General features: G+C 36.2%; 1 protein-coding gene across 2 annotated transcripts; it reads right to left on the reverse strand.

The window, feature by feature from the left end:
• Window positions 1-2,104: 2,104 nt before the first annotated feature.
• Galnt3 (polypeptide N-acetylgalactosaminyltransferase 3) lies at window positions 2,105-39,487 on the reverse strand. Of its 2 annotated transcripts, none has more exons than XM_074071005.1 (11): window positions 39,113-39,487; window positions 25,982-26,605; window positions 21,937-22,109; window positions 17,470-17,619; window positions 15,363-15,597; window positions 14,806-14,923; window positions 13,055-13,255; window positions 10,651-10,782; window positions 10,233-10,334; window positions 4,769-4,921; window positions 2,105-3,864 (listed from the first exon to the last, which is right to left on the reverse strand). In XM_074071005.1, exons 2-11 carry the CDS (start codon window positions 26,494-26,496, stop codon window positions 3,742-3,744), a joined length of 1,902 nt encoding a protein of 633 aa, XP_073927106.1. In that variant the 5' UTR covers window positions 26,497-26,605; window positions 39,113-39,487; the 3' UTR covers window positions 2,105-3,741. The 2 variants fall into 2 exon arrangements, with proteins under 2 accessions (XP_073927106.1, XP_020040125.1); XM_020184536.2 differs by having other exon boundaries at window positions 38,663-39,487.
• Between the last annotated feature and the right edge of the window lie 32,602 nt (window positions 39,488-72,089).

Consider the following 72,089-nt stretch of genomic DNA (forward strand, 5'->3'; position numbering starts at 1 on the left):
CAGTGACAAAAGTTATCTTCCCAAATAAATTAATAGATCAACATATAAAAGAGGGTCAGATACAACATTTCCAGGAAGAAACTGAGAATGCAAAAGAGACATAATTAAGAAATATTTGGATCAAGAAACGGGAATATGTAAAAATCCATGAAACATGAGATTTAACAAGAAGCAAATGGATAGCTCAAAAATAAGGGTAAATATGTTACCCAGGGATGACAGCTGAGTGGAGGGTACTGGGTACATGTACTTGCATGGTGAAGTCATCATAGTCATCTCAAAGAGTCCTAGGCATTATCCAGGTGCCGGTGGCTCATGCCTGTAATCCTAGCTATTCAGGAGGCAGAAATCAGGAGAATCAGTTGGAAGCCAGCCCAGGAAAATAGTTCACGAGACCCTGTCTGGAAAAAACCCATCACATAAAAGGGCTGGTGGGGTGGCTCAACGTGTAGGCCCTGAGTTCAAGGCCCAGCACACACATACACACAAAAAGAACCCTAGGTGTTGATCCAATGGGTAGACTTTTATCCCAAATGAGGTTCCAGGATCAGCAGCCTTGACATCACTTGAGAGTGTGTCAGAAGTACAGAATCACAGGTTCTATCTCAGGCTTTGTGATGCAGAATCTGTCTTTTAATAAGACTTCCAAGTGTATAAAGTTTAAGAAGCATTCCTTTAATTATTACCATTAAAAGTCGAGTCTCTATTTTCTCCTCTTTTGCTAATGGACCCACAAGAATCTGATGGTGCTGATGCCATCATTATGTTGTGATACCTCACTGGGGAGCACATTAACAGACTACAACCTTTATGAAGGTAGAGACTGTTCATATATTATTAACCCCTGATGTCTAATATGATCGATAAACACAAAAGAGAGTTCCTAAATATTGTTAATGACTGTAGAGCAAGAGTGACCATATGTGTTAGTTAGTAGTTAAGAGTGCAAAAAAAGATCCATATCAAATATTGTTAAGTGAAAATTTGCACACACATATGCACACACCTATATATGTATTCAGTGTATTTTCACAAATACACTGTTGGGTGGCCAATTGGCCTCTTGGCTGAGTATGAACAATTTCGTAGGGTTCTACAACACCTTTCCTGCACAAGCCACACTAAAGATAAATATCTCAAGATAATTATTTTTGTTGTCTTTAAAGTGAGTTGTGAGGCATTTCAAGTGTAGAATCTTCTTAGATTTTTGTTCCCCCTATATTTTACAGTTCTTATGAACTGTAATGACTTAGCATGTCTTTAATAATTTGACTTTGTTTCTAGTCTCTCCTAAGAATTCAACCTGTTTTTGCAGAGATAGTGGTTCCCTACCTTTTTTTCCTCTTACGTTTTGATGGTTTATTGAATTTAAAATTCATTATCATTGGATACAGTAATTTTGGCAATTTAGTTTGGCAACTTTAGTGTGTAGCTTACTTTCTCCTGTGGCTAAGTGTGTGGTCACATCTCAGTTTTCAGTGAGCCTGTTGACTGGGTTGATCTTAGCAGGTTTGGCAGTGCAGATTACCGATGTAAAGTTCTGAGGCCTTGGTCCTCTGGAAAAAAGGCAACATGCCAGGTCTTCTGTAGCAACTAGACCATTTGCCATGGCGACTTCAAACTGAGCAAAAGTTCCACAATTTCACACTTGAGTGCATGCAAATCATTCGGGTGGATGGCAGCCAAGGTCCATAAATAGCTCCCTGTTAGCACTGCTGTAAAACATAGACTTTTAAAAGGCATCACCCATCCCAGAGACACAAACCTTAATGAAATTATTGGTACGACACTTGAGCAACAGCTTGAGACAGCCATATCAAGAAAGGACTTCCACTGTGGATGCATTTTTCTCAACCATAATACAACCTATCTAATCTGAGCAGATTTCACTCAGATCATAAATGACAACATGTGGCTGATAAGTGGAGGGTCTCTGAGGCTGATTTTATTTTATTAAATATACTTAAGTTCATTTATGAAATATCTTTCAAAACGGCCTGGTTTTGTATTATTTTAGAAATATAATAAGACTTAAGAGCAGCATTTGCTCATGGATGTTCACATCTAGTGTAAAAAACTGAGAAACAGAAATTACACATGTAAGTGACTGCTACTGTATTTTTAATAATACATGTTATTATTAGCTACAATAGAGGAATATATGAATAAAATAGCAAGTATGACTAATGAGCTGTCATTCACATCATAAAATATAACATCATACGGGCACGCTCTATTTCAAAATTGTTTATCATACCTTCTACCAAAAGAGACACAGCTCAAAGGCAGTCTTATTGCGTTCACCATAACGTGATACAAAGTTAGACATAAAATAGATAGTAGGTGATTTGAATAAAAGTTGGCAAAGTTATCACTTAGAGAATGCAGGATTTAATGCAAGTTTAAAGTTATAAACAATAAGAAAATGGGAACCAATAATTAAGAACTTTTCTTTTGTACAGTTGAGACTATCAGGTTTAAAATATGAAGCCAATCATATTTTGCTTCTGAAATAAGAAACAAGATATATATATATACATATAAAATGACCAAAAAGAAAAAAAAAGTGTTAAATCTCCTAAGGATGAACTTTTAAAAAATCACTCTATCAGACGCTCAAGGAAAGTTATCAGAATGTGGACAACAACCTGATGGTTCCACAAACAATAGGTGATTACAAATTAAATATATAAAATGAATGTTTTCCCGACCTACTATCAATTATAGATTTTACCCAAAAGAGGAAGAAAACTTAAACAAGTGGTTACAATAGTGTTTAGCATTTTTTTATTGTGTTTTTCACACAGATAAAATAAGGCTTTGTTGATGAAAAAAATCCATTACAAAGATAATCTATACTGAATCAATAACAAATAAAATTTAGCATTGAGTCAAGTATTCTGTATTTGAAATTCAATATCACAAACACTCAAGATTAGTGAATTTTGGTAAGAAAAAAACACTAGTAGGAGGAAAAGGACCCCTTATTAACAGATTTATAAAGTTTTTTTTTTTTAAAAAAATTGCTCTGGGAAAACACACAGTATAGTCACTTAAAAGTTAGTTAGGGAAGACTTTTAGTGCATCTAGTAGATTGGGCTTTAGACTAAAAAATGGTTTTTTTTAAATTTGTTAAGAAATTTAAGTGTTAAAAATACTCCTCCTTATTCAACTTCATGTTTTAAGGAAACATTTGACAGACAAGTAAACAAAAGACAAAAAAGTTTACCCGCATTTAAAAATAATAAATTCTAGATCTATAAAAATTTCCTGGTTTGTATACAAAGGCCAATATTTGACCTTCATTGATACATTTCTATGTGGTTAAAAAAATACAGTATCAAATCTTTTTCCTTCTCTCCCCCCAAAAAAGCTAGAGGAAATAGTTTAAATTGTGAGTGTGTGACTGTCGCTATGCATATTCTCAAGTGTATAAAACACACAAATATCACTTCACTAGGAAAATTATTTTCATCATACTGTAAACTTCTCTTACATCTGGACATTTTAAAATAGTCTTTGGTATTACTAGTTATTGTGCTTTGAAACAGAAACTTATGGGATTTCTGTAGCAGTGCTACATAGTGCTACATAGATATCTTATGATATAAATAAGAAAAATGCACTTGGAATAAGTTACAATTAGCTGCTTTTGCATAATTTTCAAAAACTACAGTGTATGCTAGTCACAGTTTTATGAGAAAGAATATCTCTTTTCAACTCCTTAATTTTAAGGAACACTTAATCATTTTGGCTAAAAATCCATTTTTGGAGTAGATCTGATGGGTTGCATGACACTAAATTTGGATGCTCTCCATTCGCTGAAAGGCACAGTTTTAAGAATGGATTATATAGAAGTTGATCCTAGAATAAAAGAAAACACATCAGACATTAAGTTTCAAGAGTCATAATTAACTGAAGAGTCATGATTAACTGAGTAACATGAAAATAACCTTATGGTATCATCAAAACTAAAGAGAGACTTGCAAAACAAATGGAAACCATTCTTAACATTAAATCTTCCAAAGATCAATTATGTCTGATGAAACATTGTTGGTTTCTGCCATAAGTACTACCATTTATTCAGTTCACATAAAGCATTAGATGAATGAAGAGAGGATATAGAACAAGATCTGATCGAGTTTGCAAGCAAGAAGCATTCCATCTATATATTCACAAGTGACAAACTCTTAAAAATAATCACAAATTACAAAGGTAAGTCTTGTGCTATTTCTTCCAATATTGCACAAAACAATTTTTTAGGTAAAAATTGCTATGATTTTGCTAGATCTTAAAACATTTGTTTAAAAATAAGCAATCTGTCATTGTTCTCTCAACTCCAGATTCATTAAAATGTGTTAAAAGAAAGGAAGAAAGAATCACTTTAGTGAAAAAATAAATTTTTCTTCTCTCTGTAAAGAAAAGGTATGGCTCTTACAAAAAGTACTGTAAGAACCCTAATAAGCAAAAAAAATGAGCAACTATTAATAATTCACAGAATTATTAATTATTAACATTATTAATAATAATTCATAGGAGATTTTCTTGAGCTGTGTAAACAGGCTTCAAAACAGGGGTTCTTTCGTTCCTGGGGTACATACTTCATAGGTTCAGTCTCTCACCACATGGTGGATGGATTAACAAACTTAATAAAGGCAAAGAAATACTGGTGGGTATTAATGTACTGTATTCATACATTCTCCCATTAAGACAATTAGAGCTAATCAAAACAATCAAATAAACAGGTGAATGAACTGCAATGAGCTACCTTCTGGATCTCCCATATCTGTTCTTCGGCAACAACTGTCTTGCGACCTTTGTAGGCGCATGACTTCAGCTGAACAAGACTGTGAGTAGCATGAAGACACAATTCCTTCTGGATGTTGTGCCGGATTTCACGTTGGGCAGAGTATTCAAAGTACTACAGAAGGAAGAGTGCTGTTAATGACAAACTCATCCTATGTGTTCAGTGGCAAAAGAAAACAAAGTGAAAAGCAATCAGCTAATTGCTGAATAATAAAGTCATGTTTACTTCAACAAAATAATATGAATAAAAATGGTTATTAGAAACATGAGCTGAGCTTTTATCACAGAAGATACCTATAGTCTCCCTTCAGTCCATCACCAACAGTGACTACTTAATTAACAAGGTACTCTCTTTCATTCAATACCAGAGACCAGAAGTTATCAAGTAGAACCGAAGTTAACACAGGTGCACCAGATCTGGAAAGTTCTAGGAAGCATGTTACTAGCTTCTTCCTCTCTTCCAGCAAATATTCCTCCTTTTTATTCATCCCAATCAAAGATATTTCCATTAAACTAGAAAGTATAGGACATTCTCCATGCCTGTTTCTTCACCTGTGAAATGGGTAACTTAGTAAACCCTACCCTACAGACTTAGGAATTTAAATGGGTTAATGTAGGGCACTTTGCAGAAAGGCTAGCACATGGCAAGCATATGATACCTTATCGCTATTGTTACTATTATGAATGCATCTCTCTCTCCTCCCACCCCTCCACACTTAATAATCAGGTTCTTAGTTCTAACTGGATTTTACTCAGATGTTTACCATCCATCTATTCTTACTTCTCTGTCCTCACTTCTCTGACTCAGATCCCCTCAGTGTTTATGTGGTGACACATCCAGCTATCTCTGGTTTCTGATCCCATTAATCCAGCAGTCCAATCTGCTGGCAGTTAGTCTCTGTTGCAGCGCTGATTTGATCCCATACTATACTTGCTTAAGTGAATCACCACTGTTGCTAAGACAAAGTCTATACTACCTAATTGGTACATGAAATGCTCAGTTTTCAATCTTCCATGAGCCATTGCCCAGTTGTATACTATGCTCATTGCACACAAATCTTCCCTGCAGACTGTGGTACCTACAACCTAAGATTTTGCTCTACTGTTCGTGTTGGCTCCTAGAATACCCTCTAACTCTTTTCATCCTTCAAGAACCAATTCAGCTTCTCTCTTTGGATTTTTCTGAATCTATCCTACAGCACAACTTACAACTTTTCAAGGCTTCCATAGTACATCACATAACAGTATATTATCAGAATTAGTACATCTAATAGCATGTTATTAGAACTGCATATGTAGCTAGTTGGTTCACCCACAGACCAAAGCCAGGCAGTGTATCTACTAATAGCATCCATTATAAATCAAATATTTAATAATGCTGACATTCTAAAGATAAAATAAGTTGACATAATTGATTTTTGACATTGAAATAGTTTCTATCATCACTAACATTTTTGGGGTTACTATTTGCTAAGCAGACCCCACTGTTTGTACGAAAGTTGGTGCTCTACAAACATTAGCAGAATTAACAGAGCCACATGTCTTGAATTCCCCTAGTCTTGGTCTCATGTTTAATTTATCTCCTCCCACAGGTAAGACATAAATCATTTTTCTGACTGGTAGTTCTTCAGATGGAAATAGTGGAAGGACATAGGTGTAGAAGATGAAAGAAAACAGCATGCTAACTATACTTAACTAAGAAAAATAAACCTTAAGATCTTGAAGGTGTTGAGAAAGACTGTCCAGCGTTTTAGCTCACTATTCTTAGAAAGATATAAACTGGAACTCAGAAGAAATAGAAAAAAGTTGAAAATACTTTAGTAACAAAAAGGAAATTATGCAATTAGCTAGCTGAGAACATTGGGGTGACCATAATTTAGAACCAGAATACTCTGGAAGAAACAGTGGAAGAAGTGAAGCATCAAGTATTATAAACCTATCACAACTTAAACTGCATTATAGCAGAATATTGGCCAATTGAGTCACAGAACCAAAATACTTATTTTGCAAACACAAATTCTATTATAATTGAGTTACAATTATGAAGACATCAGTATATTATCAAAACAGAAGGGAACATTGAGAAAATATTCAAATTTTCAAACTTTTTACCACCCAATGAAGTAAAATCTGCAAAGTAACTAAAGTATAATGTTTGACTGAAAATAAAATTTAAAGGCTATAAACTAAAATATAAGCAATGGCTGTGTTAAGGTGACAGAAACCAGAGTCATCTTAAAATATAAACCAGACATTATTCTGCTGCTCAAAACCCTCAGATGGCTTCAGTCAAACTCAGAATTCAATCCAAGTGTCCAAATGGAGCCTGCAGAGCCCTACATGACCAGAGCCCTTATCACTGTCTCTGACCTCATTTCCTACCCCTTCTTACCTGGCCCATTCTGTCCTGGCTACACCAGCTTTCTGCTTTCTCCATGAACCTGCTCTGGTATTCTGCATTTGCCCAGCCCAACTCTGGGATGCTCTTCTCCTGAAACTTGGTTCCCTTTTCAACTTATTCTGGCCTCCATCTACAGTCACTTTTCAAGAAAAGTTGGCCCTAATCTCTGAAGATAATCCCCACCCATTACCTGCATTATCCCTTACTCAAAATTACATGAGCATGTTTTTCTTTTCTTGTGGAAAAAAATGTTCCAATGGAGCACGAGTTTTATGGGTCAGGGGCTTTGTCTTCTTTATTACTGTGACAGTGCAAGTCACAGTACAAGTTCTATAAATATGTTAATATGAGAATTTCTTCCCATTTCCAACTTTCTAAAAGATAGCTATATTTTATTGATAATTCAAAAAATAACTTTGCCTAATACTATAGAAATACCTTTATGCCATGAAATAGGAAAATAAGACAAAACTATATACACAATACATCTCCACCTTTAAGATAAAATAAATACAATGCTAGGAAAAGATTGAGGAAAAATTATGTTTTTATGCTTTCATATGATTTTTATTATCTGAGATGTTTTAAATTTATTATTTGTAATATTAATATATATAAATGGTAATATTAATTATAAATAAAACTACAAGTATTAATTTTTATATCATTATTTATAATATTTATACAAATGAAGAAATATTTCTCTGTTAAAATTCTTAATTTTTCTGGGAGTGGTAGCTGAAATCCCAGCTACTTGGAAGTTGGAGATTAGAAGAGTCTCAGTTCGAGGCCAGCCCGGGCCAAAGAAAAAGTTAGTGAGAGACTATGTTAACAAAAAAGCTGGGTGTGGTGGCATGTGTCTGTCCTCCCAGCTACACGGGAGGCCATAAGTAGGAGGACAGCAGGTTAGGCCTGCCTGAGCAAAAACACAACACAAGATCCAATCTGAAAAACAACCAAAGGAAAAAGGGCTAGAGGTGTGGCTCATTGACAGAGTTCCTGCTTACCAAGTATGAAGCCATGAGTTCAAATACTAGTATCACAAACAAAAATTAACTAAGTTTTAGAAGCATAGTCCAGTGTTATTTCCAAAAGAATGTAATTATTGATGTAAATTTTCCTTATAAAGAGGGAAAATAAATTTTTAAAAAGCTATACACACATATATAAATATAGGTATATGTCTATGTGTGTCTATATATGTCTCTCTCTATATATCCCATTTCAGAATTGCACTTTGACCATTCATCCAGTGAGAGATCCAGTTCAACAGTTCTGGCTTCTGGCAACTGCGTCATCTGCCCCAGTAGACTGACAGCTTTATGTGACTCTAGAACAGAACTGGATTAGCTGAGCTTAGTCAATAGGAAGATGTATGGAAAAGGATGTACCAGGAGGCAAATTGACCTTTTCTTCCTACAACTGATAACTTCAATATCCAATCCTGTAAAAGTAGAATATTATGAGGCCAGGTGCAGTGACACACCTGTAATCCCAGCTACTTGGGAGGTGGATATAGGAGCACTGCAATTCAAGGCCAGCTAGGGAAAAAAACAAAAATCAAAACAGTGAGACTCTATCTCAAAGAACAAGCTAGGCATGTTGGTATATGTCTGAATCCTAGCTCTACATCTGCAGGAAACCCTAGTAAGAGAATTGTGGTCCAAGAGGACCTGGGGACAAAAAGCACTACTAGACTCCTATATGAAAAAACAACTAAAGCAAAAAAGGGCTGGGGTGGGGGGTGGCTCAAGTGGTAGAGTACCTCCCTGCATTCAAGCCCCAGTATAGCCAAAAAAAAAAAAAAAAAGATATTGTAAGCTTTTAATATTTTGAGAATCCTATATACACATGTTGGACTCTACACCGAAGTACCTACAGTTTCCCAAATGCCACATTCTAGGCTTCACTCCTTAGTACACCTTTCTTTATGTTCATCTCATTTTGCTCCCTTTCCCACCAGCCACCTCTCTATCTTCTACTTACTTTCTAAAAAACCAGTCTTCAAATGTGATCTTTTCCAGGAAAATGTATGAGTATTCAGTCTAAATCAGATATCCTTTCTAAACCCCAAGAACACCCCAAATGCTTTATCTCAGACCTTACCACACTGACTATGACTGCTGGTATTGAATGCAGACTGCCTGAAGGAGTTAGGCAACCTACATGGCTTGAGGCCATCAGAGCACCTGGGATATAGGGGTCACTTGGCAAATTTGCTGAATGACACAAACAGAAGAAATCCAGTCAAATCCTCCTGGAAGTTAACTTGCAAAAGGTATGGAAAGGAAGGTAAAAACTCCAGAAATTCAATGTTTATTCTGTTCTCTACCCATCACAGGCCAGAGAGTAACATTTGACTTTTGAGTCTTAATTGGTAAAATAGAATGGGCACAAGTAGGATGTCACCAACCAAGAATCAAAAACCTACCTTTTGGGGAGAACAGAGACAACACTTAAATAATAATATTTTTGCCCAAAAAAAGAACTTAAATGAGGCTGGTGGAGTGAGTCAAGTGGTAGAGTGCCTGCCTAGCAAGCATGAGGTCCTGAATTCAAACTCCAGTACCGCCAAACAAACAAACAAACAAAAAGAACATAAATGTCCCTGTGTTGGTATTAACATTGGATGTAATTTGACACCAAATGCAGTTAAATATAGCCTTTACTTATAATCTTGCAAAAATCAACAAGCCAACAGTCATGCAAACATCAAAGAAATACAAAAAAGATCCTTTCTAAAAATTTTCCAATGGCATTATCTTTTTTTGTTTTGGTTTTGTTTTCTCATTTTCCTTTCAACTGAATGGGTACATGACTTCAAATTATTTTCAGAGCCAGAGTGAAAACAAAAACAAAATGCCCTACAACTTCAACAGCAATTGCCGTGCTTAGTCTTAAAAACATTTCACACATCAGTTTACCTGGGTCTAAAGCTGAGTTATGACTTCTGAAAAACATGCTAACTTCTTTTGTGTTAAGTGCCAGTGAGAAGAGAGGATTTCTAGCATAGGGTCGCTCTCACCTGGTTCCCCCCAAGTCCATGACACGTGTATAGAATCAGTGGCTTGCCTCCTTGATTATTTTCTCCAACATCCAGACATAAAGGCTGGCTGACACTCTTAATCTATAAGAAAAATTTCAAATTATAAAAAAATTTAAGCTATGTATTTTATGTTTTTCAGTTAATTCCCGGGAAGTAAGATGAAGAATAATAATGTAAAATCTAAGTCGGGGGATATGGCTTGAGTGGTAGAGCACTATCCGAGCAAAAGGTAGGTCCCAGTACTGTCCCTACCAAATAATAATAATAATAATAATAATAATAATGTAAAAACTCAAAAGCAATAAACCAAGAAGTATTTCAGCAATTTTCTCTGAACCACATAAATGTTGGTGGAGAAGAGTAGATCAAGTAAAAAATGGAACAGGAAAATACTCACATATCCAGATATAACAGGATTAAGGTCTGGCACATATGCTTCTGGATAAATAGTGTTCAGATACCATGTAAAATTTTTACACTGAAGGCGGTTTCTTATTTCAAGTCTTTTTGAAATATCGCCAAATGATTTCTAGAGAAAGATGAGGAAATAAGGGGATGCTTATTCAGTACATCTTTGACAAAGTGTTCAAAGGCTACTGCTTATATTTATATTTAGGAATTAAAAAATAAAATTCTGGGACAAAATGCGGGATGCAATTTAACAACATTCACCATCCATTCAGACAAGTACGCCTGCCTGCCTATTTGTTCTTGGGTTCAGAGTCAAGTAACACTGTGGTGCTGGCCAGACACTGTGTTATTTTCCACTTGTGCCACAAAACTTCTCCTATAGGACACAGATCTCTATGGAAACACTGTGGGCATGGATTGGTAGTGGGAGCTTTCTGATTTGATCCCAACACTTAACATTAAAAACAGTGTGTAAAGTGAGGTATCAGGGAGCATCTGCAGATAAACAGTGCTAGCTCACAGTGGAATTTATCTCTTTCTAATTAAATCTGCAAAAACCAACTAAACCCAGCACAGCTGGGAATGATGTTTATTTTTTGATTTTTGGTTTTTTTTTTTATCCTTAACAATATCTCAAACAGGACTTTTAGTAGAAAAAGGCAATTTTGAGTTAATTGCATGTTGCTTTCCTTTGTTTTAAAGGATAAGGTAAACAATTTAAAATACACTATTAAACTGAAAAGGTATTTAGTTTACAGGCAAAACTTTAGAGAAAAATTATATTTGATACCTAAATGTATGAAAAAAGTAAATACTCAAGCTTATAAGTTCAACCAAGGAAAATATTTTCTTATGCCAACTTTAATATCTTGAACTCAGGTATTTTAGCAAGAAGTAGGACTTCTGGCCAGCTTATGCATTTTGCCAGGTAGAACTATGTACCCCATGGTAAGGACAGGTGTTGTCTGGCTCACCTGCCCTGCTCTGCACCACTTGCCTGCAAAGTCAAGTTTTCTTTCTTTTTAAAAAAAAAAATTTAATGTATGATATTTGTAAATTCATCTTGCAAATTTTTTTATTATTGCTGTACTGGAGGTAGCTTGTGACATTTACAAAATTTTTTACAACATATCATAATTGAATTCACCCCCTCCATCATTCTCCTTTACCCACCCCTCCTTCCTGGTATAGTTTCAACAGTTCTCATTTTTCCATTTACATGTATGTATACAGAGTATTTCCACTATACTCATCCTCTGACCCCCTTTCCTTATATCCTCCCCCATTGGTACCCACCCCTCAGACAGGACCCATTTTAGCCAAGTATTCTTGTGGACTACAAAATCCATTCAATTTGTATTTGTGGCCTTGGGCAAAAAAAGATAGTAATCTAATCCAGAGTAAAGTTCTGATTTTGCATCCTACTGATGAGTTACAGATAAATGAGACCAAAGAAAATATGGAAATAGGTAACCAGATCTTTATTTACCATGAGTCAAAATGCTGATGCCCTTGACTCCAAAATACATCAGCCCCAAATTAGTATTATCTGTTCCCTGCAAAGAGATGAGTACCATTCACTGAAGTATGTCCTTAAAACTACTTTGTTACTGAGTTAATTTACCACATGCAATATAAAGACACTTGAAACTCAGTTCTTGATGTGCATGATTCTGCAGACTAGATTCTACCTATGACACATTAATAACAACAGTATCACGTTTGTTAGCATTTATCACTTCCTTATTTCACAGCTATTCCTGGAGAGAGTCAAGGCATGTATTTTCTCTCTCAACATGAGAGGAGAAAGAAAAACCAAGTATCATAGAGTCCACATCCAGCCACGGGGCAGCCACTCTATCAAGTGTCATCCCATTTCATGTATTTAAAGGGGCTTTGCCAAGGCAGCACCTCCAGTGAATAATGAAATTAGAACTTGGGCAGAAAAAAGCCAGCCTCTAGAACCTAAATTTAGGTGTTAATCATATTTCCACTTAATCTTATTTTCTTTCGGTAAAATACTGAAACAAGTCAATCACAAAAACAAAATATCTTTCATATTAAAAGGGAGAATACCTGAATTCTTAAAAAGCTGTTTGTTTAATTTTTTTCTTTAAAGAGAGAAAACCGGCATCCATAACTTACACATTTTAAGAGTTAAAATTAAAAGCCTAACTTCAGGGATAACTTTTTAGGGCTGGTGGAGTGGCTCAAGCAGTAAGAGTGCCTGCCTAACAAGCATGAGCCTCTAAGTTCGAACCTCAGTGCCACCAGAAAAAAAAAAAAAAAGAGTAACTTTTAAAATGTTTTGAATCTGAGTTGTCTCAAGCAAAAGGACATGTGAACTGGTAGAGCTTTTTATCATAATTTAATGTTTAGCTCTAACTTACTTGTTTAACAATTTTTGCTGCATCTGTGTTTCTCCTATAAAAGATTTCCTTGTACTGGTCCATCCAGACTTCTGCAAGGCGAACTTGGTTGCGCGCAATCACCTGAGTGCCTTTTGGAAAGCTATGAGGGCTTTTGCTGCGAAAAACATGTCCAACAACAGAGCAAGGCATAATCTCCAACTGCCCACCACATTGCCATACCTGATAATCAATGACATGTGTTTAAATTTACAGTAGTTGGGGGAAATCAAAGTGTTGCTTTTAAGTTCACCTTTCAGATACTAATAAAAACAAAACATAGAGAAGAGATTTATTATGCTTTCATAAATACGTCTTTCTTCCCTGCCAATTAACTTCAGTTCTGTAGAAGTGGATGATTTTTATTAAATGATATAAACACTATAGAAAACAAAAGCAAGATCTTCAGAAAGTAAGTTAACAAAATAATGATTTTGGATCCTTCATAAAAATGAATTGCACAGTTTTTTGGTTTTTTTTTTGCAAGCAATTATACAAGTCCTCTTATCTGCACAGAAGACCAAAGGCACTTGTGCATTTGACTTCCATCTTATTCAACTCACATAGTCATTTCACATAAACCACAAGGTTTCTCTTCTAAGGCTGAACTAGCTATGTGCATGTAAGTGGACCGGATTTCATCTCTTGTTTGTTCAACTTGTTTTTCAAGAAAACAACTTGGATTGCCATTATTACCAAAGCACAACCTATTGAATTTTTAAAGTAGTTGGTCATTATACAAAATCCACACCTACTTAGGAAGTGTTCTAAATACTCAGTTGATTTAATTCTAAGTAAAATGGTAAATCATGAAATTAACACATTTTCACCAAAATGTGTTAATAATTGGTTCTGCCATAAATAAACACTAAGCAAAATCTCTGAAAAGATGTCATGTTCGGTAGCACATGCAAGTATTAGGTCGAGTGATCACATCCTCCTTTTCTTCTTTAAGCAAATGAGAAAACTCAGTGATATGTTCAGTTCAACATGTTATGCTTCAGATTCACCACATGCTCCAGCCTAGAAACACTGAAATGAATAAAACAAGACCCCTGTGCATAAGCAGTCCAAACTTGGCTAAGATAATTCCTGCCAGCATGTGACGGAGTCAGAGCCAAAACTTAAATCTCCTAACTCCCAGGTTCATTTATTTTTCCACCACATTCCAGTCTCAGGGACAAAAAAAATGAATAAAGTTAGAGCAAAAAATAAACTCATGAAATCAAGTAAATAATATAAATCTAGAGACTATCCAAAGCCCTTGTTTTGTTTTTATACTAATGTTTAATGTGTTTACAAAACAAAACAAAAAAAAAACCCTTTTTAATGTGTATGGGAAAGCTTACTTAATCCAAAGAGTTAAGTCCAATGTCCTTTAAAATTATACATAAATGTTTTTCCACAGTCTCTCTTGATAATCAACTCATTTCCTGAAGCACTAGGTTTAATTATATTTATCTTGGCTGGAATTCAGTAGCTACAAGTGCATTAATTGGTGTTATTGCCCAGACACAGGAGTTTAACTAATTCCTCTTGTTACACTGGCAACCATGAATAAATATATCAAATTACAATTTAAAAGGAATATTCTTATTTACAACTTTCTAGCAACTAAGTTTTTGAAAGCCCAAAAACACTGCATACATCTGTAATCATCTGTACCAGGCAATTAGGACACAATACATTTCATTGTTTACCATGTGTATAATATTTAATCTCCATAAACTTACTCTGAATGACATTTCTATATTTTCACCTCCCCAGATTTCCATTTCTTCATCATAACTTCCAATATGTTCAAAATATTCTTTTGATATAGAGAAAAGGCCTCCTGCAAAAGTGGGTGTTCTGAAAAATAATCAATTGTCAAAACTTTTGTTACAAAAACTACAGAAGATAAAATAGCATAAAGAACTGCATCAGCTTTATAGGTTGAAAGGATTTCACAATTGAAATCTTTCATATAGATTAATAAGACCTAAAAGTGCCATCGCCAAAGTCAAAATTTTTGGGGAAATAAGTACTCAGTGTCTTCTAACCATGCTTTAAGATTCTTAAGTAATGATTTGTGGAAAAAGACATACAAGCTCACCTAATTATACTTCCTACAGTAATAGCATATCTAAGTGCCTAAATAAATTACTTTATCATTCTCTTTATATTGAATATGTTGGTATTGTTAGTAAGAATTACCTTAGAGGCAATGTCTGTAAAAACAAAGGATGTATACATAGTCAGTATATGGTATTATGGATTGAATTTAAGACTAGGAGAGCAATCGTCTTACTTGATAGGGTAGGTCTCATCTTTCCTTCTTTGCTTCTCATGATCAGGAAGAGATTCCCAGCCAAATGAAAGGCTCCAGTCAAAATTTCCACGGTTATGGTTACTTCCATATGGAGAAGGCTTGTTGAATTCAAATGTGTTCAGATCTATGGAAGCAATATCTGGACTCACAACGGCAGTGTGGTTCTCAGCTATTCTGGCCAGCAAAGGTTCTAACCAACCATAGAAACACTCGCCTACAGCAAGCAGAAATTACATTAATTTAGTAAAAACACTGAAGGTATTTTTTTTCTTTAGCTGTTTGGGTGAAAGTTTATAGAGAAATAAAATTAACAAAATCATTTCTGTTTTGAGCATGTTTACAGGGGTAATTTCTTTTTTTTCCCTAGCTTTATTGAATTCTAAGACAAATAAAAACTATATACTTATAGTGTGTAACATGTTTTGTTATGTTGTTCAATGATTCCCCACAATCAAACTAATTTAAGATCTACTCGTAGCAATTTTTAAGAATGCAAGACATTAACTTCAAAATGCTGCACAATAGAAGTCCAAAAGGGAGGATTTCTTACTGGCTTCAGGATAAAAAAAGGTAAAGCAAGATTGAACAAAGCTAGGAAACACTTCCTACAAAGAAGTGTTTTCTCTAAGAAGAAGCAAAGTGATCCTGATGTATTTAAGGTCCAGATGATATGTTCCCCTTTAAAATGGACTAGAAATCAAAGATAATTTTTTCAACTAGTCCCCAAAGCATTCTGATTTATTGAAACTTGTCCTCCACTACCCCAAGTAAGGCACAATAACTGAAAGCTTCATTTCTCTTACCAGGCCTTAGGAGAAAATAAATCAAGGAGCCATAATATTCTGATTTAGCAATTGGGAAAGGATCATTCAAATCTGAAATGTGGGGGACAAGGAGTCCCATGAAAGGTTTCTCTCCTAGTCATGGGCCAGGCTGTCCCACATCACAACGAGCAAGCTCAGACAAGATGTGTTTAGTCCTGTTCTGTGCTCCCTTGCCCCAAAAAGTGAAATTTGGCAGTCATGGTCTAGGACAACCATCAGGCACACGCTCCAGAAGGGGATGAATGTTCAGTCTGAAGAACTACTAAAGAATGGTGTTTTCCTCTGTGAAAAACCTTTACATCTCTCTTCATTTTTTAACTGCTTATTATTAAGCAAATACTGGATGCAGTGATTCTAACAATCCAAACAAATCCAAAAGTCCCTCTGTAACAATTATCATAAGCTCAAAACCAGTTGTTGGGTTAAACATAAGCTAAGGGATAGCCAGATCAAGGCTAAATGCTCCTATAGAGAGTAAAACCCACCAAATTTATAGCTCAAGGGATTAAGTGACATTTATTAACATCTAGCAGACCCATTATACATTGACTCAAAAATACTATCTAAATAATTTAAAAACATTGACACTGAAAAAAATTAAAATACAAAGGAAAAACCCAACAGCAACAACAAAAATTGACAATACTCAAGGATTAAATAGCAGAAGTTGTGAAGGGATACACCTAACTTGTCATTTGAGGACTCCACAAATCTTCAAAATGAGAACTGAAACATAAAAACTAAAAATGGCAGTACTGACACAAAATTTTAATGGCAGGACTGATCATACCTAAATACATTTTTATCTTAAAGTATAGAAATCAAAAATAGCAAGGAGAAAATTCTTTCTTTCTTTTTTTTTTTTTTTTGGATAGAATATATGAAAAAAATGCTAGGCAAGCATAACTTGCTGGAAAAGCTGGTCAGTGGAGAACATTAAAGTTGAAGAGATATAAACACAGAGGAAGCTGAGAACTCTACAGCTAAGGGAAGTTCCTACGCAGAACTGTTATCCGCTTTGGCTGTCATTCGTATAAACAGTTGAAAATGCTGCTCAAGATGATGTAATTAGTCATCTAAAGAAAATGAGAGGGCTGGGATGTAGCTTGGTAGTACAGCGCTTGCCTAGCATGTGTGAGGCCCTGGGTTTGATACCAGCACCAAAAAAGAAAAGACAAAAAAAAAAAAAAAAAGAAAATGAAACTGTAAATTAAAGGGAGGTGAGGGGAAATTTTCCAACTTATCTTTACATGTATACTTACAGTGAGCATCTAAAAATGTGAGCGTTTCAGCTGTTGCTGCTGCTGCCCCTAGCAACCGAGCAGTGATCAGTCCCTTTCTTTCTTTTTGTCTGACTATTTTTACAATAGCAAATTGTTTTATGTATTCCTCTAGTTTTTCATGTAAGTAATCTGTAACGGAAAAAATCAGGATTAACTCTCTCTAAATTTATTTTCATATAGACTATATGAAAGTTAATGAAATCACAGGGTGAATGACCCCTTCAAATTCATAACGTTAACAGTTGCTAGTGTTCTTCCAGTAAGATGAAAATGTTTATCTTCACTGAGAAAAAACTATGTGTGCAAATTTTAACTACTTCAACCCAGAACATTATAACCCATACTGATCCTTTACATTTCATACCAATGAACATAATGTGATCTGGAGAAAAGTGAACCCCAGGAGTAAAGAAAGCTCACACATGTCTGTGCAAATTGACCACAGGAGAGAAAGAAACTGAATTTAACCAAAAAGATATTTGACAATTTTTCAAATTGTATTTGTCCGGAAATCTTAAATGAAAAAAATGCCAAGTATCAAAAGGATTCTCTGATATTTAGATAGAAATCAGAATAATTTAAAACCAAAATATTGAGAAAAACACACATAGGAAAGCCCACTCCTACAGGAGTTTGGGTACATCTATATAGAGTCATCAGAAAATTTCTGAAAGCTTTGGAGTTCCCAGATTTTTTTTTTTCAGTAAAAATATGGAAGTAAAATGGAACATGTAAATCAGGAGGCTAAAAACAGGGAAAATTATAGTAATGGGTATAGAATTTAAGATATTCAATATTCCAATTTGGATAAGATACATAGCAAACAAAGGTGAGAGAATGGGTAAAAGAAAATCCAATAATTAAAGTCTGTCTTATTTTAAACAATTTCTTAAGTCTTTTTCACTATTAAATTTTTGTTCTTTGGTTTTTTTTTTTATTTCTTTCAGACATGGTCGTACTATATACTCAGGTTGGCTTCCAAAACTCACAATCCTCCTGCCTCAACCTGGGATTACAGGTAGGTAGGTACTACCAGGTCCAGCTGGCCATTAAATTCTTGAATTTGTGTATATAATGCAGTTCAAGTGGCCTTCTGGGGCCCAGAGCACAGCCTCAAACAGATTTGGAAATATGGAGAAAGTCAATAACATCCTGGGGTAGATTTTCGCTTGCATATTTTAGAAGCAAGAGTAGATGAGCTTGACTTTATCTGGGATTATATATATTTTTTTCACTTCATCAGTGATGCACATATGAGAGTTGCTTATTTAAGTTTAAACATTCATAAGGGAGGTAACATTGCAGGAAGAACACTTACTGAAAAGTAAATTTGTCTGCTCATCGTCTCAGAGTAGTTAGACTAAACTTGTACCCCACTCTAAGTACCTCAGAAATCATTCTCTTAAAGACAAGCAATATTGTAGTTTAGCATATATATAAAATCATAAATACTTTCTGCTTTAAGAGACTTGTAAAATTTCAAAGATTTTATGGAATTGATTTTTTAATGGAGTTGCTATAGATTCCATCAACACACCCTGTCTTTGCTTGAATTTATTAATTTTTTAAAAATGTACCTACAACTTCTGGACATTCTACAAATTCTTATCTGCCCCCTAAATTTAGTCCCACCCACATACCTCTTTTGGAAAGTTAAGCACACAAAACTGTATGCATTTAGATAATGTCTACCACATGGACTATCCTCTGAAAATGTTCTCTTTGGTTTTTGCTATCACTGGGATTTAAGGATTTTATTGTTACCTGACTATCCATTTATGCTGCTTTTCCGTAACCAAACTGAAATCAGGAAATAGTTTCTACTTCACAGGTTCCTTCACTTCAAGGAGCACAATGGGATAGGTGTCTGATTGATTCAATGAGACAAATTACACTAGTATGCAAACAGAGAAAACTGTTCCAGTGGCTGGGCATGGTGGCCTACACCTGTAATCCCAGCACTTGGTAGGTTAAGGCTGTAGGCTATAGTCAATTCATGGCCAGCCTGGGCTACATACCAGGTCAGCCTGGCTATAATGGTGAGAACTTATGAATAGAAGAAAGTGAGGGAAGGAGGGAGGGAGAAAAGGAAGGAGAGAGGGAAGGAGGGAGGGAAGGGAGGAGGAAAGAAAAGAGGGAGGGAAAGAAGGAGGGAAGGAAAGAAGAAGGGGAGCAAGGGGTTCTTTCCAAATCTATTGGCAAGTGCTTTAAGGATTACAAAAATATTGAGACTCTTTGACAGAGAAGTTCTACTTTTCCAAACTTAAAGTTATAATGTAAAATAATGAAAGTGACTCAAGCGATTCATTGAAGCATAATACACAGCAATGCTATGGGGTGAAGAAAAGATGCCTGGCTAAGTAAAATGTGTGTAGAACAACATTAAAAACAATGTTTCAAAGGTCAAATAAACAGGCTAAGAACAGCATTGTGTGAAAACATCAGATATTGAAATGGGATATCTTTGATATAATTAAATAAACATTATATTTTTTGACAGTGATTTGGAAAGAAAAAGAATTAAAATATATGAAACAGGAACAATATGAATGAGTATCCCATTTCCTTCCAATTTCCTTTAATTCTACAATTCTGCTGTGTGATTAAATAAAGATAGTAGTGAAAACATTCAAGAAACCAAAGGAGAGGAAAGGATTTCTAAGATGAAGTTTGATACTGTTTTTTAGGTAAACAAAAAAGCAGAGTACAGAACTCAAACAGACATCACTTAAGACCCATGGACTGCAGTCCAACCAGATAGAAGGAATAAGTAAAAATCAGAACAGACTTAGTAGTAAATAAACTAGCTGACTGCATTTAAGTTGTGAAGTAACCTGGGCAAGAGTATTAGATTCAAATCAGTGATCTATAGTGTATAGCTTGTTTTTTTTTTTTTTTTTTTGAGAAAGGGTCTTATTATGTAGCACAGGCTGGCTTCAAACTCTCAATCCTTCTGCCTCAGCCTCCCCCATGCTGGGTTTATAGGCAAGCACCAGGACACCCAGCTTATTATATATAAATTGAACCCACAAGACTTGAATTATAAAACTTCCCTCATTTGGAAGATAGGTCACACATCCAAATCAAAAATCTCTGATGTTAAGCAACTTTATTTTTCCTACATGTTTATCTTGAGAACATAACCTCATTTTATTCAGATAGTTTAATCTTGAGACCATACAAATACTTACAATTACAGAAGTGATGACATAAACCAGGTTAATAATTTCATTTTATATTTACTTATTACCATGCCTGGAATCAGCATAAACTTGATGGCATGTATTTTAATACACACTTTCTTCCTTTTCTCATGTACATAAAAAGTATGCTATATATAACAATACATAGTATTTTGGATTTGATGATTTTACAGATGAGGAAACAAATAATTAGTGCTTGAGCTGGGATTAGACCTTTGGGAATCTGGTTTCAAACCTGGGTTCATTCAGGAATAAATTTTGTAATCACTGAAATAATATGTTTAGTACTTAAAATACTTACAATTTTGAAAATTTATAATATCAGAATATTAGATTAGCCTTGTGATTCTAATTTAAGATGTGTAACTTAATGACTTAACAATTTTAAGTGGAAATGCATTATAGAATTTTGTGAATTTTGAAAACAGCATTGGAATATTTTTAAAAGCCAAGGTCTGGAGGCGTAGCTCAGTGGTACAATCTCTTGCCTGATATATGCGATTTTATCCTTAGCACTTGGGGGAAAAAAGCCAAAATGTAGTGACTCTTCTGTGATTGTACCTACTCATTTACTTTATTTACTAATTGATATGTTATTTATATTAACTTATTATTTTCCTAAGCAACTCCAGGAGTTAGTACTATTTCTGTATTTCCTCTACACAACTAGATATGTCTTTATAATCAAAGACATGTTAGTTTAATTGACTGTAGGATTTTTCTTTTTGGTAGTTTATAAACTAATGACATATTTTATAATAAATTTGATTAAATATTATATTATCCCCATTTTACCAACAAAGATGCCAAGGCAGAGAGTTAAGTAACTTGCCAACACTGCACAGGTGGTTAGGGCCAGAGCTGGGATTCAAGTCAAGTCTGTGTTCTTAACCACTATGCCTTAGAACAGAAGTCACATATTGACAATATAGAGTTATGAATAATAGTGTTTCATACATTTCTATAATCCGAAACACGTGAATATGGACACCCTTGGATTTTACTTTCATCTCTCATATACACCATCTAACAATTTTTTTGTCCTTGCAAAGTTGTTAGAGCTGCCCTCAAACTTGAGATCCTCCTGCCTCTGCCTCCCAAGTGCTGGAATTACAGGTGTGTACCACCATGCCCAGATCTATCCAAACTACTACATTCAAGTTCTCAGATGGCATACAGAGAGCACAATATAACCAAGTAGACTCTGAACATGACCAAGTGGAATTTGCATGTGCTTTCTTACCATCTACACTAGCATCATCCACCAAAATGATTTCCTTCAGGAGAATTGCAGGTGAAGAATAGAGTACACTGTGGACAGTTCTAAGTAAGGTGGACCATGCTTCATTATGAAAAACTATTATGACACTGGTGGTAGGCAGGGGAGGGCAGCGCTTAAATTTTTGTTCAATACATCTAGAAGAAGCCAAAGAAGCAGAAGAATAATTATGACTTTACTTATTTTATTTCACAGCTATATCATTGCTAAACTTATCATTACTTAATCTTTATCACCAAAAACGATAGCAAGTAGCTTTCTATATGAGATAATCTTAATGGTATATAAATGTAAATAAATCAAAACAAATGTTTACAAGCAGCTCATCCATCTAAAGATTCATCTGATGTGAATTACAAAATATTACTGTAAATTTTCTGAACAGCATAAGAAACAAATAACATTTGAAATAAAAAACAACTTGTAAATTGAACATGTAAAAATGAAAAATTCTAATAAATGATCAGATAAAAAACAAAACATCCTAAATTTTCCTGCAGAAGTCATCCATTTTCTTATTTGCAACTTAAATTGTACCTTATTAGTTGAAGACCCTATTTGTAGAAATTAATTTCCTAACTATGTAATGTATGTTTCTTATGTATTTCCTGTTTATTAAATCATTTTACTTCAACCTAGATGGACCCAGAAGGGGAAAACAACTTACCATAAAACCCAAGGTCTTATTTAAAATGTTCATCATTTGGCAAATGCTTAACATTTTCCATGGTTTTAAAATTTTTGCTCTAATAATTTGCTCTACTGTTTCATCAAGACTTAGCATTTTAAAATTTCCTTTTGACAGGACATTTTGAAATTAAAAAAGAAGACCTAAATCTACATTAAAAGTCCTGTGCTTATGTCATCATCTACAACCCAGATAGATATAGGTAGAGCATTCCTGAGTACTCGACTGAGTATTCATTATTGATCTTGAATTCATTTCTATAACAATGTCTTCCCCTAACAAAATAATTTTCATTTAAGCCACTGTGGTGGGATTGGCTCTGTATAACCCTTCAGACTAGAAATGTGGAGGTGGATCACAGTTACTAGCCTACTGGGCTGAGGAGTGAATAAAATGAAGGCTTTTAAGCTGGGACATAAAATAAACCAAGCATGGCCTATGGAAAAGATAGACAAGCATATCAACTATATCTTTAAAGTCATTTAAATACCACAAATGGCTGTGAAATGTTGGTCAACAGACTATAAAATCTTGCCACAAAGTCAGATCCTCCCTACTTTATAAATACAGTGTGTTAATAAACATTGTAGCTCAAACCCAATGATAAGAAACCGATAATTCACCCATGGAGATCAGAGCTAACAAACTTTGGTCACCTTCTAGGACCAATGGGCTGAGGGGTGGGGAACTGCAGCCCTCTGTATAATAGTGGTGTGACAGTAGGGGCCTACTCAAGCCATGCTAAAAAAGATAACAACTTCTCACATTAAACTACTTTTATAACCATACCTCAATGTAAATGTTTTGAGATATTTAGGGTAGATATTTATAGTGAAAAGAAAATAATTAGATTGGGGTGAAATATGAAGAGGTGTCCACAACACTGAGGAGAAAAAAACAGGGAAGGTGTTTCTGAGTGAAAGTGATTTGCTCTCTATTGTCTTCATAATTTCAAAGTGCAATACAAAGTCATGGTCCAAAGTAAATCATCACATCCTTCCTCATTGTTTAGAATAAAAGAAAATTATTCTAAATTGAATTTTGGATAAGCTAACAAGTAAAAATACAGTCCAAACATAGGCCATTTATATATACGCTTGAATCATAATTACAGAGAAATGAATGACTAAATATAAGTTCATATTTTTATACATAAAGGTTTAGAAACCAACATAAAGTATAAGTAAAAATGCTGGAAAACTCTACAGTATGGTAAGGAGGAGGCAGAGGAAGAGAAGGAGGGGAAAAATCACCACCACCATTACTATCATCATCTCAGGACTTACAGTTTTACATTTTAGAGAGGGAGAAGAATTTGGGGATTAATAAACATTTTTACCTACCTTTCTTTGCCATGTAGTTAATTAATACAATACCAATCAAGAATTAGAAAAAAAATTGAAGATGCAAAATTTAAAGCTGCACAAAGATAACAGTAATAAAATATTATCATTCGAATCCTGCAAGGCTTTCCCTCAATTTAAGTTAGGGTTTATCTGCTGAAGTGATAACTACTAACAGGAGTTAGTAATTAAAAATGACAAAGTGGGATTACCACAGTAAAAGTGTCATGTTCTATCATTAATGCAAGTGATAAAATTTCGCAGTATGGTTTCATAATTCCCATTCATTTTGAAACAACCTGTTAAATGTAGGCTATAAAATCATTTCACATCATTTAAAGCAGTGCAATTAAAATAACTTGCCAAAGTGACTGTCTACTTCCAGTCAATCCATTCATAAAACTGGCAGACAGAAACTTGCTTAAATTATCAGTCATATGATCATCCAATTTTAAGAGAAATTAGATCTATATGTCTAATGAACATGGAAAATGACTAGCAACTCTTTAGAAAATGGGTTCCTGGTTTATATGGTTTATATTCAAAGTAAGAAACAATTAAGCCATCAGTACCCCTACAAAACCTTACCCAGAAATAAGTAAATCTTCCACTCTAAACAAAAAATTTTGTTAATGTGCTTAGTTGATTTTCACTTATTCAACAATTAATAGTACTGAACATTATTGTAGCTCCCTAATGCTAGTATTAAAAAGCCCATCTTGAACTGATAGTAGTTGCCATTTCAAGGAATAAAAATTATGCTTATTGAATTTCTATGTGGATTTCTTTTCAATCAACCTCTTCCAAAAATAGTAAAATTCAATACCACATTGGAATCTATTGGTATAAGAAAGGAACTATATTATACCCTGTTATAACAGCTAGAATATTTTATGGATGTTAATTTGCTTCTTCACACACTTCACTTAAAAATGATGAACAACTTAACCTGGGATCATAAATATTAGAAGAAAGCTGCAGAAATCTAGCCTACACAACTTCAGGATTAAGGGACTCACATACTTGGAGCAGGTATTCACAATCATAAATCAAGGAAACCCAGAGTGAAGCAGTAAAACAGTCTACAAAAGTCCTTTTCTTCAGGTTCACTGCCAAATGTATTCTGCTAACAAGCAGCAAGTAAAATACATAGGCATTGTTTGCTTACTATTTGCCTATCTTGCACTCTCAAACATCGACCGTTGGCTTAATGGGGCTGGAATTCATTTCACCCATTGCAATTCAAATAAGGCATTTAAACATCACCTTACAGATAACAAAAATGGTTACTTAAGTACAGAGAAAGTATAGTAGAAACTGGAGGGAAATATTAATCAAAATACTGTAAACTTGAGACAAACATGTAAACAAAGTGACTCAATGATAAGGAAGATAGGTCTCTCAGTAGCTAAAGGGAACCAACTCTATAGATATGAGAACTTATCAACAATTCTCCATTAAGAAAGCTTACAAAACATAGGGCATTCTGAAATATAATTATGCATTGACAGTAGTCACAAAGTCTGTGACTTAGTTTGTAAAAACACATAAAATATCTAATAGCTCCAAAATATTGGCACATTCTATTAACATTTCTATTCTATAGCAATACAGAGAAATGAACTACAACTCCTCTACTTCCTACACTTTCCATAAAAACTGTCCAATATTTCCTCCTAAACAGATGAGGAAATTACAGTATTTAAGAATAAAGGATTCCCCTGTGTGTAGATGTCAGATCTAGAATTCAGTATTCTAATTTCCAAGATAACTTTTCATATCTGCACTGCCTCACAAAGCAGTGACATATGGACATTTATCCTTGATAAATATAAGCAACAGTAAATAGAACAGATTACATAATCAGTTCTGCTGATCTTCTACCTCAGAGCGGCTAAAAAACATGCAACCTCCTTGGTTAATACCTCTTCCCCGAAAGCCCTGCTGATAAACAGTAAATGAATATTCTTCAACATACTCAGGAGGTCGAGTGTCAGGTCCAAGATCTCGATGTAAAGAAATCCTGTCACTTGCAAAAGCATTAAAACAGTGCTTTGTTTCCCCGCGTTCTTTTTCCTTTTGCTCTTCAATACTTAAATTAGTTGTCTTGAATGGTTTGCCAGAAGCACCAGGAGCATTAGAATCCTGAGGTGGGCGGTCAAGAACAGGTTTCAATTCTGCCGCTGTATAATATCCTTGCAAACAGGGTCTCTCAGCAACATCAATGTTCTGCCTGACAGGTGGTCCTATTTGCATTTTTGGCATTGCATCTTTAATATTGTTTACAGCCTCTAGCATTAAATCAAACATCTTGTTTTTGTTTTTCATGTTTCTTTCCATCCTTGATTCCTCCTTGGAATACTGAACACTTACTTCTCTTTGCATTAAAATCAAAACTATTATAAAGAAAAAAATTACCACACCAAGTTTCCAGAACTTTTTATGGTAATGTCTTTTAATATGCAATTTTACTAGTCGCTTTAGGTGAGCCATTGTCACATTAAAGGCTTGTTATTGAGAAATAATAGTTATGACTTCCTCTGTTACTTATATTTTTTAATCATAGATTTGCTGGCAAGAAGGTTTCTTTAAATGGTAATACCTATAAACAGAAATGATAGATGATATTAGTAGCTATTCATTCCTACAGGTATAGTACAATACAATTCATTCAACAAACAACTGAACATAAACTAAAACAATGTATCCTTAGGGTTAACAAGAATACAAAGAATATTGCCCTTAAGAAAATCACATTTTTGGAAGAAAACAATTATTATAATTGATTATAATCTGTTGGGGCTATAAAATATTAAGGATTTCGCTCTAGCCAAAAAAAAAAAAAAAAAAAAAAAACCACTTTTTGTTAACTTTGGTATTATCTACTATATGATATGCAAAAATTAGTTTTTATAATTGTATTTTGACTTTTAAAAAAATAACTTGATAACGAAAGAGTCATAGGACTTCACTAAATGGATTATAAAAAGAGGGGATTTGTGGGAAAACAAATGTCACTAACATACACTAAGCATCCATATAGGGACCTTTTTATGCAGTTGGCCCTTACCACTACTCCAACTAGCCACGTACAATAATAAATCAGCATCACCCAATAATAAGTTGGCATTCTCCCAGAGTTGTTTACATGGAAGTACTTGTTAGTCCTGACAGAAATTAGAAAATCACCAGCATTTAATCCATTGTTATATAATAGCTATTCTCAATAGCTCACACAAATACAAAATCTAACACCAAAAAGAAAACGCATTAGTTTTACATGAAGTATCTCTAGGTTTCAGGGTCTAAAAGACAGAATTTGGTTTGATGGAGTACTGCTTGCAATTGGCCTTAAGAACACAGCACTAAGTACTAAACCACCATGTGGAAAAGAAAAATAGGATGTTGATGACAGCCTGAATCAAGGGTGAAGGTTGGTTTTCTTCATGATGATTAAAAAAACGTAATGTGAAGGGGTTTCAGAATATAATTGCATACCATGCACCATTAGAGTCAAATAATTTTCAGGGAAAGGGGGTGAAAAAATGCTTGTTGTCCCTAAAGCTTAAACAAATTTTAAAGGAAATGTTATTTATAGCAATGAAAACTAACTTTGACACTTTATTCAGCTTCTTGCTCAAAGTTTTCATTAAATTTAAAATAAGAAAAATCTCAAGTTGTAGGATGGAGATGGGTTGTCTGACCTTTGTTGTGAAGCTGAATGAACAAAATAGGCAGAAATTATTTCTATATACTACTTCTAATTGAACTGTTCTATATTCTTTTCAGTATGGAATGGACACTATGGCTCCAAAAGATGGCTCGATTCTGATGTGTACGCTTGGCCCTGCTAGATAAAACAAATTGCTTTTGGTGGTCCTTATAAATTGGCATGGAGAAAAAGGTATTAGCCAAGTCAGTAGTTCACATACCAAGTGCCAGGGGCCGTGTCACTTGATAAAGACATTCGTTACATCTAGATCAGTAACTATATTTGAAGTCACTCAATGATGAAGTTTGCAATAGTCCAAAAATTTTTTCTAAGACTCATCCAACTTCTGCACAGGCCAAATAGGTGAGTTCAATGTGGATGCTACAGATATCACATGTTGTATTTTAAACGCCTGATGACAGCATCAGCCTCAACAATTTCCACAGGAATATGGTATTCCTTCTGATTTACTGTCTTAGAAGAGAGAAGATGGTCGAAGCTCTTCCCCTTAGCTCTCCCATCACGTGGTCCTCACATGAGAGTTAACATAAAGATTCTGCCAGCTAGCATTTGTTGCCCTTAACGCAGAGAAACTAAACCTTAAAAGCAACTGAGGCCAATAGGAGAAGGGGACCAGGAACTAGAGAAAAGGTTAGATCAAAAAGAATTAACCTAGAAGGTAACACACATGCACAGGAAATCAATGTGAGTCAATGCCCTGTATAGCTATCCTTATCTCAACCAGCAAAAACCCTTGTTCCTTCCTATTATGGCTTATACTCTCTCTTCAACCAAATTAGAAATAAGGGCAAAATAGTTTCTGCTGGGTATTGAGGGGGTAAGGGGGAGAGGGAGGGGGCGGAGTGGGTGGTAAGGGAGGGGGTGGGGGCAGGGAGAGAAATGACCCAAGCCTTGTATGCACATATGAATAATAAAATAAAAAACAATAAAATAAAATAAAAAAATAAAAAATACAGTATAAAAAAAAAAAGATTCTATCAGTTATTTAGGATGTCCATTCCAAGGAACTTGGGAATAAGCACAGGGTTGATTGGTAACCACCTGGGACCATCTATTTCTTTATCATTGTAAGTTGTCACTTTGATATTTTGAGTTCCTAGGAAATTGGTATGAAAAGTTTAAGTATTTGTTTCCTTTACTTCAAAATGTAGTGTCCAGTAAATGGCTATCGATTTATTTGGGGAAGAGCTCTGGGCCTGTAAATTGACATAGGTCTGGAAGCTGGGTGAAACTGTGACTCTTGGCTATAACAATTAAAATCAGGTTTTTTGCTACTAGAGCTAAAGTTTTTCCTATTATGTAGATAAGTAATACTATAGTACTGCCTATCTATCTCATTCATTAGCTTCCACTAGGAGTCTGCCAAAGACATTATCTCATCTACCAGAAACATCTACAGGCCAATACTTTCTGATAGTCTGTGTTCCTGCTTTGCATTATGGAATATGTACCTATTTTGTCTTTGGTGGTTAAGTGCTTACTGCCACTTGGCTTCTGCTACTATGGGATCCCATTATCTCCCCTGATATCAGGAAGCCAATCTCAACGACCTACAAAGGACAGCAACAATGAATTTTTCACAGATGCAAGGGAGGGTCTTACTAATGCATTTTTCAATACCTTTTTATGGAATGTAGTTGGAGGAGGGGCATGCAAGATGTATTTGATAATCCAATCAACCATTCCTTTTGTGAAGGAGTACAAAGACTCATAAGTAGAAGGCCATTTCTGTTGGTTCATTTGCCCTTTGAAGTCCCAAGAATATTAAAAGATGGGGGCAGTAGAAGAGTAGAGGAGTAAGACTGCTTGCTCCATTGCTGTGACTTTGCATTTACCTTTTTACAGGTTTACCCACAACTCACTTAGCTGATACTCATGGTCCATCCCTCAACTTCTACCACCCTATAGAAGAGTCAGCAAATGTTCCATAAAGAGTCAGTCAACAATTATTTTTTTTGTTTTGCAGACCATGTAGTCTCTATTGCAACTACTTAATTCTGTAGTTCCAGTGCAACAAAGACAATACACAAATGAATGAACATAGCTGTATTCCAATTAAACTTCATGTATAAAAACAGGCAGTGAACCAAATTTGGCTGTACTATTGCTACCTCCCTAGATGTAAAACAAAATTAAATATTTCACAAATCATATATAACATCAAGTTATTTTTATCAATACATAGAAATAGTGTCTTCCTTCAAGATTATCCGATATATGTGCCTAATTTGAAGTATAAAATATCCTTCTACTTATCAAATGCCTCTGATATTCCTTCATTACCCACTCTTCGTTGTTAAGGAATGAAAAGCTTCTTTCAATATATAAGTTTAAGTGTGAAATGAACCAGTTTCAGCCTCAAATTTAATTCTTCTTTCAAGATCTGACCTCAACTAGGGCAACTGTCCTCAGGATCACACAGAGTCAATTACCATATACAATATTAGGCATATGCTGTATGCCAAGCTCCAAATAGGGAAGACTGGGGCACCTAATCCTTGGGGATTTATAGTTAATTCTTTAAGGGGAGAGGCCCTGATGGATCTGAAGCAAGGTAACGACCTAATTCAAACTGAAAGTTAGAATGATTATCCTTGAAAGCCGTGGGGGGGCACAGGGGTGGGCAGGGAGGACAGATTGGAGGCAATTAGGTGACTTTTAAAAGTAATGTGGGCAAGAGATGAGTACAAAAGGATGTGGAAGCTTGGAAAAGAGATTTGAAGGTAGAATTAGCTTAGCTCAGCAAATCAATTGGGGTGAGGCTGGGTAGGTTCCTAAGTTATGATGTGTGCTAAGGATGGGTTAACGATGGGATGTTGAAAAGGACTAGCTAATGTTCTGGGAGGAAAACTGGGTGTCAGAGCACAACAGTGAAAGAAATATTTACCATACATGCTTCTTTACTTTCCACATTTTTGAGCCTCTTGAACAGAGTGGCTACTAAAACAAATGAATCAGAAAGTAAAGTGTTTGAAGGTATGATAAAGATTTTTCATACATGTGATGCCTCCAATTCCCTAATTCCATGAAACATTTCTCAAGAAGCTAGTGGAGGATGTGCTACATCCACAAGAGAGAGTGAATAAATATCAAAAGTCACAGCATCTAAGGAGCAGAAACTCCATCAGAGATGTCAGTAAAGAGAAACCCAAACAGATGTTCTCTAGGAACAAGACTAGAGAGAAATAGTCCACATTAAAACAAGAGGACAGACAGATTGTTCCAGGCAGGAACCAGTAAATCTGAGTCTCAGACTACATGAAACTGAGGTGTTGGAGTACACAGAGATATAATCCAATTAATATTAGGAAAAATCAGCAAATCATTTTTTCTTAAATGAGTTAATATTAACTCTAACCAAGACACACTGACATATACCTGCAGTTCTAGCTATTCAGAAGGATCACCTGCACCCAGGAGTTGGACACCTATCTGGACAACATAGCAAGACCCCAACTCAAGAAAAACAATTAGTCTAGGCTAGCCACAGTGGCACATACCTGGAATCTCAGCTGCTCAGCAGGTGAAGATAGGGAAGATTTTGGTTCAAAGCTAGCCTGGACAAAAAGTTAGTGAGATCCCATCTCAACAAATAATCCTGGTGTAGTGGTACATGCCTGTGATCCCAACTATGTGGGAGGCAAATGTAGGAGGACTGAGGTCTAAGGTTGGCCTCAGGCAAAAATGCTAGGCCCTATCCAAAAAATAACTATGCAAAAAAAGAGCTGGTTGTGGCTCAAATGGTAGAGTGCAAGGCCCAGTACCTACAGAAAGAACAGAAGGGAAGGGGAAGGGGAAGAAAGGGGAAGGGGAAGGGAAAGAAAGGAAATTAAATGGGGAAGAGGAAGAAAGGGAAAGGGAAGGGAAGTGAAAGAAAGGGGAGGGAAGGGGAGGAAAGAAGGAGGGGAGGAAAGAGGGAGGGGAGGAAAGAGGGAGCTTGTTTGACTTTTTAGTGAAGAATCTGAGAATGATACTGAATGTGAGAATGATATTGGTATACTGAGGAAGAAAGAGCAGAGGTGTATGTGTGAAAAAGCTAAATATTTACCTATCATAATTGGAAGTCAGTAAAACAATGTATTAATACATCAAAACATAGCAGTATAAACATTATTTCAAAAGGTAAACACTAGCAGAAACACCTAAAAAAGGTGAAAGCTGTTTCCTTCAGGCAGCATTACTGGGGAGACAGAAAAGATGGCCCAAATGAGGATTTTTGTTGTTGCTGTTGCAAATATTTTAATAACGCTATTAAACCATATTGACATATAAGTAGGATAGAAGCAAGGGATTTTTGGATCACACTTGCTTGGATTTGAAACTTGGCTCTGAGAGTTCATTAACCTTATAGATGGAAGCAAGTTACTTTACCTCTCAATTGTCTTATTTTTAAAACAGTGAGAAAAATAGTGGTCACATTAAATGGTTGTTTGAAATTAAATGAATTAACTCATGCAAAGTGTTCAAAATACACCTGACATTTAAGTGTACAATAGTAGAATAGTAAATAAAGGCCAATACAATTATGGCAGCAAATATGAATCATTGCCTGATAAAAATACAAAGGCACTAATAACTCAAATCTATTTTTCAAAATATGATCTATATGCTAACTTCTGCCCCCTTTGTGAAGAAACTTTAATTTTTGAAGTTTAATACTCATAAGTACTAAGTGGGACCTTATTTCTTCAGGCTAAAGTCTTGACTCTCCTCTCATGATTAAGAAGACATGGCAATAAAAAAAAGACCAGTAGAGCAGAGTAACTGTGAGGTCTGGTTCAGCCGCTGACAGTGCTGAGTCCTCAGGCCATGTTAAGGGGTTTGCCTTATCCTAAGGATATTGACAGGCTTTTGGCAGGGATTTTCATGACAAGTATTTTGAAAAATATCACTTTGGGTACAGTGTGAGAAACCAAACAGAAAAAAGCCAAAAGGAGTTCAGATAGACATAAGCCATTGCAAAATTGCAGACAAGAGAAGAGGGAAAAGTACAGATGGATTTGAAAAAGATTTATTTAGGAAGTAAAATTAAAATTGCTTGGCCAAGGATTAGTCAGGGATTTAAAAGGAAGATAGCTAACATCAAGGAATCACTTGTATTATTTTGTTTTTCATTTGTTTGGTTGGTTGGTTTTTGCTTTTGGCTTAGTCTAAACGAATTATATTCTTTAAGTAAAAGCTGCCTCGTGTAGCTTGTCACAATATCCTCAATTGTAGAATATTTATAAACAAGAGTCGTATGATATTTCAATCACAAAGTTACTTTTCACTTCTAAAGGGTAAAAATCAGATCTTGGTACTAAACCAAAAGGCCCTAAAATAACATGGAATTCAAAGGAATTAGATGGAAAGAGCAATGCACATTAAATAGACTATAGTGAAATGTTTCCTCCTTCCTAGTTTCTTTGGTCCATTCCCAATACCTTTCCTGCTCCTGTGAAACTTTTTTCTTTTTTTGGTGATGATCAAATCTAGTGCTTCCATATGCTAGTGAAGTGCTCTCAAATGGACTTACACACTCAGCCCCTCTCACTTTCACTCATTTTTATCCCACATTAGGCTTGAAGAAAATTGCTGCATGCTTTGCAAATAATCTACAAGATGTGTGTGAATGCGTGTACATGTACACACAAGCATACCATATTTACATCGCATATGTAGAACACATGATAGAAGTATGCACTGACACCATACACAGCTCAAGTAAATGTGGAGATTTAGGTAGGGAGTGAAATATCCTAAATGAGGCAAGACCTACCTCATTTGAGTCTTAAGAACTGTGGAGAGTTATAAAGACAAAAGGGAGTGGGGAGTACAAAAGCACACAAGAAACACAATGAAGTCTGTTGCTGGGGTATAAAATTTTGGTTTATAGACTATTAATTCAAAAATCAAGCAGGGGTGGATCCATTTCAGAGGTCATGGGTTCTCTCCTGCAAGCTATGGCAAGTTGTTGAAGGATTTTATACCCAGGGGAGAATAGTTCTAGCTTACATTTTAAAAACATCACCACCTCAGAAGTTCTGCTGGGGATGGACTTAAAGAAAGCAAGCAGAGGGCAACCGAGGCAGCTATGTGAGAGTTGATAAGACCCTGAACAACGGGAGTAGAAGTGGTAAAGGAATTTGTGATGAGGGAAAAATGTATAAAATATTAAACAGATTCAGTGATCCGGTTTTTTTTTTTTTTGTCATTGTTGCTGTTTTGCGGCAGTGGAGCTTGAACTCACAGCCTCGCGATTGCGAGGATGCCTTCTTACGGTCTGAGTCACTCTGCCAGCCCTAGATTCAGTGATCTGGCGGTTGCTATGTAAGTCTGTTTGGGCTAGCTAGAATAAAATATTTTGGACTGGATAACTTATAAACAGAAATTTTCTGCTCACAGTCTAGAGCTGGGAAGTCTAAGATCAAGGCACAGGCTGATGGAGTGCCCTGTGAGGGCCCATTCCTCATACATAGCACCTCCTGTGTGCACGGGGCAGAAGGGCAAAAAAGCTAATGTGACTAGAACCCTCATGACCTAATCACCTCCTGAAGGTCTCACTCTTAATAGCAACACATTGGGGATTAGATTTCAACATATGAATTTTGGAGGGATAGAAATATTCAGACCATAGCTATTTTGGAGGCTGAGTTCAGAATGACCTCTAGATTTGACGTGACTTAGTGATATAGATCCATAATCTAGCCTCCAAATTGCTGAAGCCAAACATGATGCAAAATTCAGAATTTCTTAGATTTCAGATAGATGGCATGGTTCATATACCCAGTATAACACTACCTCAGCAGGGACTGGGGTGGTAGTATGTAAAAAACAGTACTATTTCTGCAGTGAGACAGATCTCACCAAGTGGGATAGATGATAGCCTCTTGACAGTTCACTCATGTTTTGCTTCAAATGAGTTCAAGTTTTGCTAGCAAATGAGTCATGTAATTATTTTTGGCTTTCAGAGGCTGATTTTGGAATTGTGGATAAGACATGGCAAATGTATTAATATATACAGATAGAAAACAGGAAGTGAAAGTTTGTGATGCAATGAAGGTCCTGGTTTAGACTCATGTAAGCTCCAGTTATTATGATAACTTAAAGAGGCCCAGAAATCATATAAATAAATTAGTTTGGATAGTTTGAAATTCGAACAAGCAGAGGGAAAAGGTGTGCTCAGAGAAATACTATATTTAGTGCCAGAAATATAAGCCCAATTCTAAGAATGACTCAAAGAGATTTCATCTAATTGTCTACAGCCATTAATGACCTAGAATTCAGTCCTACTTGTCTTTGCTTTGCCACAAATTAATGTATGTTGGTCTCTTGCCATTGCTGAAATTGATTTGAATTCAATGTTGCCATTGACCAGTACATTAATTATGTTAAAATCACCCAAATTATATAATACTGATTATTCTGATACAAACCAGATGCATAATTGGCAGGTAATTGAAAACACCTCCTTTATTTCAATCAGCTTTTGACCCATAAGAAATGTGCATTTTTTTATACTTTATGGACCAGAGAACTGAATATAATCTGAAGATGATACATATACTAATCATGTACAAAATATTACATATGGCAATATTTACTTTAAAAGAAAAAATCCTTCTATCAGGAATGTGAAGGCAGGTGGAAATTGAAAGTTCCTATGAAAAGCTTAATTATCTAGTCACAGTTTACAAGGCTATACCCCAAAAAGTGAGTTAAGGATCTAATATAATTTCTTAACTTATTTTTTTGGGGCAGTGGGTGTGATTCCTGTAATTCATTTCTTATACCTATTTCATCATAAAAGATGAAAATATAAAAAGTTAACAAAATGCAAACAAAATAGTAAACTGGGCTGTTTGCTCTAATAATTGTTCATTCTTTACCCAGAACTGTAATTCAGCCATAAAACTCAGGATGAAAATAGAGCTAGGTAGGAGAGAATTACTTTTTTCTCTCAAACTTTCACTTGATAGTTGCTACCATCAAAATCTCCTCACAAAAACACTCCTAGTTTTTTCTGTGCCAAAATGCACCACAGCATGCTGACAACCCATTTAAAATATAACCATGCACAGTGAGACTTCATGCAGTTTCTAATGCTGGAAAGATTTAGTCTAGCACCAAGGTTCCAGGGCCTCACGCCCTCTAGTAAATGCTTAATTTGGATTACGGTATGATTTTATGAAAAAAAAAATAGTTTGATTTTCTTGTCTGTGTATAGGCATGCATGTCTAAAGGAGACAGTAAGCTAGCGGGAGAAAAACGAGCCTTAAAAAAACAATGTATACACATGTAAGTAAATGTAAAAACAATAAAATAAAAGGAGAAAAGAAAAAAATGTAAATTTAGTATGATAGCACCATTTTCACAGTGTAGGCTCCAGCACATTAGTTGTCATAAAATCAATCTAGTATGTTGAGACCAATTTTTAAAAATAAAAAAGAAAATCCATATGGTAAGGTTAAGTTATTGTTTTGTGAAACCTGTTTCATTTACGTATGCATACAACACAGGGAAACACAGAATGCATATTTTTACACTGAGGATTGCAGTGTTAAAAAAAATGTTTAAAAAGCATTGGTATTAAGGAAGTGTGCTTGAAACCAAAAATCTAGGGTATTCCAAATGGATGGAAGACACTGGGTCAATGCCTCATAAAATATATCATGAGCCAATGTAATAAAAGATCAGAAGGCTAAATAACACCGTCCAAATTGGCTCAAAAAAATTAACTGTGACTCTGAAATACCAAGAAAGGATTAAAAATCTCAATCCACATGGCATCTTTAATATCCATGTGATCCACAGTGAGAGGAAGCGCCTGAAGGCCTTGCTGAGTCTCCATGGAACCAGGCATTTTCTTGAACAAGTAGAAATTAGGGTAAATCAGAGCTGGACAGAGAACAATTGACTATTCTATAATTACAAAGGCCTTAAAAACTACATGAAAGAAAAAAAGATAAACATCTTATGATAAGTGAGAATGTGGGTGGTGAAATCTAATGATATAGGAGCTGAGCGTGAGTCAAACCACTGGAATAACAATGCTATCTCTAGCACTAACTTGTAGGGCAAACTGAAGTTAGAACACCCCTCAGCCTCAATTTATCACCAACTGCACATGCGTATGGATACCCAAAGCAAAATACCAGATAGAGTGGCTATTCAAATTTTTTAAGGCCTTGCTATCTTAATGTAGGGAAATGTTTTTATTTTTTTCTATTTTACAGATAGAAATTGAGGCCCACTGTTACTCTAGCTAATAAAAACGCTGTTACATTTCTCCCTAAAGTCTAACACCTGCCCAATAAACAATGAAGATTAATCTTTAAAATTTAGTAGGGCAACACCTACTCTAATTTTATACCATACTTAGTATATTTATTTCTCTGCCTGGAGACAAGATTAAGAGGGCAGGCGAGTCTCTTTTGAAAAAAGCCAAAAAGTCTTGGTTGAATTAATAATTATGTCCTGTTAGGCTGTGGTTTTTTTTTTTTTTTTAACTTTTAATTGCACCTTCTTTTAAAAACCATATGTATTGCCTAAGGCATTTTAAGTTAATGTGCAATTTAAAATATATATTTTAAATTTGGAAAGATAGAATTAAATACACTTAAGGGGTGGAATTGCTATTTATTATTAGAAATTTCTATGTAAAATGTTGGTTAAAGTAATAGATGCTTGGTACAAATAAACTGCTCAGAAATGTTTAACCTGTATCCTAGACTTCAGTTATTAATAGAATTTAATAAATTTAAAGAAAGCTAATTGTAGGGTGTGGCTTGAATTTTGTGTATTTTTAGCCACAAACTCAAAGAAAAATAACATAATAAAAGCAGCACAGATTTTCCCACAATCAGAAATTCTCAAATTCAAATGTATTAACTTTCTGACTTTTAACAATAGAGTTTGAGTTTAAATGTTTTCATTATGTAGTGTAACTTCTACATATAGTAAGCTACATTAACTTAACATGCTCTAAAAATCAGGAAAAAACTGATGGGGTTCCAAAACCAGAAAAAATTCTTTGATGAGTTTGAGAGAAAGGAAGGAAATAAAAGTCTAAGGTAAGCCTCAGTTTCACCCTCAATTCTTAGGCTTCAGAAAAGTCTAATTAGGCAGGAGAGGAATTTGAGCCTGGCACACCCAGGTTCAGACGTGGCAGCATTCTGAAAGAAAGTTTTTTTTTTGAACCTTTGAGTCATATGCCACAGGCAAACCATAGCCGCGATATACAGGTCCTTAAGTCAACAGGTCCTTCAAGGGGATGGTGTGCGGTTGGTGCCTGGCGGTTGGCTTTCCTCCTGCCACGAAGAAAAGAAGTGAACTCTTCCCCATCAAACCGGAAAGTGGGCGCAGCTCTGGCTTGGGTCGGGAACCCGGAAAAGTGCAGAGTCAAAAAAGAGCGCGGGGCGTCCGCCTCCCGACCACGGAGCGCTTTCCAAACCAGTCGGAAACCATTTGAATGGCTCCGGCAGCCGCGGTTTCCACCCTCGGGCTGTCTGGGGTCCGGCTGGGAAAGTTGCCTGGCAGAGCCATGCCCTTCCCCGTCGCGAGTTTGACCCTCTCGGGCAGGGGAGGGAGGCGACAGGCAACCTGCTGGCCCAAGTGGAAACGCGGCCGCCGCGGGTCCGGCCACTCCTCCACCTCCCCACCACGAGATCCCCGTCGCGGCAGGGACTCACAGGGGGCACCACCCGCGAGAGGGGTGATCTGTCCTCCCCAACCCTGGGACGCTACTTCCCCCGGCCTGGGACGCCTCTGTCGGCCTCCCCAGAGGAGCAACTGAAAGCCTCTCTCGAGACGGTCCCCAACCGGCCCCCGGGACCGCAGCGCTCTGCGCACCACGTGAAGCTCCGCGACGGTCCCACAGCCCTCCCTGACACTGTCCCGGGGCGCCTGGTACCCTGTCCCCGTCTCAGCGCCGGCCCGCTGGCTTACCTGGCAGGTGGGCAGGGCAGGGCGGCGGGAAGCGGCGGCCGGGAGGGCGCTGGACGTGGGCCAGGGACCAGGTGCAGGTGGCGGCGGCGGCGACTCGGATTGCTGTCGCTACAGTTGCCTCTCAGTAGAGCTCCTCCTCCGCCGCCGCCTCCTGCCTTCCCGCTGGGCCTCCTGCGTTGCCAGGAGAGGCCGAACCCAGGCTCCGCTTCCTCCAGGAGTCTCCCAGGTGAGCTCCAGCCTGCGTCTTCGGCAGGGGCGAGGCGCCCGTCCCGCGCCTGCGCGCCAGCCTTCTGCCCCGCCCAAGCCCTACCTGAGCGCTCCAGGTGAGCAGCGAGGACGGCGCGCGCAGGGCTGGGGCGCCGTCCCGGCCCACGTTGCCGCCCACGAGGCTGCACCTCCGCGCGCGCCCTCCCTATCAGCCTGTCTGCATTTGAGGAATCCAGCACTGACCTGGTGGCAGTGGTCACCTTGTAACCAAAACAGTCTGACTTCCTGGGAAACTAGATCTATATCTCCCCTCTACACTTCTTCCCTTCCTCTTCGCTTCGCCCAAATGAAAGGATGCGACCGCTCCATGAGGGCAGCGACTGTTGGCTTGTGTGGTTTCCTCCGCAGGGCTCAGCAGCTTCTGTCACCGGTTAGGTTGGTGAGCTTCCTTCCCTTGTAGTCTTGATTTCATCACTTGACTCACTTCAGCATAGCTAGTGGTTTCCGTTTCTGTAAGTGGGCGCTCTGGTAGGGGAGCCTTACGTCGAAAGGAGGAGCTTTCCTCTTCCAAAGTAGAGCTTGTGGTAGTTGGCAGACCATCGCCAATTTGGGCGCACCTCCTCTTCCTGGGTTACTATGGAAAGGCAAACCAACGCTCAGATGAGAGGAAAAGCAGCGACAATAGGGAGACTGCTGTCCTTGCTTGGAAACAGATTGTGTTTTCCTGGAGAGGGCTTGCTTTTACCTATTGTAGATTTGTTTAAAAGTTCATCATCTATTCTACAAGGTGAGAACACAGGCTTTTAAGAAGATAATAGGTTTTGCCTATTGTATCTCTTTCCCTTTATGATATTCATGACTTTCTATTTCAGCCGTCCTTCCGTTGCTATGACATTCATTGACACATCCCAAACCAGTACTTAAAATTTCCTTTATACACTTTTACGAACTGGTTTATTTGGCTTTATCTCAAGAGCACATAGGGTTACAAATGAAAAAAATATCTAAAATCTTTTGGGCAACATATTTAATTTTATATGGTGGCAGGTTTTTCTATAAAGATATGTAGCCTTCTTCCTACATTCTGACACTTGTGTTTGCTTTTTCATTGGCTTATTAGTTTCATGTGTGACCTAAAAATAAGATTTAAGACACTGGCTAGTACAATATCAACAGGTGTCACTCTACTACATCCTTGATTCAAGCAGCCACAGTACTATTTTAATACTCAAACACTGGTGATCCAGTTTAAACCCTTACTTGGGTAATTCTTTGTTTTGAATATTATGCTTATTTTGTAAGCATCAGGCACCTCTGTGTATTTGTGACATTTTAACATCAGTACCTAAAAGCAATTTTTAAGCTACGTCTACCTGCCTGTACCATCTCCCCCAAAGTTGAGGAGATACTCGTGTATATTACTGTACTAACATGTTGTTTGTCTTTAGGTCTAGAGTCAAAAACATTTTTGTTTCATTTCTGCAACTTTCTTTGGTGTTTTCCTTTAATGGAAGTTAATGGTAATCTTTGGAGAATTTAGGAGAAATCCTAAATGTAAAATGAAGAAGTCTGTGTCCCCTTGCCATTTGCCACCCCATCCTTGAATGAGACAGGTGCCAAAGATTATCAACTTTCCTTGTCCCAACAGGTGAAGAGCAGCAATTTTAACTGACAACCAGGGCAAGGCAGATAGCGATCCAACAGCAATCAGGAATCCAAGGACTGAAATGCAGTGACAGCAAGACTAGTGACATCAAATAACAACTGAACAGAGAAGCCAGGGCAGACTTATAAAAAGAGAGCAAACAAGTAGGATCAAACTACTGCATGATGAGTGAACAGAAAAAAACACAGAAATGATAAGAAGTTACTGAAAATTGACTGTTAGTTTTACAATGGAGTCAGATAATTTATCCAAGCAAAGCAGTATTTCTGAATCTGGCATTACTTGTACTATTTCATACATTACTTGTACTATTATTTCATATCATTCTGAAAACAAAGTCTTAAAGATAATAAGAGTTTTTCTACTTCACAATAAAATTAAAATGCTGCAGGCCAAGAAAAATATGATGGTGAAACATTTAATGCCCTAAATCTAATCAGATGCAGAGGTTTTGAAAGTTCCACCATCTTTAAAATTATGAAATGAAGAATTTGTTTTATAAAAGTAGAATCAGCATCTTATCATAAAATAAAATTCAGGAGTCTGGGTATATATACATGCTTCTCATAAACAAGCCTATTTGGTATATTATGGTATGTTGCATGTTTGATATGTTATGGTAGTTAAGTTAGAAAACTGGGAAGACTTTAGGTAGGGAAGAAGACAGACAAACATCTTTCTATCTCCCTCACCCCACTTACACATGTGTGTATTCAAACACAACTAACTGTAAAATGCTATTGTATATGGATTTGAAGCAATACTCACTCTTTAATTACTTCTTTTAATATTTAAATTTGTGTTAGGACCAACACTTAGTAGGTACTCAGTAAATAAGTGCTGAATGTATAAATTGATCCATCAAATAATTAAACATACATAGTCTTGAGATCTTACATGTTCACAAAATGAGCTAACACAACATTATGGAAATATAATCTGTGGCAAGAAAGAGTAACAGATTGAGAATCTGAAAGAGAAGGTTTGATTAGCTCTTGATTTTCACATATCTGTGTTTCATCATGCACTTTCTAAAGCAACTTAGACTCCTACAAGTTACTTCTGTAATTAGATTTTCTTTTTTATAAAATCAAAAGTAGTATGTACAAAATTCCTTTACAGTCTAATTCATGTAAACTCCATGTTGAGAGAATTGTCATGCAAAAAAATAAATAAACCTGGATATAGACATAATAATTTATGGGTAATGAAGAAATCAAAACTTCTTAACTGAGATCAGGCTTTAATTCATAAAAATCATTGTAATATATATTTTAATGAGTAAAATTGTGCCAATTCACTAAACCCAAGTTTAGATATTTTCAGTTTGTTAATTATTTAATTGCTAGTTAAGCAGGGCCTAGAAACTTTTGTTTGAAGCATAGGCCCTGATTTAGACTTTAAAAACAATTTTGCCCCATGAGATCTTAGTCAGGATCTCAAAGTCAAACTGAAAGATTTGGCTCAAAGACTAAACAGATTGAAATAATTTCTACCAGAACAAGTAATAGAATTGAAATGCTATTGATTCAAAAGGAGAACAGTAGTGGTGCTTTAGGAAAGTACCACAAATATATAGGCTTTAGAAAACAATAATTCAAGCACAATCCTATAATGCATTAGTTAAAACAGTGAAAACATAAGTAGGTTATTCAAGTTTGAACTTTTGGGGTATTGTTTCCTATAAATTTTTTTTCTGCCTGAAGAATATTATCAGGATAACCATTTCAGATTTTCAAAGATATTGACATTTCTATGAGGGTACTTATTGACATAAATTGCAACAGAACTATGTCTTGTTAATTTTGTATCCTGATGCTTGGCACATAGTAGGTACTCAATAAATATTTGATGAGCTGTATTTAATGGAGTGCAGAGTTTCAAGCTTTTAAGCATTAGCATAAAAGCAAAAAGAAATGCCATGCTGAGTCAGACTCATATTCGATCTAGCTAGCTCTAAATTCTGACAGTGGCACCAAAGAATACTTTGTGGGAAAATGTTAATAGTTTTGCATTGTGTTGACCTGTGAGACCTATTCCAGCTACCCATGATTCACACTTCCTAGATTGATTTCTCTTTTTCTGTAAAATAATTTTTTATTGAAAAGCAATTCATACTCATTACAGAAACATTTAAAGAAAGATAAGCTAGTTTTGAAATACTCAAAATTACTCACATCAATGTTACCAGAGTCTATATAAACAAGTAGTGTGTGTGTGTGTGTGTGTGTGTGTGTGTAGGTTTGTATGTTTCTGGGAATTAATTCCAGGCCTTTTGACATATCAGGCATACCCTTGAGTCACATTGACAGCCCTTCAGACCCTTTCTATGAAATATACTTGCAGACACTTTGATATTGAAGAAATTGGGGACATGGATGGTGAATACATTATAAAATAAAAGAAAGAGCATTTGGGGAACTTGTCATGTAGCCAGTTTTCAGCTTAACATGTATTTCCATGTCAATAAATCCATTTACAGCATTATTTTAAATGGTTGACTGGTATCCCTTCATATAGTTATATAAATTATTATGTATCAATTATTGTTGACAGTGAAGATTGCTTCCAAACTTTGCTATTGCAAGTACTTCTATGACTGTCATAATCTTCATCTCTTAAAACATTTATAATGACTTTCTTTATTTCTTGAGAGAGCTAGTAGATAACACAAAAGGGGAGTGTGGATAAGGGTATTGTAGTAGAAAAGGAGTTAAAGGGCTCAGAAAGCGATAAAGAGTAGAGGACAAAAGAACCATTCGCATAGGACATTCTCTGAAGGCATAAGGGGAATCTCTAGGACACATTCCTCCTCAAAGATCTAGGCAATGTGGCCTCTTTCTAGAGAGTGTACTGGAAGCAGAAAAACAAATCCAGGAGCAACATCTAATTTCTGCAGACTATCCAGATTTGACATAATTGTCTAAACAGTGGTAATGATCTTAGCTGTTAGTGCAAACCAGGGTGTGTATGATTCAGAGAAAGCCAATATTCAGCAGAGCCTCTAGAGCCCAAACAATACTTTGTGTAAATTAGAAAATGTCACCATTAGGCAAAGACAGCCCGTGGACACTGGATGTGAAAAATGGATGACCCCTTCATCCTACCAGAAGCAAATCCACTCCAGAGCATTCAGCTGGTAAATTTCGGTAGGGCTACACTTCAGCCCCACTTTCCCTTTTATAAGATACTTTTACATAGGGCACAACCTATAAATCCTGGTGTCAACCAGATATCAACCTCATCCTCTTGTAGCCAGCTATCTTCAAATGACCAGCAGAACTAGAAAATGAAAACATCGCCCTCACCTACAAGTTTACTCTTCAGTATGTGTTACATTCTAAAAATAATGGCTCACATTCTTCTCACATCAGTAAGCACGTTCCTCTTCAGGGTAACTTTGCTGCTTCGTCCACCAGAAAAAGCAGTTTGTTTCCTTACCTTTTGACTCTACAGTCTGTGAAATTTGCTTTGATCAATAGAATAATGGTGGATGTGAAGTTGTGTTACTCCCCCAGATGCTCACCTTTTAGTTTCCCTCCCTTATAATGTTGTCCTGAGATGGCCATGAGGAAACCTAGGGTGCAAGATGTGAGAGAGACCCCTTATTCTAGACAGATGTTCCAGTGTAGCTCAGATCACAATCGATTAACTGCCAGATGAATGCAACATTATAAAAAAGGCTTGATAAATACCTCCAGAAAAACCACCTGATAAACCCACAAAGTCGTGAGAAATAGCTATTTGTTACATTAAGCTATGTTTTGGGAGAACGCTTAAACTATTTAAATTCAGTATCTCAGCACAAACGTAAGCACTTTTGACATTTGTGTACCTTTGGATCCTTCCCTATTTATACAGAGAAAACTTTTGAGATGCAAAAGGTCGGATTTATTGGAATTTTAAAAACCTAATCCTTGAAGGACTCTGCATAAAACATATACCGAACACCAGATTTTTGAAAAATTATTTTCAGTCTGAGGCAGTTGACTATTGCCAACTGGAATCTTGATAAAATTTGTGCAGAATGGAGAAAGAAAAGAGAATTAGAGACAGGATTATGAGGTGGGGAATAGGCATTGGCAGGCATGCCTTAGAAGAATCCATGTAACCTCTAGTCCTTTTGGAATGTCATTTTGCACAACTACCAGTACACCATTCATACAGCCCTAGCTGTGCAGTGAAATGACTCTAACCCTTTAAACCAGACAATGAGGGGACACTGAGAGCCAAAAAGAAGTTGGTCTCATTGGCTCCATCATACCAAGAAGTAAACCCCAGCATTACTCCTTGCCCAAGTTTGATTAAGAACAGAAAGCATGGACTTCTGTTTTGGGCTACTGCAGCACGAGGATCCGGTGATTGCAACCAGCGGGAAAATGCGGCCTTTGATCTTTGAGAAGATCACGAAATACATCGGGAAGAACCTGCAGCTGCCTGTCCACAGGCCCGACAGCACCTACTGTTTCAGGCTGCACCATGACCGACTGTACCACGTGAGTGAGAAGATCCTGAAGCTGGCCGCCAACATCTCCGGGGACAAGCCGGTGTCGCTGGGGACCTGCTTCAGAAAAATTCACTAAGACCCACAAGTTCCGGTTGCATATTACAGCTCTGGATTACCTTGCACCCTAGGGCAAGTGTAAAGTGTGGATAAAGCCTGGAGCAGAGTAGTCCTTCCTGTATGGAAACCATGTGATGAAATCTGGTCTGGGTCGAATCACTGAAAACACTTCGCAGTACCAGGGAGTGGTGGTGTACTCCATGGCAGACATCCCTTTGGGTTGTGGGTTGTAGCAAAGTCTACACAAGACTGCAGGACATTGGAGAGTATTATGGCATGAAGAGACATTGGTTAAAGTGAAGTCATAACAAGGACTTAACTGCTGTGTGGAAAGAGCCTAGCTTTGTTTACAGTGTCTGTGTAGACACCTCCATCATGTTGTTTTGTCAACAATGGACACAAGGACTCCTTAGATTAATATTCTCTATCACTGACAAGTGCAGGCTGGGTGTTTACTATACAGAAAAGTAGTGTTTCAGGTACTCCAGAGGTGGAGACAGGGGATCCAGAGTTTAAAACCAGCCTGGGCTACATAGGGAAACCCTGTCTCAAAAATCCAAAAGAAAAAAGTGAGATTTCTGATGTTTTGTGTTTGGGACTAAATAGAATATTCCTTTTATCATTGTTATTATTATTATTATTATTATTATTATTATTATTATTGATGATACTGGGGTTTGAACTCAGGGCCTTCACCTTGAACTACTCCACCAGCCCTTTTTTGTGATAGATTTTTTTGAGATAGGGTCTCCCAAACTGTTTGCCTAGACTGGCTTAGAACTGCAGTCCTCCTGATCTCTGCCTCCTGAGTAGCTAGTATCGCAGGTGAACCACCAGTGCCTGACTATAATATTTTTATTCTGTGTTTGAATCAGAAGCGTGCTTGTTTTAAGTAGCAAGTTCTAATTATTAAACTGGGACAAGAATAGCTTATTGTTATCTGAGATAAAACTTTGTTTTCCAGACTCATGGTAAGAATAAAATAGATTTTCTTTATTTATTAATATCATAAAATAAAAGATAATGCCATGCAAAAATAGTAGGCCATGCCTGGGATTTTACAAATGAAATTAGGCTAAAATAATAAATGCAATTTATTCAGCTATTTTCCCGTCCGGTAAGTGCTAAATGGTATGGAAGAAAAATTTGCACTGAACCCCTAGTTCTGTCACCTGCCATCTGTATGGCTTTGGGTGAGTCATTCAACTTTAAGAAGTTTTGTTTTCTTCCTCTGTTTAAAAAAATACAAAACTGAAAAATAGCTTTAATTATCAACCTAAGAAAACAGATTACTGTTTTTTAGAAATAGTAATTGTAAGTATAAAGCACCTAGCACAGTACCTGGCAAACAGTAGGTATAAAGTAAATGCTAAGAGTTACTTTATATGTTATTTCTGTTATGAAGCATATGGTCTTATGAGTGTAATTTGATATATTGTCTTGTTTTTTACATCCTGTTTTTTCAGTCTTGGGATGATCCTAGGCTGAAATTTTTTTTCATTTTGATTTCATAAAATATGACTGTTTTATGAACCTTTACTTACCTGACAAGACTGAGCCAAAAGTACTAATCAAAGACACTGAAATAATTATTTAGCTCCTTTATCTTCCCCATAACCCCAGATTATTTTTTAGAATTATTAAAATGTTTTTAAAAGGTAAGAAAAAAACCCAGAAAACATTTCTAAATGAGATCTTGAAGCAGACACACCTTAGATAATCAGATAGCACTCATGTACCCCAGAAAGACATCATAAGCATCCAAAATGTATTCTGATGTAGGTGGACTGTTTTAAATCCATGTTTTTGTAAATTTTTTGTTTTATTTTGAGAGAGTCATTTTCTACAGCTGCTTTGATGTCACAATGGCAGTGTCAGTAGGTGTGACAGAGACCTCCTAGTCTGCAAAACTTAAGATATCTACTGTCTGACCCATTATAGAAACAACAACAACACCCTTTGTTTTAGATGAAGCACAAAGAATCGGCAAAACTTATACCTTGTGTGATAACAAAACAAAAATAAACTATGGAGAGTGAGATAGAGGTCTGTGGGAGACTCTTTCTTAGCATGCACAAGGCCCTGAGTTCCATCCCCAATTCTGCAAACAAAGTAAAATGGTGTAAACCATGATCAAAGGCACATCACTGGGACCAAGATGAAGTATCAGCACATGAAGCCTGGCTATCTGTGAGGGCCTAACACCCAAACCCATATCGTGATGGCGTAACACAAACACATTGTAACACTCTCATCACATACCTAGCACTAGGAAGGATTTATGGGACGTAGCTGCATCCTTAGTGAAGTAGAGGAAGTCCTTGATTTTACTAAGATTTGGTTATCACCACATCGTGTAACAGGGATTTGAGAGAGAAATTAGCTGTAGGTATAAACATAGTAAAATAATGGTGTGAAGTTCCTAATACATAGAATTCTGCCTTCAAAAACTAGCACCTACCCTAAGGCCTTCCATAGTGATAAGTGGAAAATCAATACAAAAGAAATACATGTTGTATGTTCAGCATCAATATTGGGTTTACCTTCTTTCCTCCAAAACTGCTTGATGGCATTGCCATTTCATACAGGAAGCATGCTATTCTCAGCCCATGTCTTACATAAGCTTTCTCTGATGATGGTAATGTATGTCCTTATTACCTCCATTCCCCCTTCACTGTTTTTCTATTCACTGAGACAACTATTTCTCTCTACTGTCCCAAATTCCAAAGATAAAAAAGACTGGCGGATAGGAAAACATCTGTGAGTGGGAGGAGACAGTAGGCAAGGATCCTGAGGTCTCTTAAAAAACATTGGTAAGTGCTTTAGATGATAAGGAAGTGGTTTGTAATACTTTGCCATGACCTCATATTCAGAGAAGATTTTACTTCTTACTTTGAACTGGGGTGTGGGAAGAGGAAAAATGCTGAATACTAACTCTGAGCCTGAATATAACCTCATTTAGTCTTCACAATACCACTGGGTAATTTTTCAGGTGAGAGAATAAAGTGACAAACTCAGAGAAGCAGTTAACAGCTAGCATGTAAAAGAAGGACCCCAAACCATGCTCTATAAACTATATGATGGGGTTGAAATGTTCCCTTGAAGCCAAGAGGTGGGTGGTTTGTCTTCGTTATTTTGCCCTCAGATATTCATTGACAATTTCTCTTTTTCCCAGTCTCTATTTCGTTCATATAAGGTATTATTGGGAAAATTTGAGAAATAAAGGGTTTTTTTTCACATATAAATTTGCATTGTCTTTAAGAATATTAAACCAATATTGTTAGTTTTGTTTCATATAGAGATTCCTTTCACTATAAAATGCTGTGAAACAGAATGTCATAGTGAAACCCAAATAGAATGATTTCTACAAAAAAATTTAAAAATACAGGCATGTCTTGATAACTGAGGGGGATAAAAGGAAGTTCAATTCATTTACAATAGGAGCATGTTCACTTATTTGGGTATATTAAATATAACTTAAGTCTGCGGATGTAGCTCAGGGATAAAGCACTTGCCTAGAATGCATAAGACCCTGGGTTTGATCCTCAGCACCACAAAATATAAATATTACATGCTACATTATGTAATTATATAAATATATATGCATATATCTATAAAGTAAGTATAATGAGGATTCTAAAAAATGGATTGCTACAATTTTGGCATACTTGTATAATAATGCAGTGTATATATTTTAAAATGTAAATCAGAATGCTCAAGGGTAATGTTTTATAAGATTTAATAGTATAGTTTTTCCATTTAGGTATAATTATAAAAATGTAAGTACAAATTTCAAATTTATATGTTGTTATTAAATAGAATGGTCTTTGTTTTAAGTAATACATGAACGTTTGTTGAGAGTGAATGTTTGTGGACCAATAATTCTTGACTGAATTAATTTCATGACAGAAGCAAACTGTGAAATGAGAAGCTATGATAAAGTTAATTAATATAAAATATTGAATGTGAGTTTTATAATTTAACTGCATTGGAGCACATACAAAAACCCTAGATATTTGGAATTTCTGAGGCTGAACTGCATTTAAGGAATGATTCTCAAAGTACATAATATAAAAATTATCCCATGATGAAGAAGACCAAATGAGGAAAAGCATCCTTGTATATATAAATATGTTTTACAATATTTTCATGACAGAGATTTCAAAATAATTTTACATTTCTAAAGACTATAAAAACAAAAAACCTGGGACAACCTGTCAATTTGTTTGATGAACTTGACCTTTCATACCATCACAGACTACAGTGAACTGGATTTACCAGTTTTGCCATCTTGTCTTTGTGTTTATTTTGTTTGTTTGTTTTTTTCTTAACAGCAATTAATCAGTGTCATACTCTCACAGAAATCAGGAAATGATGTTTCAGGTCATTAAAAGGATATATTACTTTTAAAATAGTTTTCTTAGGTATAATAAGAACAATGATTGCTTAGTACTCATTTCATTGTTTTTACCAAATGTTGAGCAGTTTCAAAGAATCTTTATTAAATACACACAATATACTAAGCATCATAATGTAATGAAAAACTATGAACCTATGACCTACTTAAAGGTAAAGAATTTTGGTATCTCCTGTGAGAAACTCTCAGGTCATACCCACTTCCACTTCTGAATTTTGTTTTAATCATTCCGTTATTTTCACAGTGCTGTGAAGAACATTGTTATGCTTGCCTTCTGGTGAAAGGACATGACAAAGAAGTTTTCTTGGATAAATACTTAGGAATGAAATTGCTGAATTATAGCAAATTTACCAGACAATTTCCAGTGTGGTTATATAACACATTCTTACGGCTTTAATGCATATTTATTTACTAATCTATTATATCTTTACTAATCTAGTATACCTATAGACATATATGTATAGATATATATGTATATTTGTATATACACATAGCCTTTTCTTGAAAAGATTTTATATACCAGGAATCTAAGTGCTGCTTTTTCAAAGAACCCAGAATTGTGAAAGCTGTGGTTGATTGGAAATTTTTGTAATTTGTTGCCAGGAAACAAAATATTAAGGAAAAAAATGAGAAGAATGTTTTAGTTGTGCCTTAACAGATGGAAAAACAAATGCATTTATCTTTCACTTGCCTTTTACTATACTGCTGCTGTCTTCATTTCATGCATTGAAATAGGCATTCACTCCCTTTTCAATCTTGGTCATTGGTCTTATAAAGAAGTCCCAGTGGCTGAATTGGTGACATCCAATAATGTGTTATGCAAGAAAACAATTTCAGGGATGGACTGTACTTCTTCAGCTGTAACTTCTAAAAATAATCAGAATGGGAGCACTGGAAAATTGTTTAATGCATTTTTATCTCCTCCATAACTTTTGGTACATTTTTTTCCTCTTGTAACAATTACATAATTTAAATTGAGGAAGACCCATTAACTGCCCAAATGGTTATATTTCAAATACTCTAAGCCTTAGTTTTCACTTAACTAAAATCCTCTGGGTATGATACCACCAGAAGCACGTGCTTTTCATTTTTATCTGCAAAGTTTCTTTAATCAGTGCAGGCTTATAAGAATGTGTTGTTCTTTAAAAAGGGACATTTTGTAAAATGCAAAATACAAAAAATAAGGGTTTCTATTATCCTCCCTCTGTGTAAGCATACTATTTTTCAAAGCTTCTCAAATGTTATAAGAACTCCAAATTATTTAAATTATAATCAAGAAAATGGAAAATATTATATTGAAAGTTCCTTGAGTGGATACTATCAGCTCTGTGCTCTGTTGATTAATGGTCTACAGCACTAGGACCAGAAAGCTGCAAAATAGTATCACACAATTAAGATCCAGTGGCTTAGGTATTGCATTACGGGTTCATGTCAGGAGCAGGGCATTCATTAATATACTTTATAAATACCAAATAACTCACCAGAGGAATTTATAAGCAATCACTGCTATTATCCTAGAGAAATTTGTTGAGCAGTAAATAGTATGATTACAAAAGTATCACAGACCTTTACTAGAAATTAAATGGAGAATCACAAAAATTTTCTGAGTCCTAGCAAAATATATTAGGCCCTAAATTATTTGGTTATTATTATTATTTTGCTGTTGAGGAGAATTACTCAGGGCAGAGATGTTTTCTAACCTACAGTCTAATACTGCAAAACTAGCATGTCAGCCATTAAAAATTCAAACATCTTCAATTCAAATAATAATGATAGCGAGTGAAAAGTAATGAATACTTTCTATGGCTATTAAGCATTTATATACCTTATCTCATTGTATTTTCCTCTTTTTGCAGTACTGGGATTTGAACTTGGGGCTTTGCACTTAGTAGGCATGTACTCTACCTCTTGAGCCACATCTCTAGCCCTTCCCTTACCTCACTTAATTTGCACAAAAGCCCTTGGAAATATGTAATATTATTACTATGTTACAGATGATGAAACTGAGGCTTAGAAAATTATGTGAATTACCCAAGGCTACAAAGCTATTGACATTAGAGTAAGGACTCATCACATACAGGCTAATGTACCAGAATGTCTCCTTAATCACACCGTGCAACTCTCATAAGATGTGTCTTCTATTTGTAACTTTCGTCATGCATCTATGATTCTGATGATACAAACACTAAGCACCAGATATATACACTCATGACTCAGAATGAAATACCCACTGTGTGTACTGAGCCATGGTGAGTAGTACCAGAACTCATTCACTGTCCCTTTTTTAAGGAGCTGACGATATAGATTGGGGCACAAGACATAAACATAAACACAAGAGCAAAATGCTGCAAGTGCTGTCAGAGAAATCCAGCATCAGTGTAAAAAAGGACAGAAATCCTATTGGCTAGAGGGATGAATCTTTGTAAAGAAGGTGATGTGAATTTTGGGGGAAGGAGGAAGTAGTCAGGATTTTCCAGGAGGCATGACATGAACAACAACAAAAAAAGTTAGGTATATTGTAGACATGATCTGTTTGCTTCAAAACAGGGTTTATATAAAGAAGACGTAGGTGGTGAAGTGAGGAATCTATGGTAAATTTTTAGACATGGTGAACTACTACAGGTTTGGAAACATGGAACAGTGTCATTCATTTAACAAGAATTTATGGAACGTCAGGATATGGCAGACACTGTGATAGATGTTGAGAGTATTGGTGTGAACAAGATCTGTCTATTCCATTTCCTTATAGCTCTTATAGGATGTTGGGGGAAAAAAACTAATTTTCACTGTGACTAAGAAAGTGATTGTTTTGTATGAGGCAGGAGCAAAAACTCTAAGTAGAAAAAAAATGATTAATTGGTTTATGTTTCTTGTATTACCTTTCTTTTTTAAAAAACAAATATTGTATTTTATAATGATTTTAGATTCTGTTGCTATTTTAGCTTTACTTTAAAACAGTATATTATATATTTAAAAAAAAGAATTTATATAATGAATTTGAACTTCATTAATTATGTTCACAGATACAGAAAACATTTTCTTGACCATGGCTTATAAAAAGGTGGTTGAGAAAATTTATGTCAACCACTATTAAAATTGCATATATTGACATATGAGAGGCTCTGGCTTCCAAACCTCAGTACAAAAATAATTAATGTATCAATTACTTAAAATTTCTGTTTGGTCATTTAAGATACATCATTCTATGCGAAAAATATGACAAACTTCAGACAGATAAACACATTTAACACAATAATTAGTTGCACAATCCAAAAAGCTGTTGTGACTAAGTACGTGTTAAAGGATATCTTCGGTACATCTAATATCTTTGGTACACTCAGCTCTGAGCCCTCTGAATATAGCAAATAACGAAATGGTATTTGAATTGGAAAATTTTGTAATGACCAAATAACTATTACAAATATAGGAAGGCCAGTCTAAAAAAGGAATCAATAGGAAAGAATGTATATACATATATATGTACAATATATATGTGTGCAAAATATGTATTCCAGCTATGATCAACAGCTCCATGAAAAAGATTATGGGTAACATCTGCTTGTATTAGAGGTTTTTCATAGGCTTAGAGATGTAAAACTCAGATATTTATAAAACTAAAAAAGTAAAGATTACTGAATTAATTCTGGGATAAATAATGTCTCACTAGAAATTAGCAGTAAGTGAAGTACTTCAAAACAATCAAATTAGCATGTGGATACAAGCTTACCTTGAAAGAGGGGAATGGTTGCCCAATGTTTCAAAAATGTAAATACAGAATACCAATGTTGTTTTCCTTCAAAGCATCTCAATACATGATACTGACAAATGTGAAAACAGCTTTTAAAACTGTATGTGGTAATTGACAACATCAAATAACCAATATTTACTATAAAATTCCCCTGAGATAACTTTATTTCACCATCAGATAGCCATGTACACCTAGCTTTCCCTGTGTATGCCTTAAAATGTATCCATTGTGTTTCTTTCTCCTTGAAAAATAAAACATAAGGTTTTATCTTCCCTAATATATCTGCTTTAAGATAAATATGAAGGTCAAAATGTTGTCCTACAAAATACCACTGTCTGCTTTTTTAAAATCATCTCTTAGCAATGTGAGGATTTTACTTGCTAAAATAAACTGTATTCTTATAAGAGAACGAGCTTCCCAGAGAAACTTTCCTTTCCCATTGTTTCCATGCCAATGATATTTCACCTCCTTGTCCTGATATTTCACAGCAGCAGAAATTCTGCTATACATATCCTGTTATCTGTATTTGTTAGGAATATGTTTGGCTGCAATCTACCAGAAAAATGACTAATAGTGACTTAAATAGAGGTTTATTTTTTCAGGTAACAAGTCTCAAATACATGGCTTTGTTTCAATCACTCAGAAATATAATCAGTAACTTATATCTCTTTCTATAGTTCTGCTTCAATATTTTTAGTGTGCTGGTTTTCCTACTCCAGGGTTATCATATCAGAAGTGCAAAAAGACAGTAATTCTTGCATCCTCAAGCAAGGAGAGGATGGAGGTAAAGTTGCCATTCATATGTTTCTTTCTGTCAGGAAGACAAAAACTTTTCCAGGAGCTCCCTTAGGGACATGTTACATTTCAAGGCCACCACAACTTCAAAGAGGCTGGGAAAGCAAGAAGCAAATTTCTCATGATTGGCTTAGCCCATTATGAGACATTGTCTAGGGATGGGTATACTGACAGTTCAAACAAATCCTTAAATTTTGTTAGCAAAGTTGAAGGGATAAATATTTGGTAGACAGCAGAAAGGCTCTGCCTAAATGCCTCAGTTCATTTGGAATGCAAAATTTGTAAAGATTGGGGCTGTGTTTATTTTCTTCCTCATACAAAGAACTTAAGTTCTAACAAAAAGTATTGACACTACAAATCAAGGGAGGAGCCCCAATTGTCATTCAGTTGTAGTAATATGAGAGTGCTATTTTAAACTAGAGGGTGACTTCAAATATATATATATATTAGTAAGCCCTGGGTGGTATTAACAAATATCGTAGATTGGGTGGTTTGAACAACAGAAGTTATTTTATCATAGTTCTGGAGGCTAGTCCTTGGTCTTCAAGACCAAGGTGTTAGCAGATTCAGTTTCTGATGAGAGCTCTCTTGATTTGCAATGTCTTTTTGCTGTGCTTTCACATGGGGCAGAGAATATACTTCATTCTTTCTTTCTCTTATAAAGAGACCAGTCCATAATAGGGTTCCCACCCTCATCTCCTAATCTAAACCTGATCACCCCCCAAATGCCCCATATCCAAATACCACTACATTAGGGGCCAGAACTTCAACATCTGAATTTGGGGGAGAACATAAGTACTTAGAGCATGATATCTAGTATGGCCTAAAATAATACAGAACATATCTGAGAACAGTATTTTAGTTCCATATTTTAAGACACTTACTGTACTTTCCTAGACACTGAAAAATACCAACAGAAAATGTTCCAACTTTTAATGCACTTTAAGGTGAGATGAAGAATTTGTAGAGAAAATCCAAGCTAAACCAAAGTATTATTTAATCCATATAATATTAATCTGTTAGCTGGTATAACATATGTGATATATTTTACTTTATTTAATCTACCCAATAGCCAAGCTAGATAGTTATTATCTTCATTTTAAGAATTAGGGACTGAGAACACTAAGAGGTTAAGCAGAGTTAAATTTTGGACTAGCTCTCCTCTTTTTCTCCCCAAACCCATGCTTGCACAGAGTACACTCGCTACTACATGCTGATGAACAAATTTGTGAGAAAAAATGCTTTCCTCATTTTATAATTCTGCTTCATTTTTACCTTTTTTCATTCCAGGCTTTCTCACTGGTGACTTTGGGAAACAGGCAGATGGAAACAAGATCAGATTATTGAGCCATCAAATCAGATCAAACTTTTTTTTTTCTTGTTGGGATTGAACCCAGAGTTTTGCATGTGCTAAGCATACACTTTATCACTGAGCTACGCCTCTAGCAGAGATAAGATTATGAAGATGCTGTAATCTCAGCTACTCTGGAAGTAGAGGTTGGGAGGTTTGAGGCCAGCCCAGGCAAAAATTAGTGAGACCTCATTTCAATCGATAAATTGGGTGGTATACATTGAGTTGGACTGTATGTCATTCCTGCTACTCCATAGGACATAGGTAGGAGGATCACTGTCTGAGGCTGGCCCTGGGCAAAATAAAAAAGGAAACTTATCTGAAAAATAACTAAAGCATAAAAGGGTTGGGCACATAACTCAATTGGTAGAGCATCTACCAAGCAAGCACAGGCCCTGAGTTCAAATCTTAATACTAAACCCTCCAAAGATTATGAAGACAGATAACGTTAAGAGAAGTAAACAAAAGGGGAGAAGACATGGGTAAAAGCCCAAGGTTATGAAAAGGATACACAGGAAAGAAGAAAAAAGGAAGGAAGTAAAAACTGGGTATTTCTCCTAGCACCATGGGTCTGATGACATGTTAATATCTCTGTGACTCTGTCATCTCTGATCTCTGATCAAGCATGTGGTTTGGCACTGTTCACCCAATAGCAGGATTGGGGACAGGCCATGCTAGTGACTGAATTACCCTTTCCCCAGCTATTCTTGTGTTGTAATTCTCCCATGAAGGTCTTTGGTAGTTAATCTCAAACCATATAAATATTTAACTCTTAGTTACACTTCAGAGGCCTGTTTTCAAACAATAAAAGTTAATACTCAGTTTCAACAACCACAAACTGACATTAATGTATTCTAATGTGACTCTGTTCCTAGCCCTGAAGTAAGTTTAAATCATGAGTGTGCAAAATTGGCTTTGTTCGTTTTGTACCTATTTTACAGCCTATTAATGTAGCATAGAGTCTTGGATATGGAGAGATAAAAGTTCAAACCCTCAACCATGGCAAGCCAACTTTCTTCCACACTATTTTGTTTCAATGTGGTCTAACATGGTCTTGTAGCTATGTTGTAATTCTTTGAGGGTAGAGAACTTACCCCTTCTGCAGGGGTGGAAAAGGGTGACTTCTTCATCCTTGGACAACTCTGATGCTTATAGAGTGCTTTCTTATTTGCCAATCAGGACAGCTCAGGCATCCTGACCCTAAAATGTCAGTGACTTAGAATGAGAGAAGCTTTCTTGCTTACACTGTTTATCACACTCTGATCTACCCTGACTTCCCTCTGAGATCTTGACCAAGTAGATAACCCGTCTGGGACGTTCATGGTCTCAGGGCAATGGGGGAACAGATCCTGGGACATGACATGCTGGCCAATTCGGTTTCCACCTTTCATTGACCATCACAAGTCACATGGACTCTTCCCACAGGGAAGGACAAAGCGAGAATAAGACAACTTCAAGAGAAGCAGACGATATTTTGAATAGAAAGATACTCTACTACATATTGACGGAGTCAAAATTTTTATGCAGCTAATATTCAACCTGTGGTCCTAGCTCATCTTTATTTCTTGCCAGCTCTACAAATACTAGTAAATCTCTCATCAGCCACATTTTCTTTGAAGGGGGGTGGTCTCCTTTCCAGTCAAACAGTCTCCAATTCCTTCATAAACCTTCATAAACATTTCTGTACTTTGTTGTGTCACCTAACATCTTCTTCAGAGCCTCTTCAGCCATTTGGGTCACCTGGTGAGAAAACTGTAGGTCTATTCTCCAAAGGATTATATCTCTTGACATACTCCCCATTAAGATGATGGATTTGGCTGAAGTTTAGCCATCAAAACAAAAAGCCTGTCATTAAGAAGTACCTTATCTAATAGGTCAGCCAAGTTTTCGAGGTGTTCAGATTTTTAGACTTTTCAAACTCCCAACCCTATGCCTATTATTATATATGTGAGCATGCATAGAATTTTGAGCACTTCCAGTCAAGAGGGTGTATGGCAGATCTCTGACTGTATTTGAGTTAGCTTAGCAACATGAAGAAGGCTGTGAATGGAAAACAATGTAGTGACAAAACTCTCAAATTCACCATTGTTGGATAAGATTGGCTCAGGATAAGGATGAATGTTGGAAACAATTGGTCTTGAAGCAAACCCTAACTCTCCTAAGTATTACCTCCATGACTTGGGGAAGGTTGAATAATCCTGACCTTTTATTTCTTTTTCTAAGGAGATGAGATGATGAGAGTTGTCTTCCTCATATGGTTGTTGACAGGACTAAATGACAAATTGGGACTCAATGAATGTCTTTTCCTGTTAACCCACATGGGTCTCAACACTCAGAGCTATCTGTGCTGTCAACCAAGCATCAGACCCTCTAGCAGCCTTTTTGCTTATCCCACCTCCTTCCTCTCTGGCAAGTGTCATCTTGTCGTACTGAAACCTTTCATGTCCTGGTCTGCATTTTCCAAGCTTGATGAGTATCTCTTCACATGGTGTCTAAGAACATGCTATGCTGGAATCACCTAGAGATCTCACTGTCGCATTTCAGAAAAATTACAGAATTAGCATCGTAACAAGCTCCCCAGGTAGGGTTTCCAGACAAAGTAGAGGACATCCAGATAAATTTAAATTTCAGAGTAACAACAAATAATTTTTAGTATGTCTCATGCAATATTTGAAAACATACTTATTCTAAAAAATGCTCATTGTTTATCTGAAATTTAAATTCTACTGAGTGCTGTAGTTTGAATTGCTAAATCTGATTAACCAATCCTAGGAATTCTGATGCATACCAAAATTGAGGACCTCAATTCAACTTCATGATATTCCTCCCAAGAGAGGATAAAAGGGAAAGAAAAAAAAATCCCCCAAGTCTCCAGAATAAATATTCAGAAGTATATGCGTGTGGTTTTCTCATTTTCAGAGTAGGTTAGCCTTTGTTTTTAGAAGTCACAATAGCAAAATTTGACAATGCAGCAGCCAGAGAAAAATCTATTTCCCTTTTAGTTTTCCTAGAGGGCAGCTTGGACCTATCCTCCTTTGATTGCCCTACAGGTATCAGAACACTTCATCACAGAGCCATCTTTCTTCCCCTCATGGATTCCCTCAACTTCCGTTCTCTCATGGGAACTTTCTAACTGCCAGTGAGTTCTGCTTTGTTTATATGGCTTATATGGTTTTCATACATTTGCAGAATCCTCAAAGTAAAACTATCTTTGTTAATTTTTACAATCACGTAATTAGGCCAAAGAACAACTGTGCCTCACAAAGCTTAGATGACTTTACTCTAGGCCCTTTAATTCTCAAACCAAGATTTTTTCACTCAGTCGCAGCCTTATCTCATTTTATTACACGTGCATTTGTCATTTGTCATTTTAGAATACGAATTCTGACATAGCTGTGTAACCTCAGGCCAGTGTTTTTTTTAACCAATCTGTCTCCATTTCCTCATTTGTAAACTCAGCTTATGAAGGTATGAATATCATGGTACACTGTAATAATGAGGTGGTCAAAGTCTTAATGCCATAACTCTAAATTCAAACCACTCAGAAAATATTATCCAGTATTATAACTATCCTGGGCTAATTCTTTTTAATGTTCTTCTCATGTTGTCTTTCAAACAGCAGAGACAGAAAATGGGATATTTAAATGAAAACCAACAAATGGAGAATTATCAGTGGCTGTATGAACCAATGCTGAGCTAGGCTCTTGGCAAATACTTCCTTCATCAATGTTGACAAAGTCCCTGAACTTGTCACCCTCACTCCTACAATTTTATGTCTATGCAAAGACACAAATATAGACACCCTAAACTAGACCCAGTACTCTATACAGTGACTCATTGAAATATTAGCATCTTTAGTCAAAAGCAGAAACTTGAGTGTGGCACTAACAACAACAATTAAAATATTTTCATCTTGTCTAACTTCCCCATTTATACTAACCCTCTTCATTTTTTCTTTGCTCCTTGCTAATTATCCCAGTGCCAGCTGTTTCGGGCTACAGTATTGTTACTGTGTTCATCTTTTCCCCTTGTGATCTTTATATGATAATAGGCAGTACACTGTGATGTTTCCAGCAGGCAAGATATAGCAGCATGCACATGCACATGGTGACTATTTTCTTCAGAAAATCCTTAGGAAAATGTTCCTGTGGCCATGGGAAATAAAAGGTGGTTTTGGAAACACATCCACACACATGGAGTATATGTTCAATATGTTCAAACCATTGAATATGAACAAGAGAAGTTATCTGAACCAGTAAGTCTCAAGTCAGGGTCACTGGGAGAAATAAACAGAGACATTCTCATTTCATGACTATGTCAATTCCTGCATCACTATTGTCTCTCTTCTTAGGAGCAGCACACAGCAATCCAAAAGAAGCACTAGGGATATTCTTAGGACACTACAGGCAGACTCCTACAAACATCTTTCAGGGGAATTTAATTTTTTAAAGAAATTACCATGAGTAGAAAAAAATCAGGATTTCACAGGGCTTTGTTACATTTATTTTTGTTTATTTGTTTGAACTATGTTTTTGAAAGTTTACAGAGTGATAGACATTGTAATATCGTTTACCTTATAGACACTCTAAATGTCTTAGGTTCAGCTTAGTCTAATATGCACAAGACTTACTTGACCTTTGCCATTGCAATAGGTGTCATAAGTCTTTTAATCCTCTCTCTGGGAAATGTTGATTTCTTTTTTCCCATTAAGATGTGGCATTTATCAGCATCACTAATCCCCAAAGACTAATAGGTTAAGATTATCCTCAGGTAGTCTACATGGGCTCTAGCACTAAAATTGCCTTAGAAACTTCCAGTAACTCAAATATTCCTGACTTTGGAATAAGGAAGTGTATACTTGGCTACAAGGAAGTGTAAACTTGAGTGGTACAGGAAATGAATACTTGGCATATGCTTGACCTTCCTCTGCCTACTAATATTCTAACACTTTGATGAGCATCATTTTATTTGCTACATAACTCCACAAATAGTTCATTGCACAAATATTGACTGAACAAGTATCATGTGCAAGGGAGTCATTCAATGAATAGTCTCAGCTGTACTATGTATTATGCAAGAGAAATTAAACTCTGGACAAGAGGAGGAGGAAAGAATTTCTGTTCTCAGGAACTTCAAATATTTTGGGGAGAAGACATGTAAATATAAGGGGAATACTATTCAAGTGTTGCCTCCATTGACTGAGAGTGAGAGGGGATGGAGCTTTGAAACAACAGTGTGGGAAAGAGAAACAGCTTCTTGGTAGGCAAAACTACTGCTGAAAAATACAGAATGAGACTAGAGTCATGTCCTAGGAAAAAACAGGATTTTTACTTGAGTTGAAGCATAAACAGTAAACAAATACATAGATTTTGGCATTAAATATAATTTGAATCTCATCTTTGCCAATGAATTGTGTAATTTTGAAAAAATTATTTTGCTCTTGAGCCTCGTGATTTTAATAGGAACTGGGATGTTCAGTCCAAAGTGCTGATGTATAAGTCTGCTCAAGCCTAAAAGCAGGGACTCTGAAACTAGACTGCCCAGGTTTGAAGTGTGACACCAACACTTAGCTATTAGACAATGGTAAGTTACTAAGCTTGTCAGTGTCCCAGTTTCCCCATCTGAAAATGGATATCAGAATAATAGCACATGAACCTCCTATGGTTGTGTGAGAATTAAATAAGTTAATAAGCCCTCCAACTATTTACTATTATTACCAAGTACTTAATGATGCAATATATGCCATTAAATTAAATATTGCCTGGATAGTACACACCCAGTAAATTTTAAAATTAAATATAGTGCACTGTGCCATTTTGAGAAATATAAAACTATATTTTTAGGGAAGATAATGAAAGAAAGTATACTAGTCATAAGTAACATTCACAAGTAACCATAATAAAGATGGTACGTGATAAATACTGCAGGAAAGAACAGATGTTAGCCTATTGATAGTTCAGAAAAATAAGAAGTCAGGAAGAAAAGAAGCAAAACCACAATACAGACATGGCCTAGGGGTGTGCGATCCTAGAGGAAGGATAGTGCTGTGTGAACTAAGATAGGGAAGGCATTCAAGTGCATAAAAGAATGAGATAATTGGGGAGGGTATTTTGCAGAAAAATGTGAACCATTCAGGAAAGACAGATCATAAGATGTGTACTTGGTATCATCACATGACAGATGGTAATACAAAGATGTGTAAGACATGAAAGAAGTCTTTGAATGGTACATACTAGAGACTGCTTTTTTCTTTTTATGTCCATCTTCCTTACCTTCCTTCTATCTTTCTTCTTGCAAAACATTTATTGTTAGCCATAACATGCTATAGAAATGTGCTTTCCCTTGTATGTATGACATGGCTTTGTCATGAGAAAGTGACATAAGAAAAACCTCTTCATCTTGCGCCTCACATGACACAGTTGGTCATGTGAGGAGTGATATGATTAAGATTTTTCCAAGTTACAATGAGGCCCCAACTAGAACTCTTTCATTAAATGTCACGTTTGTGCTGTTGCTTTCTTTCACTCCCATGTGCCTGGACAGCAGAGAATTTCTCTTTTTCATGTAGTCTTGGTAAAGGGTAGTCAGGCAATAAACACTTGCAAATTAACCTGAATTGCTTTGAGACCTTAAAAGTATCACAACTTAGTGGCAAAATTTCACAACTTGCTGGTAAATTCTTTTAGAAATTGAAACCTGGATTTTTTTTAAGGAGCATAAGCTTGTGGAAATCTTTTCTCTCTGGTTTATTAACATCTACTTACTATGTTTTTACACACCGGACATTTAAAAATGGGTATTCAGTGCCCATTAAATCAATGCCCATCACTGATTCCATTTATCCACTGAACTCCTTGGTTTTTCATATTTTCAATATGAGATTATCCAAGTGAAACAAAACAAAATTTTATCAAATCTACTAATCAGGAAGTTTTAAAAATGTAATAAAGATTCTGCCTACTAATTTCTGTTCTAGAACTTTACCTAGTTATTTATATTTACACATATGTACGGGCATGTATTTTGATATTTATTGTTAAAAAATTGCTGTAGGAATTATAAAGATGATGATAACAGCCTAATATCCTTCAGTAGAGAAGTATAGCTATATAACTAAATATTATGCAGTTATTAGAAAGAATAATAGATATATCCTAATTTGAAATGACTTTTAGTACATGTTTTTAAATTTTAAAAAAAGCTGGACATGGTGTCTCACACCTATAATACTAGCTACTTGGGAGTCTGGGGTTGGGAGGATCATGGTTCCAAGCCAGACAAAAAAATTGAGGGACCCTGTCTCAACAGAAAAACCTGTGCTTATCATCCTAGCTACAGTGGGAAGCATAAGTAGGATTTCTGTCCAGGCTAGACTAGATGAAAAGCAAGACCCTATCTCAAAAATAACCAAAGCAAAAAGGGCTAGAGGCATGGCTCAAGTGATAAGAGCACCTGCCTACCAAGCATGAGGCCCTGAGTTCAAACCACACTGTTGCCAAAAAAAAAAAAAATGATATAAGGGAGAAAATTCCAAAATTCTAATTCATGAGACATAAATATTTATGTTGTATGTTTTAGACATTCATTTATTATACATGAATGCTGTATGAATGAGGCAGCAAGCAATTTTCAGTACATAGCCTTTGTATTTGGCAAGTTTTGCCATACCAATGTCTTTTTTATTAAAATTATTTAATTAAAGAAAGAAAATAACTAATGGGGAAAAGCCACTTTGGTCATTTCAATAGTGGCCATTTAAAGACTAAGTAATAAGCAATTTTGACATTAATGCCTATATGAATAAACCAATATATCCCAGTTTCAGCTTTATCTAAGGGCGTTTCTGAATATCTCAAAATAAAAAATAAATGGTAATTTTATTTTTAAAGAAAGCATACTTCATCCGCTTTGGGACAAAAGAGAGGCCTTGTTTTCAGAAAGGGAGGGGACCCTAAAGAACAATCCTCTTTGCATTTTTGTGTGTCCTTAAGCTAAATGCAACCTAGGAAAAACCATTCTTGCAGGGTACATTCCCTCCAATTCCGCTATATTCACTCAAAGGTCAAAACACCAGACAGCCTATGTCTCTTCACTTCAGCTCCTGGTGGTAATATTTCTCTTTGCTCTGGAACGTAGTTAGGCCTTGGGGCAAGGCCAACTTTCCAGTTTCTGTCTTGCATGGTTTCTGTCTTCCTCTCTGCTGCAGTGCAGGTCAGTCACACAGATAAGCATTATGCCCAGAATAAAACTGGCTTTGTTTATCTGGTCTAATAAATGAATGGAATCAGTTATTTTCATTTGCTTATTCTGGAAAGAAACCAAACTAATTTCCACAGACCTTAAATTGGACCTAAACCAAGTGACTTGTTCTCAGTAATAAATAAGAGCAATAATGATCAACTTGAAGTATAAAAGTAAAAAATCTTACCAAGGTAAAATTCCTTGCCTCTACAAAAGGAATTGCAGTTAATACTAGGAGCCAACACTGGAGGCTGTGTTAGTTGTGAGATCTGCTGCATCTCTGTTTGGAGGCATTTGAACCTGTGGGGCAATGGATCTTTCTTCTTGTTCTAGGTGTTCCTAATCCAATTATGCTGCCTTCTGCAGGACGTATTCGTGTGACACAGAGCTCTGTGTGGTTCAATCAAAGAACAGGAGGGCAGAACAGGTGAGGGGAAGGGGAGTTAGGACAGGTGGGAGTGGGGAGGTGGTGGAAAAAGGGGGTAGGAGGATGAATACAGTGCAAATAATGTGTACATATGTATGCAAATATAAAAATGATACTTGTTGAAACTGTTCCAGGAATCAGGGGAGGAGAGATGGAAGGAGAGCAGTGGAGGGGTGAATTCAAGTAGGATGTGTTTGACACATTGTAAGAACCTTTGTAAATGCCACAAAGTTCCTCCCCCAGCACAGCAATAAAGAAAAAAGATAAAATATTTTAAATAAATAAATAAATTCTATATAGAGAAAACCTCAGTCTTCCTTTTAACCCAAGAGATTTACATTTGAGCAACAAGGTACATTGAAGACCATGGAAGTGACTTCCTACTGTTATTGAATATATGAAAACAGAACAAAACGTTATTGACAGGGACATAAATTTGTACAGTATTTCTGGAGAGCAATCGGGCAATGTATATCAAGAATTTCGTTTTTACTCTAACAAATAAAATTCTATGAATTAAAAAAAAAGAGTCTAAAAGCTCACCTTTGTATTTCCAGTGTTTCTGAACTGTACTTTGCTTCGTCGGGGAGCAGTGAGATGTGACTTCTTTGTGGGTGTGTGTGACACGGACTCATCAGCGAGTCCCCTCAGCTGGCGATAGGGACAGAGGCCGGCTCCGTCCAAAGGGCTCTGCGTGTCCCATTTGAGATCATGGTTAGCTTTTTAGTTATGCTCCAGTACCGCCCCTGAATTACTCCATAGAATTTATATAACAGTATTCAACATAATTATTATCTTGCTCAAAAATAGGAATAATTTCTTGGAGTTGCCTCCAGAACAAGTGTTTTATGATTCAAAACTTGTTGAGCTATTTCCCCGATAGTTATTTCTGATACACTGAAGATGGAAGAAACTCTTCTTGGAAGAATTTGTAAACAATTTACATCAAGGAGTAATTTCCTCAAATATATGTTCTTAATGAAAATAATTTATTTCTTCTTTCTGATTCATAAATAGTCCTACTTGTGGAAAAACAAAATCAGACAATTCATTAATTTTTTTAAAAATAGAAACCAGGCATATTCCTAATCACCACCCAAAGAAAACCATTATGAGATAGTCTTGTTTTTAGAAGTACTGGGGTTTAAAATTAAATCCTTGCTTTTAAACTGGGTTTTAAAATTAGATAGGCAGGCAATCTATCACTTAAACCACATTCCCTTTTTGCTTTATTAATTTTTCAATCTCACATTTTTTGCCTAGGCCAGTCTGAACCACACCCTCCAACATAGGGCCTACATGGGATTATTTGCAAGTGCCATGATGCCCAATGTTTTAGTTGAGATGAGGTCTTGCTAACATTTTTCCCAGGCTGGCCTCAAATCATGATCCTCCCAATTGCCTCCCATGTTGCTGGGATTACAGTCATGAGCCACCACACCCGGCTGTAAAAACTTTTATGTATATTACATCATGCATTCATATGGCTTGACATTAGGAAACATACACATTTAAAGACAAACACGGTCATACTGAATCCCAGGATATGCCACTTCCAAGTATGTCTTTTTGTATATTGATTACTTTGAGCTGAGGACACTTGAGAAACAGCAGTTCAAGAAGAGCATACTAACCTCCACTTTTCTACCTAAAATGAGGTCCATCTACCTGAAAGAGAAAACATCCTGATCACGACAGGCTGGGAATCAACCTGAATCAGTTTACTAAAATCACCATTATGGTCCACTAGTTTTCCCCAAAATAACTTTTAGTCACTTACCTACCTTCCCTATTTCCCTATGCTACAATATCACATGCTTTTTAAGTTAATGGTATACACTTGAACCTTTTTAAAAAAAAAAAAAGATAGATAATCAATCTCTACATTCCCACTAATAATGCTGCATGGATACAATAATTCTATTATATGTAATTTACTAATCTACTGTGGCTCAGCATTCAAGTAATTTCTATTTTATTTTCAATAGCACAATAGCAAATATTCACATGCATTTGTCTGACAATTACTTTGTGTTTTACTTCTAAAAATTATTTACTATAAATACTTAAGATGTTTGAAACATCTTCTTAACTTGCCCTCCAAAAGTGTTAAAACCACAGTATAGTTTTGGTATACTTACAGAATAGTTTATACTTCACATAAAAGTTACTTGGAATGAGCTCTTGGATGAGGGAAGTACTGGGGGAGGATGAAGGATTAAGAGATGAAGATGGTACTAGATATATTTCTAAGAATAATAACCTGAGAATGTAGAAACATGAGTAAAGCTCAGAAATTATAAGATAATAATAACAATAAAAATATGCATTACTTGAAATCAGGCCCTCATTCAAGGACATTGCTGAGAGAACACTGTTGTGAGTCTGAGTTGTCCCCAGGATTAAAAAACAAAAGTTTCAGAATGGGTGAGCTTCAGTGTTGCAGTTTTTCTCAGATTTGACAAGGTAGCAAGAGATCTTGCCAAAATCTATTTTAAAATATAAATTACTGATTTTTCAATTATCTGAAAAAAAAATAAGCCCTCCTTTTCCTATTAAAGTTAAAACACGAGTTGTTTCCCACCACCCCCCCCCCTTCATATATCTTGTTTTAGAGCAGGTCCTGATGGGTTGTATTTCATTAGCAAAACCTCCAGGACAAAATGCATTTAGAAATAGAATGTAGTATTTTGAAGTCCTTCTGAAGTAAATTAAGATAATTCTTACATTTCTGTAGTATTTAAATCCAGACATGTTAATTATTTTTGATCTAACCTTTTCTCTAGTACCTGTTCCCCTTTTCCCATTGGCCTCAGTTGCTTTAAGGTATCTGCTTTAGTTTCTCTGCGTTAAGGGCAACAAATGCTAGCTAGTTTTTTAGGTGTCTTACCTATCCTCACCCCTCCCTTGGGTGCTCTCACTTTTATCATGTGCTCATAGTCCAATCCCCTTGTTGTGTTTGCCCTTGATCTAATGTCCACATATGAGGGAGAACATACGATTTTTGGTCTTTTGGGCCAGGCAACCTCACTCAGAATGATGTTCTCCAATTCCATCCATTTACCAGAGAATGATAACATTTCATTCTTCTTCATGGCTGCATAAAATTCCATTGTGTATAGATACCACATTTTCTTAATCCGTTCGTCAGTGGTGGGGCATCTTGGCTGTTTCCATAACTTGGCTATTGTGAATAGTGCCGCAATAAACATGGATGTGCAGGTGCCTCTGGAGTAACACCCATGCACAGGAAATCAATGTGAGTCAATGCCCTGTATAGCTATCCTTATCTCAACCAGCAAAAACCCTTGTTCCTTCCTATTATTGCTTATACTCTCTCTACAACAAAATTAGAAATAAGGGCAAAATAGTTTCTGCTGGGTATTGGGGGGGGGAGAGGGAGGGGGCGGAGTGGGTGGTAAGGGAGGGGGTGGGGGCAGGGGGGAGAAATGAACCAAGCCTTGTATGCACATATGAATAATAAAAGAAAAATGAAAAAAAAATTTGGAGTGGAAAAAAATTCAAAAAAAAAAAAAATCCAGACATGTTTGCTCAATGACTAAACCTACATTAGTTTTGAAAAAAGAGTCCTCGGGAAACCTATGAAATAAAAAAAATGGACACTTCTGGATATATTTTGGACAATTCCAGTGTTCCTTGTCCTTTTTCAGGTGGCCACTCTGATCAGCTGACTCCCACACACTATGCAGGCCTCTCCTCCTCCAGTCTAACGCTTTCCCTTCAGGCCGGCCATGACCAGATAGTCTTCATTTGCTACAGGGACCCTGTCCTAGCTTCATACAGCAATATGTTTTCAGTTAAACCTACAATAACCAAGTAAGGCAACAGCACTTGATGTATACTCAGTCAAAGATTTGGTCATTTTGTTAGACTTTCAATTTTATTCAAATTTCATAGGACCAACACATATATGCATACTTTTAAAAACTAAAGCATCACTAGTGAGGTGAAAGGAGAAGAAGGAAGGAGGAGGAAGAGTGAAGATGATCAAAATATAGAGTATGTAAATGTATGGGAATGCCATGATGAAACTCAGTACGATGTACAATTTAATATATGCTAGTAAAGGATAAGTACATAAAATAGCACTTTAAAGCTTTTCATAAAGTAGCTTTCCTGCTCCAGAACTTCGCTTCACAAACAGGATTTTCAACATTTGATTTATTTATATGCAGACCCAAACTTCTAAACTACTTGCTCACTCTATTCACTTTCCAATGTTTCTTTTTTTTATTATTCATTTATTCACATGTGCGTACATTGTTTGGGTCATTTCTCCCTCCTGCTCCTGCTCCCACCCTCTCCCCTCACCCCCCCTCCCTTCCAGGCAGAACATGTTCTGCACTTTTCTCTAGTTCTGTTGAAGAGTAGAAATAAGCACTAATAAGAAAGACAAAGCATTTTTGCTAGTTGAGATAAGGACAGCTATAGAGAGAGATTCTTAGCATTGCTTTCATGTACAAATGTATTGCAACCCAGGTTAATTCATCTCTAACTTATCTTTACACTGGTTCCTGATCCCCTTCTTGTGTTGACCTCTGTTACTTTAAGATTACTTTATTAATTCCTCTGGAGTGAGAACATCAAATGCTTTCATTATATGAATTGTTTCACTTTGTGAAAAACATAGTTTAAGGGATCTTACACACCCTTCCCACCAAACACCACAAATACATGCTCTTCTACTTCCCATCCCACTATAGAACACTTTTGGGTTGAATCAACATTTAATATTTACCATTGCTATAACTGTTTATGTCACTACAGCTGAACCACACCATCTTTTGTAATTTACTTTGTTTTCTTGAATTAATTTTTGTTTTTCCTGGACTTGCACTGTTTTCTTTCCTTAGTTTATCATGCATAATTTATGTACTGACACTGCTGGGAATCTGTCGGTAAAACCAAACACATTAGGGGAACTATTCTCTCTGCTCCTTTCATGGAGTCTTCCTTAGTTGTCTGACCTCTGCAGGACTGCTGTGTGGCTGTCATCCAGGAAATTTCTATAGCTCTTATCCTGAGTATTCCCATTTTTCCTCATTTGTAAACAATCATTTATAGTTCAAATTTCATTCCTTCCTCTTTTTTTATTTATGCTGTCATTTGGAAGAAGAAAATGGTTGAGCAGCCTTTTGCTAAAGGGGACTTGAGAGGTAAATAAGTTTTGATATTGCATGTCAAAAAATACGTTTATTTTGTCCCCAAGTTTGATCATGGGTTGGCGTGGTGCAGAATTCAAGGTTGGAAATCACTTTCCCTCAGAATGCAAAGGCAGTGCTCCAGCTGGAATGGGGCCCATGTTGCTGTTGAAAGTTTGGTGAAATCTGATCCTGATTCTGAATCCTTATAAAGAGATCTGATTTTTCTCTGGGAAACTTTTAAGGTCTTTGATTTCTGGCTTGCTGCTGCTACGTTTTGATGGGGATCTTCCTTTATTCCTTATGGTGTTGATTTAATCGGCCCTTTCCATACGAAAATGTGTCCTTCAGTTCCAAAATTTTTAAATCTTTTATTTCCTTGTTAATGCTGTCCCTTCTTTTTAAAATCTCTTCCCTATTTGTGGAGCTCTTATTATTGGATATGGTGCATCTGATTCTTATCTTTTCTATCCTACTTTTCATCTGTTTTTTATTCCAGTTTTTTTTAAAGACTAACATTTTTGTTGTGTATATTAAATTGTACACAGTACAAGGTTTCATAATGACATTTCCATACATGCACATAATGTACTTTGATCATATTCACACACTCTATTACGCTTTCTTATTGCCCCCCCCACGACATGCCATGTCAGATCCCCTTCTGCCCCCTAGTAAGATTTTCTCAAATATTGTGTTTCAGTTCTTCTAGTTTTCTTGGTACTACTCTATTTTTTAACTTTAAAGTCCTTCTTTATTTCCTGAATGTTGTTTTCAGATAACAGTTTGCTATCTCTTATGGGTACATAATATCACTTTTGTCTCTGAAAGTATTACTTCCAGACATTCGTCCTGTCGCTCCAAAAATGTTTAGGAGCTTGGACTCTGTAGATAGTTCAGATGCCAGCACCTGTTCTCAGCAAGTTGTCTGACCTCTGTTGATCAACTCTTCTCAGTAAAATGGAAATAATAAGAGTTCCATATATAGGGCTGTACAAATTGGAGGTAAAAACAAAATTAATACATACCAAGTACATATACCTAGAAAAGATAGGGGTATTTTGTTGTTGTTTGGGTCTTTTTTTATTGTTTATTAGCTTTCTTTCATTCGGTTTTTATCTTTTATGTCAGACACTTTTCTCAAATGTCTGGAGATCCTTGATTCTGTGCTCCTATTTAAGGATGAGGAACTAAAATGCTAGTTGAAAGCTCTCAGTGTGCCTGACTCCTGAGCTGCCAGTTGCAAAATCTAACACTAGCAGGTGCTGTGCTGGAAAGAGCATACAATGACAAAGTGAGGGACTCGAGGAGCACCAGCTTTTGCAATCACTACGTGCAGCCATGTGAGACACCCACATGAGAATCACCTCTCTGAGTCTAGTAAAGCCCCCAAACCATGAGAAGTCATAATGGTAATAAATGATTGCTGTGATTTATACCACTAAGTTATGCAGCAATAGTAAATGATACAGAAGAGAATAGCCCTAGAACAACAAAACCTCCTCACCTGGTATTTGACCTTGTGACTTGTAAGTTCCAATTAGTTGTCCAGAAACAGTCTCCCAATCTGTATTCCTTCAACATCACTAAAAGCATGTGGGTTATATTCTCTGTGGACATTTAGAAATGTTCATCTCTCATTGAAGCTAAAAATAGATCATAGAATCACAGCTGGGGTGGGGTGGGGTGTAGACAAAATTCTTTATCTTTATAATTCACCAGTTCCCTCACTCATCTAAATTCATTCCTGTGCCAAAAAGAGAATTTCAGGAAAGATAGCACTTTGCAAACTCTAAAAAGTACTTTAAATTAAGGGGAAAAGAAAGTGAAGTGAGATTTCCAGAGAAGATTTCTTCAAAGTAAAACAATCCTTTGAAAACAGATGCCCCAAAACATTAAGACTTGATTTTTAGAAGCAGATAATTCAGCATTAAATTGTGTGCAATATAATTGCTGAAAGTATATTTATTTAATCCTTGGCACAGCTATAGCTCAGTTATTTCACTGTGAAGAGGGATTTTGAACTGTGAATATCTTGACAGAGACTTGGTGTCTAAAACTTATTTATTTCAAGTCAATAGACACTGTTTACATTTCACCGCTCATTTATTTCCACCACTGAAGATGAGATTAGTCTTCTCTCAAACAAGTCATTGCCATCAGGAAGGGAAAAAGCAGAGAGTAGTCAAGGAGATCTCACAGGTGAGAAGGTAACTAAGCATCCAAATTAAAACACTTATATTTAAACAGCTGTAAATCTTGTAATCAGCAATTACAAATGTAACTGTCACTTATAGCTATATTATATTAAAAATGTTACTCTACATTTACTTGAAATGTTTCAAAACTCTAAGACAAACATCATATTAGTTTAATAGGGGAAATTTTGCCTGTTCTAATGATATTAAGTTACAGTGAACTATGGGGAAACACTAAGTTCAGTGGAAGATATTTACTGATATTTATTGAAACTACTGTCAGTACCATTCCCAGGCTGAACTTTAATACAACAGCAGTCAAGGACTGCAAGTCAGAATGTGCACAGGAGGAGTCTATCCTTAAAGTGAAATGCACTTGAAAAAGAAAAGATTTATACCTTCTAAAATCATATACTACCTGAAAAGCAATGTGGCCACTGCTTCAATGGTTCACTTCCATGTGAAGAGTTCCTTGGCTATAGACTGGGTACTAGGCGTAGTGAGCTATGGAAAAGAGCAGTGGCTCTGAACCTGAAACGTGCATCAAAATCACCTGGAAGGCTGGGTGAGACCCAAATTTCTGGACCTTGTCAGCTTTTGATCCAGTAAATCTGGAGTACAGCCCAAGAATTTGCATTTCAAACAAGGTCC

The sequence above is a fragment of the Castor canadensis genome, chromosome 4 (assembly GCF_047511655.1).
Source record: "Castor canadensis chromosome 4, mCasCan1.hap1v2, whole genome shotgun sequence".
Taxonomy (NCBI): Eukaryota; Metazoa; Chordata; class Mammalia; order Rodentia; family Castoridae; genus Castor; species Castor canadensis.

Excerpts from the sequence above, each read along its gene's own strand:
- Galnt3 (XM_074071005.1), bottom strand. The coding sequence starts at position 26,496 with ATGGCTCACCTAAAGCGACTAGTAAAATTGCATATTAAAAGACATTAC. Across the intron at positions 13,256-14,805 it reads ATATAGAAATGTCATTCAGA|GTATGGCAATGTGGTGGGCA; the intron begins GTAAGTTTATGG and ends ATTGATTATCAG. Across the intron at positions 10,783-13,054 it reads CAGCAAAAATTGTTAAACAA|AAATCATTTGGCGATATTTC; the intron begins GTAAGTTAGAGC and ends ATCTTTCTCTAG.